The 72,089-nt window shown below is 34.7% G+C and overlaps 3 protein-coding genes across 3 annotated transcripts; all 3 read left to right on the top strand.

Moving 5' to 3' along the window:
• Positions 1-18,673: 18,673 nt before the first annotated feature.
• Positions 18,674-21,997, top strand: LOC142231042 (uncharacterized). The gene is made up of 2 exons (XM_075301660.1): positions 18,674-18,941; positions 19,002-21,997. Exons 1-2 carry the CDS (start codon positions 18,674-18,676, stop codon positions 21,995-21,997), a joined length of 3,264 nt encoding a protein of 1,087 aa, XP_075157775.1.
• Positions 21,998-22,005: 8 nt separating this feature from the next.
• On the top strand, positions 22,006-24,016 carry LOC142231043 (uncharacterized). Its single transcript, XM_075301661.1, has 2 exons — positions 22,006-22,129; positions 22,191-24,016. The coding sequence occupies exons 1-2, from the start codon at positions 22,006-22,008 to the stop codon at positions 24,014-24,016; spliced, it is 1,950 nt and encodes a 649-aa protein (XP_075157776.1).
• Positions 24,017-61,567: 37,551 nt separating this feature from the next.
• Positions 61,568-62,613, top strand: LOC142229673 (uncharacterized). Its single transcript, XM_075300255.1, has one exon. The coding sequence runs from the start codon at positions 61,685-61,687 to the stop codon at positions 62,375-62,377; it is 693 nt and encodes a 230-aa protein (XP_075156370.1). The 5' UTR covers positions 61,568-61,684; the 3' UTR covers positions 62,378-62,613.
• Positions 62,614-72,089: the final 9,476 nt, after the last annotated feature.

Genomic DNA, 72,089 nt, shown 5'->3' on the forward strand with positions numbered 1-72,089 from the left:
GCCTTTTTCCCAATATGTCTAAAGGCAATAGATGCAGCAAGATATTAAGGGAATCTGTACCTGTCTTATTGAATATGCCTGAGATATCGGACACCAGACTACAATACCATATAGCATTATTGGTCTAACCACTATAGTGTATAGCCAATGCACAATTTTCTGGATCCTGCCCGAATCCATGTTTAGCTGAATGAAAAGGGACGTCTTTTTATAGCTGAGTCTGAACGGCGTTACACATTGCTGTGAAGCCACTTAGAGAAGTTTTGAAATTCCTTCAGAAATGTCACCAGCATTACTGAGAGGGGATAATACAAAGCTGAAAAAATTTTTGATGTTCGGTCGAAAGAGGAATCGAACCCACGACCCATTGTATGCAAGGTGGGCATGCTAACCATTGTACCACGGTGGCTCTCTATCGAAAATGGTTAGCATGCTCGATTTGCATATAGAGGGTCTTGTATTCAATCTCTGGTTTTACCGAACAGTTTTTCAGCGGTAGTTTATCCTTCGCTGGTGACATTTTTGATTGTACACAGGAAAAAAGTACATTGTTTTATAGCAAGAATGAATGAATTGAACTAAATTATACTCCACATTTGGAGATTTCCACAAAACGTTGTTAAAAACAGGAAAATTTAAAGCCTTCGTGTACTTTTTAACTACAACTCACTAAATTACACCCTCTCATAGAAGAAAAAATTAACTAAAATTGAAGAAAAAATCATTGGCGCCAAATCATGGCCATTTTAACCATTCACGAAGCAAAATGTTTATTCACGCAGGCTCACGCATGATACGTGTGGTAGCCACGTGTTCGGACTAGACTATAAAAAGGAAGTCCCTTGCCATGGAACCTTATTAAATTGTGACAATGTTTTTTAACTCGCATAAAACTCTAATTCGTTAATTGCAGCTGCGGTGAAAATTGTTCATGGTAGCCACAAAAAAGCTCCATTATATTTCTCTTTGCATGTGGACTGTATCGATCGATTTTTAGACCCTCCACCATAGTATGGGGGTATATTAACTTTGTCATTCCGTTTGTAACACATCGAAATATTGCTCTAAGACCCCATAAAGTATATATATTCTGGGTCGTGGTGAAATTCTGAGTCGATCTGAGCATGTCCGTCCGCCCGTCTGTTGAAATCACGCTAACTTCCGAACGAAATAAGCTATCGACTTGAAACTTGGCACAATTGTTATTGATGTAGGTCGGATGGTATTGCCAATGGGCCATATCGGTCCACTTTTATGTATAGCCCCCATATAAACGGACCCCCCGATTTGGCTTTCGGAGGCTCTAAGAGAAGCAAATTTCGTCCGATCCGGCTGAAATTTGGTACATGGGGTTAGTACATGGTCTTCAACAACCATGCAAAAATTGGGCCACATCGGTCCATAATTATATATAGCCCCCATATAAACCCATCACCAGACTTAAACTCCGGAGCCTCTTGGAAGACCAAAATGCATCTGATTCAGTTGAAATTTGGTACGTGGTATTAATATATGGCCTCAAACACCCATGCAAAAAGTGGTCGAAATCGGTCAATAATTATATATAGGCCCCATGTAAACCGATCCCCAGATTTAACCTCCGGAGCCCCTTGGAAGATCAAAATTCATCCGCTTCGGTTGAAATTTGGTACGTGAAGATAGTGTATGGTATCCAACAAACATGCAGGAATTGGTTCATGTCAGTCCATAATTATATATAGCCCCATATAAACCGATCCCCAGACTTGACCTCTGGTGCCTTTTGAAGAAGCAAAATTCATCCGATCTGGTTGAAATTTGGTGCTTGGTGGTAGTATATGATATTTAAAAACCATGCCAAAAGTGGTCCATATCAGTCTATAATCATATATAGCCCCCATAAAACCGATCCCGAGATTTGGTTTTGGAGCCTCTTGGAGGAGCAAATTTCATCCGAGTCAGTTGAAATTTGGTACATTGTGCTTGTATATGGCCGTTAACAACCACACCTAACTAGGTCCATATCGGTCTATAGTTATATATAGCCCTCAGATAAATCGATCCCCAATCACCAAAAAATTTGTCCATATTAAGTTCATATATCTGTAGACTCAAAATTTAAGTCGGCTAATGACTAGGGTGCAACACAATGTTAGTAAAAAATTATTATACCCTGTACCACAGTAGTGGTGAAGGGTATAAATATGGGAAACATTTAAAACTGAAGCAATTTTAAGGAAACTTCGCAAAAGTTTATTTATGATTTATCGCTCGATATATATGTATTAGAAGTTTAGGACAATCAGAGTCATTTTTACAACTTTTCGACTAAGCAGTGGCGATTTTACAAGACAAATGTTGATATTTTGACCATTTTTGTCGAAATCAGAAAAACATATATATATATATATATATATATATATATATATATATATATATATATATGGGAGCTATATCTAAATCTGAACCGATTTCAACCAAATTTGACACGCATAGTAACAATGCTAATTCTACTCCCTGTGCAAAATTTCAACTAAATCGGAGTTAAAAATTGGCCTCTGTGGTCATATGAGTGTAAATCGGACGAAAGCTATATATGGGAGATATATCTAAATCTGAACCGATTTCAACCAAATTTGGCACGCATAGCTACAATGCTAATTCTACTCCCTGTGCAAAATTTCAACTAAATCGGAGCAAAAAATTGGCCTCTGTGATCATATGAGTGTAAATCGGGCGAAAGCTATATATGGGAGCTATATCTAAATCTGAACCGATTTGGCTGATATTTTGCAAGTTTTTCGAGACTCATAAAATATTGGGATGTACGGAATTTGAGGAAGATCGGTTAATATACACGCCAATTATGACCAGATCGGTGAAAAATATATATGGCAGCTATATCTAAATCTGAACCGATTTTTTCCAAAATCAATAGGGATCGTCTTTGAGCCGAAACAGGACCCTGTACCAAATTTTAGTACAATCGGACTAAAACTGCGAGCTGTACTTTGCACACAAAAATACATCAACAGACAGACAGACAGACGGACAGACAGACAAACAGACGGACATCGCTAAATCGACTCAGAATTTAATTCTAGGCCGATCCGTATACTAAAAGGTTGGTCTATGATTACTCCTTCTTGGCGTTACATACAAATGCACAAACTTATTATACCCTGTACCACAGTAGTGGTGAAGGGTATAAAAAAGGATGTTAAGAAGTTTTAAGAAGAAGTTTCTACGCAATCCATGCTGGAGTGTACATAAGATTCGGTCTGGCCGAACTTACGGCCGTATATACTTGTCTAATGTAACGAGGTGTATTCATAGTCCATTGCCAGAAACAATAATAGTTTTATTATTTGGTTTAACGAAACCCTCAAAATACTTGCAAGAAATTACTTTGTATTGCCCTTTAGAGAATTAGGATTTATTTATTTTTTTTATTTTGTAAACTCGACACATAACGAAAATATCATTTTGAAATCATTCGAGACTCTATGGTCATCTTTTAAAAGCAATCATTTGAAGATTTGTTTTGAATTCTATTAATGCATTAAAAACACCATCTGTCCACAGATCATCATCTTCTTCTACGCCATTGTTTTTGTTTTATTTGTTTACTATATTATATAAAGAACAAACATTGATTAATTAGTTTTAGTAAATTTTCTTTCACTATTTAATTAGTTTTCTACCTCTCATCATCTCATCTTCGTTAGCTGTTCAGTGTTTTCCACATGTTGGCTATAATAACTTAGAAACATGATCCGGAAGCTGCGAATCGGAAGTTATCCAATTGTGAGAATTTAACAAGTTTTCAAACAAGTAAAACAAAAATTCAAATGAAATGTTGTTGTGCCATATTCAGCCGATGGTATAGAATTTGTCCTAAATTATGGGTTTTTAGGTTTCCTACTTAAACACTCGCGTCTGTGGGAACACACACTCAAATGAGAACTTCAATCAATATTTGAATTTTTTCCTAAACTAAACTGTATTGGTGACATAAAATTATAATAAAATCTTTGAAGTTTAGCGTCGATATTTTTAGATATGTATTTATTTTTTCAGTTGTTTTCTTAGTTATAGTTTTAAACATATCGAGAGAAGTCACGTTGCGGCAAAATGTTTATTGCGTTGATATTCTCTTGGCAATGTGAATCTAATATAAATTTGAGAATATTTAAAATAGGACAGTGGTGTGCCTTAATCTGCATGCAAATATATGCTTAGACACCAAATAGTTAAAATGTACAGATGTTGGAATTGGCAACATTTTCTTTGAAATCATGGGACCCACTTGTCCACTAGCAATGTCAAAGAGAAGAAAAATATTACTTATTTCATACAAAACTAAAGCCGATCACATAAATTTTTAATTGGATCAATTAATTAATTAATCAAAATATCGGTCACAAAACGATATAAAGTATATCTATTCTTGATCAGGGAGAAATTCTAAGACGATGTCCGTCCGATGTCATATAATGTTATCTTTACTGAAAAAAGCATGTCCTGTTCCAAAGATTTTTTCTTAACGCCAATGATTTTGGTATTCCGAGCCAAAGAAGCAGTAAGTAACGATGCATTGAGGACACAATTCTCTTTTAGATTTGAGTGTTGCTTTCTTGATTCTAGGAAACAAATTTTAATTTATTCGTTTTTTCTTAGTTTTTTTTTCATGTGTAAAAAAAAAATCTGATTCAATCACGAAATTAATTGATTCAATTAATTATACCAGACGATATAACCATGTCCGTCTGTCTGTCTGTTGTAATCACGCTACAGCCTCCAATAATGGAGCTATCTTCCTGAATTTTGGCACAGATTCGTTTTTTATTTGCAGGCAGGTCAATTTCGAAGATGGGCTATATCGGTCCAGGTTTTGATGTAGCCCCCATATAAACCGACCACTCGATATGGGTTCTTGGGCTTCTAGAAACCGTATTTTCTATCCGATTTGACTGAAATTGGAAATATAGAGGTACTTTAGTAAAACAAATAAGTGTACCGAATATGGTGCCTATCGGTCCATATTTTGGTATAGCCCCCATATAGACCGATCACCCGATTTTACTTCTTGGGCGTCTAGAAACTGTATTTTCTATCCGATTTGTCTGAAATTTGAAATCAAGAGGTATTCTAGACCACAAATAGGTGTGTCGAGAATGGGGTGTATCGGTCCATATTTTGACATAGCCCCCATATAGACCGATTTCCCGATTTTACTTCTTGGGCTTCTAGAAACCATAGTTTCTATGCGATTTCCTTGAAATTGGAAATTGGGATTGTGTAAACCGTAGTTTTTATCCAATTTGCCTGAAATTTTAAATCTAGAGGTTCTTAGGGTCATAAAATCGGGCTGTTACTTTAACCTAACCATCCTCGGAAAGCGTACTGGTTGAAATGATCTCCTTAGGAGAATATCTGTCATTATACACCCTGAAATTCTGTATATTATCAACTCGCTACGACTATGAGTTTTCAAAGGAAACTATTATATTTAATTCATGGTGGTGGGTATTTAAGATTCGGCCCGGCCGAACTTACTGCTGTATATACTTGTTATAACCTCCACCATAGGATGGGGGGTATATTAACTTTGTCATTCCGTTTGTAACACATCGAAATATTGCTCTAAGACCATGGGGTCTTAGTATATATATTCTGGGTCGTGGTGAAATTCTGAGTCGATCTAAGCATGTCCGTCCGTCTGTTGAATTCACGCTAACATCCGAACGAAATAAGCTATCGACTGAAACTTGGCACAAGTAGTTGTTATTGATGTAGGTCGGATGGTATTGCAAATGGGTCATATGGGACCACTTTTACGTATAGCTCCCATATAAAGCGATCCCCAGATTTGGCTTGCGTAGCCTCTAAACACATTTCATCCGATCCGGCTGACATTTGGTATATGGTGTAAGTATATGGTTTCTAACAACTACGCAAAAATTGGTCCACATTATATCCATAATTATATGTATGGTCCATAATTACATGTATATAGCCCCCATATAAACCGATCCCCAGATTTGGCTTTCGGAGCCTCTAAGAGAAGCAAATTTCATCCGATCCAGCTGAAATTTGGTACATGGTGTTAGTATATGGTCTTTAACAACCATGTAAAAATTGGTCCACATCGGCGCATAATTATATATAGCCCATATAAACCGATCCCCAGATTTGGCTTGCGGAGCCTCTAAGAGAAAAAAATTTCATCCGATCCGGCTGAAATTTGGTACATGGTGTTAGTATATGGTCTCTAACATCTATGCAAAAATTGGTCCACATCGGTTCATAATTATATAGGCCCCATATAAACGGACCCCCAAATTTGGTTTGCGAGGCCTCTAAGAGAAGCAAATCTCATCCGATCCGGCTGAAATTTGGTACATGGTGTTAGTGTATAGTCTCTAATGACCATGCGAAAATTGGTCCACATCGGTGCATAATTATATATAGCCCCCATATAAACCGATAACCAGTTTTGACCTCAGGAGCCTCTTGGAAGACCAAAATTCATCTGATTTAGTTGATATTTGGTACGTGGTGTTAATATATGGCCTCAAACACCCATGCAAAAATTGGTCGAAATCGGTCCATAATTATATATAGCCCCCATATAAGCCGATCCCCAGATTTGACCTCCTGTGCCTTTTGGAGAAGCAAAATTCATTCGATCTGGTTGAAATTTGGTACGTGGTGGTAGTATATGATGTTTAACAACCATGCCAAAAGTGGTCCATATCAGTCCATATCTTTCCTCGCTTCGGAGACGGTTCACCGGTCGCTGTCCACTCAGCCGACTATCGATTGGACTCTGGAGTGTAGTGATGGAGCCATGTTTCATCCATTGTCACATATCGATGGAAAAACTCGGGTGTATTACGAGTTAACAGCTGCAAACACCGCTCAGAATCATCAACACGTTGTTGTTTTTGGTCAAATGTGAGCTCGCGCGGCACCCATTTTGCACAGAGCTTCCGCATATCCAAATATTGATGAATGATATGACCAACACGTTCCCTTGATATCTTTAAGGCCTCTGCTATCTCGATCAACATCATTTTGCGGTCATTCAAAATCATTTTGTGGATTTTATTGATGTTTTCGTCGGTAACCACCTCATTCGGGCGTCCACTGCGTTCACTGTCCTCCGTGCACATTTCACCATGCTTGGGACAGAGTCCGGAAACTCATTATCAAGCCAAGTTTTTGCTTCCACCGTATTTTTCCCTTCAGAAAACAGTATTTTATCAAAACACGAAATTCCTATTTTTCCATTTTTTTTCACAACAACAAAAGTTGCTTCATAAAAGACGCTCTAACTCACAAAATAATTGACTTACAGGCGTCAAATTTTGACACGAATCATTTGAAGGTTGGTACTATATAAAAATAATAATAAAAAAATAATACTAGCGACACCATATTACATATTATATTTTTTTGGAGAAATTGGTGTGCTTGTGCATGTAAGGGTTGAGGCGTAGCTTGCATATGTCTATGCCTATTTCCTAATTGTGCTATTTTTGTTTTGAATTCCGACAGGAATTTTTAGAATATTGCTTTAATGTCAGCAACAACTACGACATATTCTTGTTCTGAATTGTTTTTTACAAAAATTAAGGATTACTTCATCTACAAGACCAAATGCCCTTACCCATAAAACATTCCCAATTTACCCTTATCCTATACAAAATGACATAACGTAACCTCTTCATCCAACTCTAATATTTACAATAAATATTTACGTCATGTACCAGTACCATGGTATTTTTATCGTAAGAAAACTAAGAATTTTGACATAATGATAAATTTAAAGACAAAAAATGTTTAAAGACATCTGTGATGGTAGGAAATATAAATAAACAAATATGAAAAGAGAAAATAAAACCAGTTTCATTTCGTTTTAATAGGTTTTCGAATATATTTTGCCATGCGTTAAGAGTCAATATTAATGAAGTTGATTGCTGCTAAGCAGCTTTGTGTCTTAAGTCTTTTGTATTAGGTCTAGTGAACAGAAATCGTTTTCCTGTCTAGCCGTATTATTGGGATAATTTCCAATAGTATTTCTATAAACATTTTATATGGCCAAAACAATATATATAGAATTGCCTAATTTATTTGCAAACGGAAGCGTAAATCTCTTAAGAGCTTTATTAAAACATTTGAATTCGTAACAAAAAATAGCAATAATCGACAATAAAAATAATTAAATCATTTGTTAACAGATGTTTGATCTTGAAAATAATTATTAAACGGTACATTGGTCTTTATTAATTTATTTGATGGAAACACGTGTCAGTTGTCAATACAATAGATTTTTACACTTATGTATAGAATTGTTTTGTATGACCATCATAATGAATTTATAAACAATTTAGAATCCATTGCTCCAAATATGTTTATTTCATAATATTACCCATACACAAAGATTGACTAGGAATAACTTTACCGAAAGAAGAGTTCTATTTTCTGAGCAGCGAAATTTTAGAAAACAAAGTTTTCTTTTGACAATAATTTTTCTTTCTTTAAAAACAAAGAAAAAGATTAAAGACAAGCGCTTTATAATGAAAGGATATTTTGTTTGCCTAAAATTTCGTTCTAGAGGAAATTACTTTTTCTTTGGTTGAAACCAAAAAAAAATCCTATTAAAATTTCTTTCTAGAGGAAATTACTTTTCTTGGGTGTTATCAGAAAAAAATCCTATTACCAGGTATAATTATTTTGGGAATATCGCTCAAGAATATCTGGCAACCTTGCTCGCTTTAACTTTGACGTCTATAGGGCTATAGTCCACAAATATTCATTCTGAGCACGGTTGCCACAGATGGTAGAATTCTGCAAAACATAGTAGATTTTTTACTGTTTATTAGGTTGGTAGAATTCTTGATATTTTGGTCAATTTTGCCAAATATTCCTCACCAACTAAGAGGAGGTACTTCACAAATTTTCTATAGAAATAAAATGTTGACAAAATTATTTATAGAAATATAATTTTGAAAAAATTGTCCACAGAAATAAAATTTTGAAAAAATTATCTATAGAAATAACATTTTGACAATTTTTTTCTTGGAAATAAAAATTTGAGAACATTTTTATAGAAATAAAATGTTGACAAACTTTTCTATAGAAATAAAATTTTGACAACATTTTCTATAGAAATAAACTTTTGACAATATTTTCTATAGAAATAAAATCAAAAAAATCTATAGATATAAAATTTTGACAATTTTCTATAGAATTAAAATTTTGACAAATTATTTTATAGAAATAAAATTTTGACAAAATTTTCTTTAGAAATAAAATTTTGACAAAATTTTCTATAGAAATAAAATTTTGACAACATTTTCGATAGAAATGAACTTTTGACAAAATGTTGACAAAAAAAAGAAATAAAATTTTGACAAAAATTATCTATAGAAAAAAAATTTCGACAAAATTTTCTATAGAAATAAAATTTTGACAAAATATTTTATAGAAATAAAATTTTGACAAAATTTTCTATACAAATAAAATTTTGACAAAATTTTCAATACAAATAAAATTTTGAAATTAAATTTTGACAATATTTTCTATAGAAATAAACTTTTGACAAATTGTTTTATAGAAATAAAATTTTGACAAAATTTTATATTTTATATTGTTTATAGAAATAAAATAAAAAAATCTATAGAAATAAAATTTTGAGAATTTTCTATAGAAATAAAATTTTAACAAAATATTTTATAGAAATAAAATTTTGACAAAATTTTCTATACAAATAAAATTTTGACAAAATTTTCTATGCAAATAAAATTTTTCTATACAAATAATATTTTGAAATTAATTTTTGACAACATTTTCTAAAGAAATAAACTTTTGACAAATTGTTTTATAGAAATACAATTTTGACAAAATTGTCTCTAGAAATACAATTTTGACAAAATTTTGGCCCAAAATATTTTTCGGTATCATCAGCTTAACATAAAATGTTAACAAAATTATCTATAGAAATTAAAATTTAAAAAAATTGTCTATAGAAATAAAAATTTTGACAAAATTTTCTCTACAAATAAAATTTTGACAAAATTTTCTATAGAAATAAACTTTTGACAAAATTTTCTATAGAAATAAAATGTGGACAACATTTTCTATAGAAATAAATTTTTGATAATTTTCTATAGAATTTAAATTTTGACAAATTGTTTTATGGAAATAAAATGTTGACGAAATTTTCTATAGAAATAAAATTTTGACAAAATTTCCTATAGAAATAAAATTTTGACAACATTTTCTATAGAAACAAGTAAGGAAAGTCTAAAGTCGGGCGGGGCCGACTATATTATACCCTGCACCACTTTGTAGGTTAGGTTAGGTGGCAGCCCGATGTATCAGGCTCACTTAGACTATTCAGTCCATTGTGATACCACATTGGTGAATTTCTCTCCACTGCACCACTTTGTAAATCCACATTTTCGATACTATATCAAATCCGTCAAATATGTTGGGTGCTACATATATAAAGGTTTTTGTCCCAAATACATACATTTAAATCTGACTCCATCTGAACAAAATTTATAATCTACAGACTTAAAATTTAAGTCGGCTAATGCCTTGGGATGGTACACTATGTAAATATGGGAAACATTATAATCAGAACCAATTTTGAGACAATTTCGCAAAAGTGTATTTATGATTTATCGGTCGATAGATAACATATGTATTAGAAATAAAGGAAAATTTGAGTCACTTTTACAAGTTTCCGACTTTGCAGTGGCGATTTTATGAGGAAAATGTGGGTATTTTGGTCATTTTTGCCCAAATCGGAAAAGCATATATATGGAAGCTATATAGAAATCTGAACCGATTTCAACCAAATTTGACATGCATACTCAGTATTTTAATTCTACTCCCTGTGCAAAATTTCACGTTAATCGGACTACAACTTTGAACTCTGTGGTCATATGACGGAAAATCGGGCGAAAGATATATATGGGAGCTATATCTAAATCTGAACCGATGTCAATCAAATTTTGCTCACATGACTATACGACCAAGTGTTATGTTTGTGCAAAATTTCAAGCAAATCGGGGTAAAACTCTGGTTTCTGGGTCCATATAAGTGCATATCGGGCGAAAGATATATATGGGAGCTATATCTAAATCTGAACCGATTTCTTCCAAAATCAATAGAGTTCTATTCTGACCCAAAACAGGAACTTGTGCCAAATTTTAAGGCGATTGGACCTAGACTTTGATCACAAAAATGTGTTCACAGATAGACAGACGGACGGACGGACAGACGGACATGGCTATATCGACTCAGGGACCCACACTGAGCATTATTGCCAAAGACACCATGTTTCTATTTCGTCTCCTTCTGGGTGTTGCAAACATATGCACTAACTTATAATACCCTGTTCCACAGTGTGGCGCGGGGTATAATAAAATTTCGACAAAATTTTCTATAGAAATAACATTTTGACAAAACTTTCTATAGAAATAAAATAACAAAAAAAATCTATAGAAATAAAATTTTGAGAATTTGCTATAGAAATAAAATTTTGACAAAATGCTTTATAGAAATTAAATTTTGACAAAAATTTGCTATACAAATAAAATTTAGACAAAATTTTCTATACAAATAAAATTGTGACAAAATTTTCTATACAAATAAAATTTTGACAAAATTTCCTATAAAACTACAATTTTGACAACATTTTCTATAGAAATAAAATTTTGACAAAATTTTCTATAGAAATTAAATTTTGACGTTTTCTATAGAAATAAACTTTTGACAAAATGATTTATAGAAATAAAATTTTAACAAAATTTTCTGTAGAAATAAAATTTTGACAAAATTTTCTCTAGAAATACAATTTTGATAAAATTTTCTATATAAAAGAATTGAAATTAAATATATTCAATCTATACACACATACACAAAAAGCAACACTTAAAGGTGTGTCTTCAATTTTGGCCCAAAATATTTTTCGGTATCATTCGCTTACCAGCGTTAAAGATCAAAAACATTTTTGTGCGTAATAAAATCTAAAAATATGTTTTAAACTTGTTTACAAATTTCGTTCAGAATATTTTTACAAAAATTAATGTATTCACATATTATGAACAAGACTTACATGTAGTCTAGTCAGAAATATCAATGGCCTTTTTATGGTTTCTGCTTCTGGGTCAATATTTTCTAAATCGAAGAAATATAAATTGCTTGTTATATCCACCACTATAGTAGTGGTGGATATAACTATACATAGTCATTTTATTTGCAATGCAGTTATAATCTTGATCGTGCTAAAATTCTGAACCAATGTCCATCTGTCCGACTATTCACTGAAAAAAAGATTGCCCAGTTCAAAAGATTATTATATGCCGCTTAAAGGGAATGAAAATTTGATAAATGATATCTGTATCCTAATTTTAATTTTATTGATCCTAGAGTTGAAGCCTAGAGTGGTGGCTATAACTATACATAGTCATTTTATTTGTAATGCAGTTATAATCTTGATCTAGGTAAAATTCTGTGTCCATCTGTCCGACTATTCACTGAAAAAAAGATTGCCCAGTTCAAAAGATTATTAATATGCCGCTAAAAGGGAATGAAAATTTGATAAATGATATCGGTATCCTAATTTTAATTTTATTGATCCTAGAGTTGAAGCCAGATAGGTCGCTAAAAAATGTCTTTATTTTAAAGGAGTCACATCTTTGGCTCCGAATCAATACCAAAAATCTTTGGATCCACATAAATTTTTTTTGAGTGTGCTTTTGTTAGCATTGAACTTATTTGTACGGTCATTGAAATGTATACCCTTTTTAAACCTTTTTAAGACGTACTTGGAGGAAAGAACATTTCAATATACTGGGAAAAGTTAAAAAAAAAAAAAAATTAAAAATAAACTTAAACAATATAAGTTTTTACAATAAAAATAAGTTAATTTTCGAGAGTGTTGAAGGGTGTAAAAACGTCGTCCCAGCACGACTAATGCTTTTCCTTGTTTGTTTTTCTTAAACGCCTATCAATTAGCATCGGAAGCAGAATATGGCTTCCTCAATATGAGTAAAGATGCATTAGCCGCAGCACCCATCTAACCTTAACGCTTGTAGCCACAATGCATGACCAAATTATGCTTGGGTGTAAACACCATCTTATGCAGACATCTCGCATGTACTACAAACTCGATTTCAAGGTTCAGTATCATGTAGAGTTGTTTTGTGGTCATTAGACATAAAGACGCCGTTTATTTACCAAACAAAGGAGGTTTCCCACCGCATGTTAAAATTTTATGTTTGTCTCCCCCTCCATCAGTTATGTTTGTTCATTTTATATTTAGTTGTTTGTTAGTAAGGCAGTTGGTCATAGGTTTTTTTCTAATGTAGTCTTATAGGCGTCTTAAATGACAACCCCTCATTAATTTTGTACTTTGATGGCAAATGCAAAACATTTTGGTAAGATTCACTCTTGAGATGATTGACATCGGATGCCAACGATTTGCCGGTTGATTTTATCAATGAAACTAACGGATATTCCATTTAATTTTAGAAATACCTGTTCCAAGTTTGGAATAATAATTGATTGACACTAAATATTGAATGATCATATGGCAATAAATACATAAAAGACTTAATCGAGTGCAAATAAATAAAACTAGCCAACTCAATGTTCACTGGCGCAACGGTTGCTATTTATATTTGAGGATTGCTAACAAAAATATATTTTATGCAATGAAAACATTTGAATGTTTTTCTGATGCCCTAATAAGAGAGAATAGGTGACACCTTGAAATAGGTTTGGAAGATAGAGCTCTATATCAATCTGAATAGAAATGCCGGATCTTAGAAGCTATACTTGATTTTATATGCCACTAATATTAAGTCCATTATGAAACAAGTAAGTAAAAAGAAAACCCTACTGAATTAGTAAACATAAGCATTTGTGGGCATCATTGATGTAAGTTAGGTTAGGTTAGGTTAGGTTGCAGCCCGATGTATCAGGCTCACTTAGACTATTCAGTCCATTGTGATACCACATTGGTGAACTTCTCTCTTATCACTGAGTGCTGCCCGATTCCATGTTAAGCTCAATGGCAAGGGACCTCCTTTTTATAGCCGAGTCCGAACGGCGTTCCACATTCCAGTGAAACCACTTAGAGAAGCTTTGAAACCATCAGAAATGTCACCAGCATTACTGAGGTGGGATAATCCACCGCTGAAAATCTTTTTGGTTTTCGGTCGAAGCAGGAATCGAACCCACGACCTTGTGTATGCAAGGCGGTCATGCTAACCATTGCACCATTGATGTAGGTGGCTCATTGATGTAGGTTTGATGTGGCTCATTGATGTAGGTTTGGAAGATAAAGCGTAGTTCCATATTTAAGAACATTGGGGGTACATGTTTATTGGAGTTTTATCACAATCTGAAGATAAATGTCTGATATTAGGAGCTATAGTTGATTTTGCAACCACATGATTAATAACAAGCAAATAAGTAAAGTAGAAAGTCGGGCGGGGCCGACTATATCATACCCTAAACCACCCCTACTGAATTAGTAAACATTGTTTGTGGGGTATCAATGGTATACGTTTGGGAGATAAACCGCATTTCCATTTTTAAGAACATTAAGGGGTACATGGTTATGGGAGTTTTATCACAATCTGAACAGAAAAGTCTGATATTAGGAGCTATAAACTCAATTAAAATTTTAATTGAAAAAATTTTCGTCAATTATTTTTCTGTGTACTAGCGAAAAATATATTTTGTTTTTTATACTCTCCACCATACGATGGGGGGTATATTAACTTTGTCATTCCGTTTGTAACACATCGAAATATTGCTCTACGACCCCATAAAGTATATATATTCTGTGTCGTGGTGAAATTCTGAGTCGATCTAAGCATGTCCGTCTGTTGAAATTACACTATCTTCCGAACGAAACAAGCTATCGACTTGAAACTTGGCACAAGTAGTTGTTATTAATGTAGGTTGGATGGTATTGAAAATGGGCTACATCGGTCCACTGTTACGTATAGCGCTAACAACCATGCCAAACTTGTCCGTATCGGTCTATAAAGCCGATCCCCAAAAATAATCTACGAAAATTTTATTTCTATAGAAAATGTTGCCAAAATTTTATTACTAAAGAAAATTTTGTCAAAATCTTATTACTATAGACAACTTTGTCAAAATGTTATTACAATACAAAATTTTTTCAAGATTTTATTGTACCCTGCGCCACACTGTGGAACAGGGTATTATAAGTTAGTGCATATGTTTGCAACACCCAGAAGGAGACGACATAGACACATGGTGTCTTTGGCAAAAATGCTCAGGTGGGCTCTTGAGTCGATATAGCGATGTCCGCCTGTCCGTCTGTCCGTGAACACATTTGTGTAATCAAAGTCTAGGTCGCAGTTTTAGTCCAAACAACTTCAAATTTGGCACAAGTATGTGTTTTGGCTCAGAATAGATCCCTATTGATTTGGGAAGAAATCGGTTCAGATCAGGGATCCGGAGCGGTCCATTTTTTTCGCTCCGCTCCGCTCCCGCTCCGGAGAAAAGAAAACCGATCCGCTCCACGCTCCGCTCCGAGAAAAAAAATCGCTCCGCTCCTCTTCGAGACAATTATAGTACAAACATTGTATAATTTGTTCAATTGAGTTTTATTTTATGGGGGCACAGCGTGACCCCATTTGTCGAAATCGGGCGATACATATATATGGGAGCTATATCCAAATTTGATCCGATTTCTTCCAAATTCAATAGCGTTCGTCCTTGTGCCCAAAAAACTCCCTGTACCAAATTTCATCAAAATCGGTTAATAATTGCGACCGGAATCCTTTGAACAACAAATACATGGACAGACGGACGGACGGACACCAAGCGCTAGATCGAGGTGATTCTGAGTCGATCTGTATATATTCTATGGGGTCTAAAATCAATATTTCTGGTAGGCACATTTTTTGGCAGATCAAACTTATTATACCCTAACCACTATGTGGTTTAGGGTATAATGACTTTAAAACAATGTGTTGAAACATTTGATTAATTTTGAAGATTTTTTCAGAAATATTAAATCCATTTTGACTTCATTAAAACGAATTTTTCATTCATATTAGGATACATATTTTTATGTCGAATCAGTTAGCTATAAGGACAGACTTCATTGAAAAGTTTAGAGACTTTTAGACAAGGAAAAAACTTTATTTCAGAGAAATACGTCTTCTATTCTAAGCAAAATTCGTATTCGTATTTTAAGCATGTGAAATATTTGGCCTCCCGACAATATTCTTTGCGGTGCACCATCTACTATTTAATATGTGATAGAAACCAAATGTTCAAGAACACAGTTGCATTACACTGCTATAGGATATAACATAAATATAATTAAAATTAATTACATAGTAAGTAGCATTTACGCTGCTATATTATAGAGCATATATGTTTAAATATCATTTGCATTGTAAGCAGCAGAAGTCAACAGCCGACCTATTTAAATAAAGAATCAAATTTCACCGACAATAATTGGTCAGGTTGTCGACTTCTGCTGCACTAGTTCATTAAACTAATATACTAAGTCAGCATAAATATTATTTAAGTCACTGACATAACATAGGCTACATATCCAACATGTTAACTTAGTATTCTGACTAATCATCAGTTATTTAGTATAAATAACTTGAATGAAAATAAACATCATGCTAGATCAAATTGGCGTTTTGCATCATTATCATCGACATACGGTTCAAGTACCCTATGTCCAACATCTAACAGTTCTTGTTTGTACTTGAACAACTTTAGGAATTTATACAGTTCTTGTTTGTACTTGAACTACCCTACGAATAAGACATTGGTGACCCCGACAAAAGGAAAAATAATCCCGTTGGTGATAATCCCGTTGGTGACCCCGACAAAAGGAAAAATAATCCCGTTGGTGATAATCCCGTTGGTGACATCGACAAAAGGAACACTGATCCCGTTACACGTTCATTACACATTGGATCGCTACACATTGGATCGCCATACATTGATCGCAGTCTAAATTGAAGTCTTCCAGTACCGACGAAATTCAAAAATGGAAAACTTAAAGGATTTGATAATCCGTCAAAAGGAAAGGGCCGCAAACATAGAAAAAGCGGTAGCCAACATAAAGAAAACTCCACACGAGCGAAGATCTGTGGAGTATTATACAAAGAAAAAAGAAGATTTAATTGCTCAATGGAAAGCCTTTGACACAGCGGAAAATATCATACGCAACAACTCGATGTTGGGCGAAGATGACCCGTATATTGTCGAAGATATCCATAAATCAATAGGAATCGTATACAATACAACTATTGAGGAAGTAGAGCAGCTAATTAAAGGTCTGAGCAGGCAAACGAAGCCATTGCCAGCAGAACGCGGAGCAGGGTTTACCGCAGACAACCCATCCGCATCATCAGTGCTAGTAAATCAAGGTGCTGGTGCACCCGCAAACAACATTCATGGACTGATAAGACGTCAAGCAGCACTTAAATCGTCCTTGAAACGTCTAATTCAATCACCAGTCCAATCTCTATCTGCTATAGACAGATTATGGCAGAAGATCGAGACTATTCATTTGGACATTTGGGAAATGTGTGCCAACCCGGCGGCTGAGGGTTATGACAGCGAAGACTATGAAGCCTTAGAAGAGAACGTTGCAATTCAAATAGCGTCTCTTTCGAAAACACAATCAAGCGAAAACATAACCTCGGAATCAATGCAGCAAGCAAAGGGTAGTTGCAACCTACAGCTACCAAAGATATCCATACCAAGGTTTAATGGAGATTGCCTATCGTGGCAACCATTTTCGGACATATTCTCGAAAATGATACATGAGCAAGATATTCCGGCAATCCAAAAGATGTGGTATCTCAAGGCCAATTTGAGCGGGGAAGCAGAACGATTAATACGTCACCTGGATCTCACTGAAGGAAACTACACAACGGCATGGAACACGTTGAAGGACAGGTACAACAACAAGCGAGTCCTAGTGTCCACAATACTTCAAAAATTGTTTAGCTGGGGAAACTTAACGGCCGAGTCCAAATCTCTGAAAGAGTTCCACGACGTCCTCAACGAAAGTCTGTCCGCACTGACGAACATTGGGATCAACATCGACAACTGGGACCCGGTACTTTTACATGTGTTGGTCAAAAAATTGGATCGCCAAACACACATCATGTACGAACAATCGCTAGAAAACCCAACAGAGCTACAGACGTTAAACAATTTCCTGAAGGTTTTACGAAACCGCTTCCAAGCACTTGAAGCTGTTGGTGGAAAGGACAAGGCAAAGCAAGTAGCAACAACAACAACGTACAAATCAAGTGGATGTCCCCTGTGTTCGGAGGGCCATCCAATATATTACTGCAAACAATTCTTAGCAATGAACATTGCGGATCGCCTTAAGTGGGTACAAAAGAAAGGGTTTTGCGTAAACTGTCTTAAACCCGATCATCGTTCCAAGGAATGCACATCCAAGACATGCACTAAGTGTTCATGTAAACACAATTCGCTGCTGCATTAACGGGTAAACGTTAAGTTCGAGTCACTCACAAGCAAGTTTTCATCCAGGCTGGAGGCTTATGTTCTCCCAAACATAATACCACATCAACCTAGTGCATCGTTCGACATTTCATCCTGGTCTATTCCCGAAAATGTAATGCTGGCAGACCCATCGTTCCAAAATTCGGCAAAAATTGATGTGTTGCTTGGCGCAGAGTTTTACTGTCATCTTCTGCTATCAGGAACACTACACTTAGCAGACAATTTACCCGTCCTGAAGAACACAAAACTTGGGTGGATCGCCAGTGGACGATTGGCAGACGACAGCACAACCGAAGCAACATGTGCAGTTTTCAGTGAAGACGATATAGCAACAAACGAACTACTGGAAAAATTCTGGAAAATCGAGGAAGTCCCTGCAGAAAGCAATCTCACAGTTGCAGAATAGGCGTGTGAAACGCACTTCATTCAAACAACAACCAGAGATATCAATGGAAGATTTGTTGTGCGTCTACCCCTGTCTGAGGATGCCACAACACTTGGTGAATCAGAAACATCCGCATATTCCAGATTCCTTGCCTTGGAACGACGATTCAAACGCGATAACAATCTTGAAAAACAATACAAGGACTTCATGCAGTCATACGAAGATCTTGGCCACATGACTCAAATCGACCCCAAAAACCTGCCAGGCCCTCGGTACTACATTCCGCATCACTGTGTTTTGCGTCCGGAGAGCAGCACAACTAAACTTCGAGTCGTATTTGATGCTTCAGCAAAAACGTCAACAAATCGGTCACGAAACGACATTTTACTGACTGGTCCAACAGTGCAAGGGGACATATTTGGAATGCTTCTACGTTTCCGACTACCCAGATTTGTCTTCACCACCGATATTGAAAAAATGTATCGTCAGATTCTCGTGGACGAGCGAGACAGGAACCTTCAACTCATTTTATGGAGGGACAATCCAGGGGAGCCAGTACGACATTTTCAACTAAACACTGTCACTTATGGAACATCATCAGCTCCTTATCTGGCGACAAGGTGTCTACAAAAGCTAGCGATTACCCGGATGGAAAAATATCCACTTGGCGCAACGATCCTGAAGCAGGACTTTTACGTCGATGACGGGATGAGCGGTTCAGATAGTTTAGTAGCAGCCAAGGAAATGCAATCTCAACTCACCGCCTTACTCAACGAAGCCGGCTTCAAGTTACGGAAGTGGTGTGCAAACCATCGCCAACTCCTCCAAGACATACCGCAAGATGATCAAGAAGTCAACCTTGATTTTGAAAACGCATCAATCAAGGCATTGGGACTGATATGGAGCCCAGCATCGGATCAATTCTGCCTTAGGGCAAATCTTCAGCCAGTCTCAGTGATAACAAAGCGATCTGTCATATCAGATGTAGCACGAATCTACGACCCGTTAGGTATAGCAGGCCCAGTCGTAGTGGCAGCCAAGATATTCATTCAACAACTTTGGGAGGATCAAATATCTTGGGATGATGAACTCCCTGAAGATCGAAAAACAAAATGGCACGCCTTTCGTAATGCACTAAATATGTTAGACAATACCCACATCCCACGCCACGTTTTCGACGGCCAAACTGCGAAGCACATTCAAATGCATGTCTTTGTGGACGCATCAGAAAGGGCTTATGGAGCCGCAATTTACATTCGATCTAAACTCCCAAATAAAAGGATAATCGTCCGGCTATTGTGCGCCAAATCCAGAGTTGCGCCTCTCCAAAAGGTATCGCTGCCAAGGCTAGAACTTTGCGCAGCACTTCTAGGAGCAGAACTGGCCAACAAAACAAAAAATGAACTAAGATACGAAGACAAACAGCTCTTCTTCTGGTCTGATTCCGAAATTGTCTTGCATTGGATAAATTCGGCATCATCGTCACTCAAAACCTTTGTGGCTAACCGAATTAGCAAAATACAAGAACTCACCATCAACAGTCAATGGAGACACGTCGACTCCAAAAATAATCCCGCAGACTTAATCTCCAGAGGTTTAAAACCAGAACAATTACCGGAGTGCAACATGTGGTTCTATGGACCCCTTTTTTTACATGGAAATGAAGACAGTTGGCCTAAGGAGTTCGCGAAGGAACTGCATCCAACAAGTGAATTAGAATTCAAACGAAAGCCTGTTATTGTCACTACAGCCACGCAAATGGGATTAGAACAAATCATTTACAAAATCAACCACCGCAATTCGTTCGATTATCTTCAAAGAGTTGTGGCTTATATCCAGCGATTTATCAAAAACAGCAGGACATCGTCAGCCGATCGACCAGCAACCAAAGTGCTAAGCCCAATAGAGTTAACTTCAGCTTTGCATCTAATAGTCAAAACCATACAATCAGCTGACTTCAAAGACGACATTAACAAGTTAAAGACAACCAAGGAACTCAGCAGATCCAGCCCAATTATCAGTCTATCCCCCTTCCTTGACAAATCAGATATTCTTCGAGTTGGCGGAAGACTAGATGCGTCAAATCTCTCATACGAAATGAAACATCAAATAATATTGCCTTATAATGACCCCATCGTCAAACTAATCCTCGTGATGCTGCACAATGAAAACCATCACTGCGGTCCACAAACGTTGCTAAATACAACAAGAGAAAGGGGATTCTGGATTATAAAGGGCAAAACAATGGCAAGGAACACAGTTCACAATTGCATTCGTTGTACAAAGGCCAAACCAAAAATGTATCAACAGATAATGGGTGATTTACCAGAAGACAGAATAACGCCATGTCGACCCTTCTTAAACACTGGAGTAGATTATTGCGGTCCATTTTGGGTACACTACAAGCTTAGGGGAAAGCGTCCACATAAGGTGTATATCGCAGTCTTTTGCTGTTTTGCCACAAAGGCAATCCACATGGAAGTTGTGACTGATCTAACTACAGACGCCTTTATTGGAGCCCTAAAAAGATTAATCTCGCGACGCGGGCGATGCCAAACGATATATTCAGACAACGGCACAAATTTTGTTGGGGCTAGAAATCAACTGAAGGAACTGGAGACCTCAATATTCGGGAAGGAATCACAAGAGACTATTGGAAGGGCATGTTCCAAAGAAATGATCGAATTTAAATTCATCCCTCCCAGAGCCCCCCATTTCGGAGGCCTTTGGGAAGCAGCGGTGAAATCAGCCAAGCATCTTCTTCTGCGTTCGGTGTCCACCGCCTCCCTTACTTATGAAGAACTGGAAACGGTAGTCATAGAAATTGAAGCAATTTTAAACTCAAGACCACTAACTCCCATATCTTCAAACCCCAACGATCTAACCGCACTGACGCCAGGTCATTTCCTTATAGGGGAACCCCTGACCGCACAAATTGACGCCAGAACAAACCAGCCACCAACACCACTATCTAAAAGATGGAAACTCGTGTCAGAAATAAGACACAGTTTTTGGAATAGGTGGTCCAGTGAGTATTTGTCACAACTCCAATAGAGACACAAATGGAGGACGACATCAGCAAATATCAAACCCGACCAACTTGTCATCATCAAGGAGGACAACGTACAGGTCATGCAGTGGCCACTTGGACGCATCATCAAAACCTACAAAGGACAAGATGGAAACGTGCGTGTAGTCGATGTCAAAACTTCATCAGGTATAATTAAACGGCCAATCCATCGCTTAGCGCCATTATTCAATGATGATATCAAAGAAAAGGAGGATCACAAAAGAATAAGGCCACCAGATGAACAGGAGCCAGCCACAACAAAACGATCGAGGCCCAATAACTTTAATTTATTGTGCACAACACTACTGGCTCTTCTGATACTACCGGTTGTATTATGTAATCCCATGCGACCACAACCATTTGAAACAAAACCCGGATTATATTTTGAAGGTATTGGTACGGCACGGATAGCCACAGCAGAATGGAAGCTCATGGTCTACTACAATCTTATACCCTTTAAATCAGAAATTGACAACTTCGCTGACGGTATAAAGATGTTCTCCGAACTATGCAAAATGTCTCCTCACGAAGCAATGTGCAACAACTTCGCATCTCATCTCAAGCAAACTAGAGCAGAATTAATCCAGGAAAGAGATATCATCATGCCAAGAAGATTGCGTAGAGGTGCTCTAAATATTATCGGTAATGTCGCAAGATCTCTGTTTGGAATTCTAGACGCTGACTATGCCACCGAAATGGACAATACGATACAAAGAGCAGAGATGGACAGAAGCCATCTCACATCGCTGTTACACAATCAAACCTCAATTGTCGACTCGACCTTAAATATAATAAAGGAAGATGAGTTATCTTTAAAAACTAGAATAAATGAAGTCCAAACCACCATATCAATGATACATAACCAAGTGGTAGAAGAAAAAGCTCAGCTTAAGATAGCTCACACAATAGCTCTTCTTGCCAACGAACTAACTCTAGCAGCAACAAGACTACGCCAAGTTGAAGCGGAAATCGTTGATGTTCTTACAGACTCCCATCATGGGAGGATTAGCCCATCCTTACTAACGCCGGATCAGCTGCAAAGAGAAATTAACGTAATCGATCACATTGACCTCATTCAATTCTACAAAATCATGCGAACAAAGGCAGCAGTCACTAAAGACAAGGTTATGTTCGAGATACGACTCCCTCTAGTTGACCAGCAAACGTTTGAGTTGTTGAAGATATTTGCGGTGCCTGCAAACGAGAACGGCACCCTTGTTGCGATACACCTCCAAACAGAGTACTTGGCGATCAATCTCCATCGAGATGAATACATGCCACTCTCCAGTGATGACATTCGCAACTGTATTCAACCAAGCGGTGATACTTTTATCTGCGATAATAATCACGCGATATTCTCGAAGGGATCTATGGCGGCTTCGTGCGAAGTAGATATGTTCAGGCATAAACCAACAACCAGATGCAAACTCAACATTTACAAGGAGCCTATCATCTGGCAACAACTACATCATAAGAACCAATGGATTTATGCTACCACATATGAAATTGACGTCAGTACTGTTTGCGGAACAAAAACTCTACAATACACGCTCCAAGGTTCCGGGATCATCAACCTTGAACCAATTTGCACCCTCAAAACCTCTGAAGTCACTCTACGAGGTCATTATAATGCATCAAGTTTTATTCAAGCATCTTACTCTCGCTTTCCGAAATTCAACTTAACAACGCATGAGAAAAGGTCCACTGCAATTCTCAACTCGACTGATCAGCTATTAATAAACCATACCGAGCAGCTAACAGATCTCCAGAACAAACTTCAGGAAGCTGACATTTCAACTTTTCGCACCACCTACCACTCCGACAGACATCACCATATGGCAATAAGTTACACAGCTCTTATCATATCTTCAATGCTGTTGATGTTCTACCTTGGATGGATATTTCTGAAAAGAGGCGGTGAATCAATCCAACCACCCACGCCCACTCCACAACCACGTCAAGGCGTTCCGGACACGAATGCTACCCAGTCACCCGAAATTTAAATATCTCCGGCTAGTTGAACCTGCAGCGTTCAACGTGGGGGAGAATGTTCAAGAACACAGTTGCATTACACTGCTATAGGATATAACATAAATATAATTAACAAGTATATAAAGCAGTAAATTCGACCGGGCCGAATTTTAAATACCCACCACCATGAATCAAGTATAATAGTTTACTATGAAAACTCTTCGTCGTAGTGGGTTACTTGATAATATATAGAATTGTAGGGGGTTTCATGACAAATCTTCTCCCAAACGAGCCAGCTCCCGAAGACAAACTTTAAAGATTCTACCTATGAAGGCCAGATAAGATTCTGGATTTATGAGAACCAATTTTGTTTGAGTTTTTGGAGAAAATATAAACATATCGTGTATATGTTGAAATTACGCATTGACTTAAAATCTTAAATCTGTAGATTTTCCGCATTTATTTAAATACGATGAGTAAAATCTGGAACTTTTACTTTCAGTTTGAAGCAATTTTCATGATCAGTGCGCCTGCTATACCCTGAAAGAAGTGTTTTCTTTTTTGAGAAACGTAATTTTAGACAAGCAAAGTTTTCTTTTGACACAAATTTTAGAGACAATCGTTGAATAAACGAAAACACTTTATAAGAAAAAGAAATTTCGTTTGTCTAAAATTTTATTATAGATTACTAATTTCCAGCAAATCGGATAAAAACTACGGATTCTAGAAGCCCAAGAAATAAAGCCAGGAGATCGGTGTATATGGGGGCTATACCAAAACATGAACCGATAGGAACCATTTGCTACTCACATATTTGTGATCTTAAAATACCTCCAGATTTTCAATTTCAAACGAATCGGCCAGAAAATATAGTCTCTAGACGCCCAAGAAGTAAAAATCGAGAGATCAGTCTATATGGGGGTTATACCAAACAAGTATATACGGCCGTAAGTTCGGCCAGGCCGAAGCTTATGTACCCTCCATCATGGATTGCGTAGAAACTTCTTCTAAACACTGCCATCCACAATCGAATTACTTAAGTTGCGGTACCGCTACAGAAATAAAATTTTAACAAAATTTTCGATAAAAATAAAATTTTCACAAAATTTTCTATAGAAATAAACTTTTGACAAAATTTTCTATACAAATAAAATCTTGGTAGATTATTTTTGGCTCGAGTGGCAACCATAATTATGAACCGAATAAAATTTAAAGAAAATTTTCTATAGAAATAAAATTTTGACAATGATGAAAATTTTATTATGAACCGAATAAAATTTTAACAAAATTTTCTCTAGAAATAAAATTTTGACAACATTTTCTATAGAAATAAAATTTTGACAAAATTTTCTATAGAAATAAAATTTTGGTAGACTATTTTTGGCTCTAATGGCAACCATGATTATGAACCGATATGGACCAATTTTTGTGTGATTGGACCAATTTTGGTATGGTTGTTAGGGACCATATACTAACACCACGTTCCTAATTTGAACCGGATCGGATGAATTTTGCTCTTCTAAGAGGCTCCGGAGGTCAAATCTGGAGAACGTTTTATATGGGGGCTATATATAATTATGGACCGATATGGACCAATTCTGCCACGGTTGTTAAAGATCATATACTAACACCATGATCCAAATTACAACCGGATTGGATGAAATTTTCTTCTCTTGGAGACTTCGCAAGCCAAATCTGGAGAACGTTTTATATGGGGGCTATATATAATTATGGACTGATATGGACCAATTCTGGCACGCTTGTTAAAGATCATATACTAACACCATGTTCCAAATTACAACCGGATTGGATGAAATATGCTTCTCTTAGAGGCTCCGTGAGCCAAATCGGGGGATCGGTTTATATGGGGGCTATATATAATTATGGACCGATATGGACCAATTTATGCATGGTTGTTAGAGACCGTATACCAACATCACGTACCAAATTTCAGCCGGATCGGATGAAATTTGCTTCTCTTTTAGGCTCCGCAAGCCAAATCGGGGGATCGGTTTATATGGGGGCTATATATAATTATGCACCGATGTTGACCAATTTCTGCATGGTTGTTAGAGACCATATACCAACACCATGTACCAAATTTCAGCCGGATCGAATGAAATATGCCTCTGTTAGAGGCTCCACAAGCCAAATCTGAGGGTCCCTTTATATGGGGGCTATACGTAAAAGTGGACCGATATGGCCCATTTTCAATACCATCCGACCTACATCGATAACAACTACGTGTGCCAAGTTTCAAGTCGATAGCTTGTTTCGTTCGGAAGTTAGCGTGATTTCAACAGACGGACGGACGGACGGACGGACGGACGGACGGACGGACGGACGGACATGCTTAGATCGACTCAGAATTTCACCACGACCCAGAATATATATACTTTATGGGGTCTTAGAGCAATATTTCGATGTGTTACAAACGGAATGACAAAGTTAATATACCCCCATCCTATGATGGAGGGTATAAAAATGGACCGATATACCTCAATTTCGGCACTCTTATTTGTGGTCTAAAAATCCCTCTAGATTTCGAATTTCAGGCAAATCATGTAATAAATACAGTTTATTGTAGCTCAAGAATTTCAGGCAAAACGGATGTTAAATATAGTTTCTAGAAGCCCAAGAAGCAAAATGGGAGATCGGTCTATATGGGGGCTATACCAAAAAATGGACCGATGGGCACCATTTTCGGCACACTTTTTTATGGTCCAAAAAGAACTCTACATTTTCAATTTCAGAAAAATCGGATAGAAAATATAGTTTCTAGAAGCCCAAGAAGCTAAATTGGGAAATCAGTCTCTATGGGGGCTATATCAAAACATGGACCGGTGAGCACCATTTTCGGCACACCTTTTTATGGTCCTCAAATACCTCTAGATTTCCAATTTCAGGCAAATCGGATGGTAAATATAGTTTCTAGAAGCCCTAAAAGCAAAATCGGGATATCGGTCTATATGGGGGCTATACAAAAACATGGACAGATGAGAACCATTTTCGGCACACCTTTTTATGGTCCTCAAATACCTCTATATTTTCAATTTCAGGCAAATTGGATAAAAACTACGGTTTTTATAGGCCCAAGACTCCAAATCGGGAGGTTGGTTTATATGGGGGCTATATCAAAACATGGACCTATGCGGACCATTTTCGACACACCTCTTTATGGTCCCAAAATACCTTTCGATTTTCAATTTCATACAAATCGGATAGAAAATACTGTTTCTAGAGGCGTAAGAAGCAAAATCGGGAGATCGGTCTATATGGGGGCTATACTAAAACATGGACCGATACGGACCATTTTCGACACACCTCTTTATGGTCCCAAAATACCTTTAGATTTCCAATTTCAGGCAAATCTGGTAAAAACTACGGTTTTTATAGGCCCAAGACCCCAAATCGGGAGGACGGTTTATATGGGGACTATATCAAAACTTGGACCGATATAGCCCATCTTCGAACTTGACCTGCCTGCAAACAAAAAACTAATCTGTGCCAAATTTTGGGACGATAGTGCCATTATTGAAGGCTGTAGCGTGATTACAACAGACAGACAGACAGACAGACAGACGGACAGACGGACATGCTTATATCGTCTTAGAATTTCTCCCTGATCAAGAATATATATACTTTATATAGTCGGAAATCGATATTTCCATGTGTTACAAACGGAATGACAAACTTATTATACCCCCGTCACCATTTTATGGTGGTGGGTATAAAAATAGTTACATAGTAAATAGCATTTACGCTGCTATATTATAGAGCATATATGTTTAAATATCATTTGCATTGTAAGCAGCAGAAGTCAACAGCCGACCTATTTAAATAAAGAATCAAATTTCACCGACAATAATTGGTCAGGTTGTCGACTTCTGCTGCACTAGTTCATTAAACTAATATACTAAGTCAGCATAAATATTATTTAAGTCACTGACATAACATAGGCTACATATCCAACATGTTAACTTAGTATTCTGACTAATCATCAGTTATTTAGTATAAATAACTTGAATGAAAATAAACATCATGCTAGATCAAATTGGCGTTTTGCATCATTATCATCGACATACGGTTCAAGTACCCTATGTCCAACATCTAACAGTTCTTGTTTGTACTTGAACAACTTTAGCAATTTATACAGTTCTTGTTTGTACTTGAACTACCCTACGAATAAGACACCAAATTTACGAAAATGGAACAAAATGGACCAAATTCTGTTTGGTCCGACCATCGGACCAAATTTAAAAATTAGAAATCTTTTGGACCAATTTTGGTCCGATCGGACCAAAACGGCAACGCTGATTGGAATTGAAAGTCTATACACAGAGTAGAAGTAACTACTCTCCGAAAGTTTTTTTTTTGTTTTGCAACAGACGTAGAGAAGAGGTTTTGTTATATTTGTAATGTGTGTATGTTTATGTTTGCAACTACTTCCATCGAAATCAGTCCGTGGTATACCTACGAATATTCTTACTCAGATCTAGTGTTACCTAATTTCGCTTTTTTCCCCTTTATTGTAAAAATACATTTTCGGACAGCGTTTTTAAGAAATGTTCGTTCTCAAAAAAAGTAGATAACATACAATAATACAAATCAAGTCATTAGTTTTCAATGTGAGAAAAAATTAAAATAAATGTATATGCCAACCAAAATTGAAACTATCCATAATTTTAATTAAATTTTCGAGAACTAATATCAGAAGTAAGAGAATGCTAGGATATAGTACAATAGTAAAGCAAATATGAATGTCCTTACACTGAAAAAAAGCATGCCTGGTTCCACAGATTTTGTCTTTACTTCAACAGTTTGGGTATTAATTCCGAGCCAAAGAAACGGAGAATACAAGTAAGGATACTTTAAAGACGCAATTCTCTTTTAAATTTGGGGGTTATGTACTTGCTTCTAGGAAGCAAATGTTAATTTTTAATTTTTTTAGATTTTTTTCGTCAGTTGTTATCAAAATCCTTTAAAAGCGAGTTAACGACAATTTTATTTTTCATATTAAGACTCGACTTGCAGTAGAAATTATGCTGTTTCAAGTGAAAAGCGTCTTTAAAATAAAGTGTTGAAAAACATGTCTTATTTTTTAACGATTTTTTGCTTTGTAGGCAAGATGCAAAAAGGAAACAAATTTAAAGACAATTTTATTAATTTTAAAGAATTTTTCTCAATTATTAAAGTCATGTTATGATACACATTTTTAAGTAAAATCACTTAATTATAAGGACATTACAACTTCATTCAAAAGTTTATTGACTTTTGGACAAGGAAAAAAAATTATTTTAGAGAAATGCGTCTTCCATGTTAAGCAAAATTTGCATTCTTATTCTAAGGACATGAAATCTTTGACTTCATGACAATATTTTTTCAGTGTAGAAAACTAAAAAATTAAATATAATTAAGATTTAATTGCATTTATTTGATGTTCATTACAAACATCTTTGTAGTAATACGGGATGAAATTGATCGAAAGTACTGTTTACTTTTACAACACATACTAGAGATATATTTTGACATTTGCCGTTTTTGAAAACAATTACTAAAAAAACACGTTGTGTTTTCCCCAATGTACACGCAAAAAAATAATTCTTTCCTCCCAAACGAAATTTTAGACAAACAAAGTTCGTTTCTCATTTGCTTTTCGTTGAAAGGAAGTGTATTTGGAAGAAAAGTATATTTTTTTGTGATAAACGTTTATTCTTTTCCAGGATGTAAAAACAATTTCATAAAGACTAACTCAAAAATTTTTTTTTCTGGCTAATTGCATTTTCCCTCACATCTTTCCCACTTCCACGAAGTTTTTAGTTCTTAGCATCTTTTTCTGTAACACAAACAATGTAGAAGGAATTATACGATTTTATAAATTTTAATTTTTTTTTTACCTTTCGCCTGGACGGAGAATCGAACCGCGGATCATGCAATTTGTAAGCCAACACACTATCCACTGAGCCATGTAGACGTTATTGTCATCAATAGATAATTACCCATATAACTAAGTTATATTTATATAGCATAGCTTGCGGCGCCCACGAGCCGATTAAACAAAGTTTATTTAACAGAAAAATACATTTAGTTGGGCACCGTGGATCAGTGGTTGCTACGTCTGACTTGCATGCCAAGGGTCGTGGGTTCGATTCCTGCTTCGACCAAAGTTTTTTGTTTTTTTTTTACAAATATTCCAGATATGATCGGAAGATTCCGAAAAAATTTTCAACATTACATTCTACTATATTAAATTTTTACTATGAACTGTAAAATGTGTCTTATTAAAGACCTAAATTTAGAAAAGAACAGTGTTTGATATAAACGAAATGGACTGTGTTGTTGGTTCAAAAATAACTTTTTTTACTGAAAAAATAAAAATTTTGTAACAAACGAATTTTTTTGGTGATAAAAGTGTATAATTTTCGAAGCAATTCAAAAAACTCTAACAAAAGAAAAACGTTTTCGGTACACGTTTTCCAAACGTTTTTTTTCTTTGCGTGTACGTACGTACAAAAATACATATCGTACATTTTAAACGTTTACTCACACTACGCTAAGTACTAGCTATATTTGAAATTACCTACACAGTGTAATTTCAAAGTTACACATTTCATTCAAGTAATATTTTCCGATGTGGACTAATAGGGTCCCAGAAGCCAGAGTTTTACCCCAATTTAGTTGAAATTTTGCACAGGGAGTAGAATTAGCATTGTTGCTTTGCGTGCCAAATTTGGTTGAAATCGGTTCAGACTTAGATATAACTCCCATATATATGTTTTTCTGATTTCGACAAAAATGGTCAAAATACCAACATTTTCCTTGTAAAATCGCCACTGCTTAGTCAAAAAGTTGTAAAAATGACTCTAATTTTCCTAAACTTCTAATACATATGTATCGAGCGATAAATCATAAATAAACTTTTGCGAAGTTTCCATAAAATTGCTTCAAATTTAAATGTTTCCCATATTTTTTACTAACATTGTGTTCCACCCTAGTGCATTAGCCGACTTCAATTTTGAGTCTATAGATTTTGTAGAAGTCTATCAAATTCTGTCCAGATCGAGTGATATTTAAATGTATGTATTTGGACAAATCTTTGTATATAGCCCCCAACACATTTGACGGATGTGATATTGTACCGAAAATTTAGATCTACAAAGTGGTGCAGGGTATAATATAGTCGGCCCCGCCCGACTTTAGACTATTCCTACTTGTTTTTATAGAAAATTTTGTCAAAATTTTATTTCTATAAAAAATTTTGTCAAAATTTTATTTCTATAGAAATTTTTGTCAAAAATTTATTACTATATGTTAGAAAATTTTATCAAAAGTTTGTTTCTATAGAAAATTTTGTCAAACTGAATTATATACGTATTTAGTCGGACTTTTTTTGTTTAATATATACCCCGTATGGACTAACTTACAATTGAGAAGACGATGTTAAGAAGATTTAAGATACCTTGCCATCGGCAAGTGTTACCGGAACCCAAGTAATTCGATTGTGGATGACAGTCTTTAGTAGCAGTTTCTATGTAATCTATGGTGGAGGGTACATAAGATTCGACCTGGCCGAACTTACGGGCGTATATACTTGTTTTTTTTTACGACAATCGGTTAGTAAATAAGCGTACACCCAGAAAAAAGTGTCTTCGAAATTAAAGGAAAAAATGTTCATCAATTTAGTTTAGCCATTTTATTTCCATTCAGTTAAATTTTTGTGTCAAATAATAAAATTTATTTGTTTCAGTAAAAAAATCCTAAACTGAAAGCAGTTACACGGATGAAAAAGGCTGTTTTTCATATGTTTGGCTATAAACATTATATGTTTGGAACACAAATTTTTAAACACAATATTTTTGAGTGCAAGCATATAATGATCATAAACTAGCATAACATGTTTGGGACATATATGTTAATATGTTAGAACATATTATGTTTGGGATATAAAATGTTTGTAAATATAATATGCTTGGATGCAAACATATATTAATTTAGAAATAGCCTATAAACATATATGTTCGAATCCCCGTCCGGCAAAAGGTAAAATTAAAATAAAAAAAAATCATACAATTGAATAATTTCTTCTACAATGTTTGTATTACAGAAAAAGGTGCTAAGAACTAAAAAATCTCGTGGACGTGAGAAAGATGTGGGGGAATATACAATTGGGCAGAAACAAAATTTTGAGCATTCAGGTCGAAAACCCATGTTGTTAGAACCTATATTACCTGTTTATTTTCATAATTCGTTATGATTGTAAATATATAAATAAATAAATAAAATTTTGAGCACAATATTGTTTGGGAGAATTTTTTTTAAGCATATAATATTTTTGGGTGCAAAATGCTTCCAAACATATTATATGTTCACATAATAACATATTGTTTTTTGGAAGACAACATTATTGAATTTGGATGCAAAAATACAAAATGTTTGAAACTTAGACTACCCAAACATATATTGTTTAGACTAATATGCTTTCAAACATATTATATATTGGAAGAGATCAAACATATAAATATTTGGGCAATACCCAAAAATGTATAAGCTTCAAGCAAAATATGTTTGGGAGTATATGTTACAGAAGCGATTTTTTGTGAGCGTGTAGGAATAGTTCATTAACTAGAATAAGGCATGTAATTTTACTAATACTGTTTTCTTCGCTGGGTATAAGAATTTACTACTGAACAAGAAAATTTTATTCACTGATAACAAAGCATTCGTAAAAATAAACAAAAAGCGATCTAAAACAAAGTTTCTTCAAATTTAGTAAAGTTTCTTAAAAAATGATCAATTTATTTATTTATTTTATTTATTTATATTCCTACTATGAAGTATTAAATCCTTTCAAAACTTAAGGAAACACACTTATTAGAATATAGGAAAATTTCCTACATTTCTTTTATATACCTGTAATCGATACCTGTCATCGATATGTTTGCGCGTGGGTTGTTTTTTAGTTGGAATCGCGTTGTTATGGTATACGGAGAGATTGTTAAAAAATAAATATAATATAATAAAAAACAAATAAAATATATAAAATATTTGTTATTTTAAATTAGTGAGAAAAATTTTCGTTTTTTGAAAATTGGTTTATAAAAAAAGAAAACACCAGCAGAATAACCACCCCTTCATTCGACTTCATTTTGGATTATCATGGTAATATTCAGTGACGCTAATCTTTTTTGAAAAAATTGGTTTAAGATTTTTTGTTTATATTTGTAGGTATTGAAATTGTAAAAGGTGGACAAAATTGCTAGCGGCAACTTATTCAAAGTGAAAGGTACTAGAAGAAGAAAAAAATGTGTTTTAATATTTCAAGGCCAGTCGATGCTGTTGATTCTAAATAAATATATTTAATATATTAATAAAAGATGTATTTTATTGAAGAAAAAATTGCCTATATAAATAAATAAAATTCTATTTAAAAACGAAGATAAGCAGTTCTGATTTTGAAGTAAAAGGTTTACCACAAATATGTAAGATTTATCCAAATGAATGAAGAATGTTCAATAAAATCATTCCATATATGAATGCAATTCAGTTAAATTTTTTCATTCTGTAGTATAGTTGTACATAAATATAGGAAAATGTTAACTAATATATGGAATGCATTCTACCTAATTTCTACGAAAATCATATCGTTCAAACAAATAAAAATGTCTTTGGCGCTATACGAAGTTCAATTTTCTTCACAATAAGTTCATTTTAACTTAAAGAAGAGGTCACTTTTTTCTGGGTGTAATATGACCCCATTTGTCGAAATCGGTCAATACACATATATGGGAGTTATATCTAAATATAATCAGATATTTTGCAAATTCAATAGCGTTCGTCCTTGTGCCACAATAACACTCTGTACCAAATTTCATTAAAATTTGTTAATACATACACAGAAGGACGGAGGGACAGACGGAAGGACTCCAAGAGCTAGATCGACTCAAGAGGTGGTTCTGTGTCAATCGGTATATATTTTTTGGTCAACATTTCTGGTACGCACATTTCTGGCAGATCATATTTATTATACCCTATGTGGTTTAGGGTATAAAATTACTATTCTTGCGTTAATCGGGGGATGACAAAATTGGGATTAGAATATCAAGTTTATTGTGATTGTTGCTTCTTATCACTGGTGTATTTCCATTCCTTCATATATCTATTGGTTTTGTTTACGAATGGGATTTCCCAAACCATTACTCAATACAGTAATATCGGTATCAGAAATAATCAATTCTTTTTTTCTACAAACAGAAAACAGAGTCTTTAAGCTGCCGAGTTTTGAAGATGGTTTCATGAATTTTAAATACACCATGAGAGTGAGTTTAGGTGCCAAGAATTTGTGAGATTTTTTTTTAAAGAATAATTTGTTCCAAATTTTCTATATGGTCATCTAATTATTGGCGTAAAAACCATTTTACCCCTCTACAACCAAATCATATTTCATGATGATAGGATTCGAAGGCAATCATCATTATTTCATCGATGTTCATCAATTCCAGTATTGCATGCCACGCACGTTTTTGGAATTTCAAGTGGATTTATTCAGCGTCTGTTAATACCAACACATTGGGGGTAGGCAATCATATATGCTAGTGCTGTCGACAATAGCAGTAGCGCTTAGAAGACTTGAAAACAACTCAGAACATTAATAATAGGTAGCTGTATACATGTGTAATTATATGATTTGAGATTTTTATCAATAAATTTGAGTCATTCACAGTCAAGATCTACATAAGATTTATTTTATGAAAAAAAAAAAAAAAAAACAAACAATATGTCTAGACTCAAAAAGATGAAGAGGATTCTTCTTTGCAGAAAATATTGAAATTATAAAAGAAGTAAAAATATAACACTAAGTTTGACAAGGCCTTCGAGCATGGGTTGAAAATATTAAAATCTGCTGTACACTGATAGAACGATACATTGTAGTTTTAACGAATGCCCAATATTGATTCCATTTTTATATCCTCCATTATACACCCAGAGAAAGAATATGATCACCTCCTAGAGCAAAATGTTATTTTTCTACGGTGAACATTATTTATCTGATTTCGACAAACATTTCATGTTTGGCGAGAAAATAACATTTTTGGTGGCAAAAAAGTTGTTTTCTCCCCATCCAAATTTCATCGGATCCGGCTGAAATTTGGTACATGGTGAAGGTATATGGTCCCTAACAACTGTGCAAAAATTGGTCCATAATTATATAGAGCCCCCATATAAACCGGTTCCCCGATTTGGCTTGCGGAGTCTCTAAGAGAAGCAAACGTCATCCGATATTGCTGAAACTTGGTGCATCGTGTAAGTATATGGTCTCTAACAACCATGCAAAAATTGCTTCACATCGGTACATAATTATATATAGCCCCCATATAAACCGATCCCCAGATTTGACCTCCAGAGCCTCATGAATGAGCAAAATTGATCCGATGCGGTTGAAATTTGGTACGTGGTGTTAGAATATGGTCTCTGACAACCATGCAGGAATTGGTCCATATCGGTCCATAATTATATGTCGCCCCCATATAAACCGGTCCCCAGATTTGACGTCCGGAGCCCCTTGGAAGAGCAAAATTCAACCGATCCGGTTGAAATTTGGTACGTGGTGTTAGTTAACAACCATGCAAAAATTCGGCCATACCGGTCTTAATTATATATAACCCCCATTTAAACCGATTCCCAGATTTGACCTCCGGAGCTATTGGGGCAGCAAAATTCATCCGACCCGGTTGAAATTTGGTACGTGGTGAAATTGCGCTAGTATATGGCCGGTAACAACCATGCCACAATTGGTCCATATCGATCTATAGTTATATATAGCCGATCCCCAAAAATAATCTACCAACATTTTTATTTCTATAGAAAATTTTGTCAAAATTTTATTACTATAGAAAATATTGTCAAAATTTTATTACTTTAGAAAATTTGTCAAAACTTTATTGTGTCAAGATTTTATTTCTATATTCTATTGTGTCAAGATTTTATTTCTATAGAAAATTTTTGTCAACATTTTATTTCTATAGAAAATTTTGCCAAATTTTATTGCTATAGAAAATGTTGTCAAAATTTTAGAAAAATTTTATCAAACTGAATTATTTACGTATTTAATCGGCCTTTTTTGTTAAATATATACCCCGTATGGACTAACTTAACATACAATTGAGAACACGGTGTTAAGAAGTTTTACGATACCTTGCCATCGGCAAGTGTTACCGCAACCCAAGTAATTCGATTGTGGATGACAGTCTTTAGTAAATGTTTCTATGCAATCCATGGTGGAGAGTACATAAGATTCGGCCTGGCCGAACTTACGGCCGTATATACTTGTTTTTACTAGCATTTAACACCATTTTAAATGCATTTAAAACTTATCGTGTTTTGTAATAATATTTCTTTTTACCTTAAGGCCGGTATTAAGACGGCATTATCGCTCTAAAATGACCCTGTTTGCATTTTACTTTTCTTTAATAATTCATTTTAAAGAAAATAAACTTTTTCTTTGTATCATTCCCCACTAAGTTATAATACAATTTCCCGAAACAAGGTTAGGTTAGGTTAGGTTAGGTTATGTGGCAGCCCGATGTATCAGGCTCACTTAGACTATTCAGTCCATTGTGATACCACAGTGGTGAACTTCTCTCTTATCACTGAGTGCTGCCCGATTCCATGTTAAGCTCAATGACAAGGGACCTCCTTTTTATAGCCGAGTCCGAACGGCGTTCCACATTGCAGTGAAACCACTTAGAGAAGCTTTGAAACCCTCAGAAATGTTACCTGCATTACTGAGGTGGGATAATCCACCGCTGAAAAACATTTTGGTGTTTTTCAGCGGTGGTGTTCGACCTTGTGTATGCAAGGCGGGCATTCTAACCATTGCACCACGGAGGCTCCCTTCCCGAAACAAAAAGTTATAACGTTCTTCTCTTTTTAGAGATTCGAGTTTTGCCGCTAAAAGGAAAAATAATTTTAGCTGCAAAACTCGAACTTAATGCCCGCTTTTATTTTTGAAGATGTCCGTCAACTCCTCTTGGACTACTTATTAATAAAGAGGAACTAAAAATTGTTTTTATACATTTTACTGGTTATTTTTTCAATTCTTTTCAATTCTAAAAAGAGTATAGTGCCCTTTCGTTATTATTATGAAGGGATCTTTGTAATTTTTGTATAATTTCCGTCGTTTTGTTTTTATTTCCTTTGCCTGAATATTTTGACTTACTGGTCATATGTTCCCATTTCTTTTAACGAACCAAGAAAAAAACAAGTAAGTAAAGTCTAAAGTCGGGCGGGGCCGACTGTATTATACCCTTCACCCCTATGTAGGCCAAAATTTGTTTTACCATCTCAACTACTTCACATTTGCTGGATGCTATATAAAAGAGACAATTTTTTTACTTATACAAAATCTCTAGAATTAAAATTTAAATCGGCTAACGCTATGGAAACTTCCATTGAAAATGGGTCTAAAATGTTTAACAGTCTACCATATTTCCCCAACTCTGGTGTACGTATATATGGGAGCTATATATAATCTGAACCGATTTTGACTAAATTTGACATGTATAGTTAGAATAATAATTCTGCTATCTATGCGAAATTTCACGTAAATGGGAGTATAACTTTGGCCCCCTGGTCATATGAGTGCAAATCGGACGGAAGATATATATGGGAGCCACATCTAAATCTGAACCGATTTAAATCAAATTTGGCACAATTACCGATACTAAATTGCGAAATTTGAAGCAAATCACGGCAAAACTCGAAATTTGTAAATTTATATATGTTTACATTCACACATATTATTTTTATGGAACATTCATGCCCCAAACATAATATATTCTAACATATTAACATATGTGTCCCAAACGTTTAGTGCTAGTTTAGGAACATAACATGTTTGCACTAAAATATATTGCGTTTAAAAATTGTGCCCGAACACATTTTGTTTGTATCAGAACATATGAAAAACATATGTTTCTAAAAGTGCATATAAACCGATCCCCAGCTTTGGCCTCCAGTGTCTCTCGGAAGAGCAAATTTCATCCGACCTGGTTGAAATGTGGTACGTGATGTCAGTATACACCTTCTAAGAACCATGCAAAAATTGGTCTATATCGGTTCATAATTATATGGTGCTATCTATATAAACCCCAGATTTGACCTCCGAAGCTTCTTGAGGAAGTAAATTTGAAAGTGCAAATTTCAACCGATCAGGTTGATAGTTGGTACGTAATGTTAGTATATCTTCTCAACAACCGTGCAAAAATGTATCCATATCCCTCCATAATTTAACTTCTGAAGCTTAATGAAGAAACAAAGGTTGGTACTATATAAAAATAATATGCATTTAATACTAGCGACGCCATCTATGTGTCAGACCGGGGACTTATCAGCCAACCTGTTATATTCTTGGTCAGGCAGAAATTCTAAGACGATATAACCATATGTTATCTGTCTGTCTTTTGTAATCACGCTACAGTCATCAATAATGAAGCTATAGTGCAGAAATTTTGCATAAACTCGTGTTTTGTTTGTTGATATTTGTATTTTTGTTTGATATTTGTTTGTTTGTTTGATATAGTCCCCATACCAACCGACCCCCAATTTGGGGAGTTTTATCCGATTTGCTGAAATTCAATATTTTGAGGTATTTTGGTTTAATAAATACTACGTCGAATATAGGGCGTATTGCTCCATATTTTGATTTACCCCCCATATAGACCGATCTCCCGATTTGACTTCTTCTAGCTTCTAGACAAAGCAATTTTTATCCGATTTGCCTGAAATTCAACATTTAGAGCTTTTTTAAGTTCGTAAATAGGTGTAGCGAATATGGTGGGGATCGGTCCATGATTTGGTATAGCCCCCATGTGTTAAGTCTTGCAATTTTCATGTTGGTATATATGTTTGCTTACCAGAATATCTGTCATCAAATCCACCTGAAATTCTATATATTTTCAAGTAACCCGACGAAGAGTTTTCGAAGAAAACAAGTACATTGTTTGATTCATGGTGGTGGCTATTTAAGATTCGGCCCGGCGGAACTTAAGTCCGTATATATTTTTTTAGTAACATATTGCTCCGTCCCAGGGCATTAGCCGGTTTTAGATATTTATTATGGGAATATAAAATTTTATATATTTCTCGCAAAGGATTTGAGATGGTATCCAAAATGTTGATATACAGAATGGTGGACGGTAATATAGTCGGCTCCTTCCTACTTTAGACTTTCGTTATCGGTTTCTACTAATATTGTACATCGGCCCACATTTTTAGCCAGTTTAAATTTTAAGTCTAAAGAAAAGATTCTTATTCAGATTTAATATAAATATAAACCTAGATATAGAGCACCCAACAAATTTGAACGATTTCGGATGGTATCGAAAATGTAGATCTACAAAGTGGCCCAGGGTTTAATATAATCGGCCCCGCCTGACTTTAGACTTTCCTTACTGGCTTCCTTTTGTAATAGACCTGTAGTAATACGTTTTTTATTTTCAAAAAATATAAATGAATTCGCAATATAAAGCAATGTGTGTAATCTAATATTTTATAGCCTCCACCATAGGATGGAGGGTATATTAACTTTGTCATTCCGTTTGTAACACATCGAAATATTTCTCTAACACCCCATAAAGTATATATAACATATTCAGGGTCGTGGTGAAATTCTGAGTCGATCTAAGCATGTCCGTCCGTCCGTCCGTCTGTTGAAATCACGCTAGCTTCCGAACAAAACAAGCTATCGACTTGAAACTTGGCACAAGTAGTTGTTATTGATGTAGGTCGGATGGTATTGCAAATGGGCCATATCGGTCCACTTTTACGTATAGCCCCATATAAACGGACCCTCAGATTTGGCTTGCGGAGCCTCTAATAGAAGCATATTTCATCCGATCCGGCTGAAATTTGTACATATTGTTGGTATATGGTTTCTAACAACCGTACAAAAATTGGTCCACATCGGTCCATAATTATATATAGCCCCCATATAAACCGATCCCAAGATTTGGCTTGCGGAGCCTCAAACAGAAGCAATTTTCATCCGTTCTTGCCGAAATTTGGTACGTGGTGTTGGTATATGGTCTCTAACAACCATGCAAAAATTGGTCCACATCAGTCTATAATTATATATAGCCCCCATATAAATCGATCCCCAGATTTGGCTTGCGGAGCCTCAAAGAGAAGCAAATTTCACCCGATCCGGCTGAAATTTGGTACATGGTTTTGGTATATGGTCTCTAACAACGGTGCAAAAATTGGTCCACATCGGTTCACAATTATATAGCCCCCATATAAACCGATCCCAAGATTTGGCTTGCGGAGCCTCTAAGATAAGCAAATTTCATCCGATCCGGTTGAAATTTGGAGCATGGTTTTAGTATATGGTCTCTAACAACCGTGCCAGAATTGGTCCATATCGGTCCATAATTATATATATAGCCCCCATATAAACCGTTCTCCAGATTTGATCTCCGGAGCCTCTTGAAGGAGCAAAATTCATTCGATCCGGTTCAAATTTGGGACATGGTGTTAGTATATGGCCGCTAACAACCATACCAAAATTGGTCCATATCGGTCTATAGTTATATATAGCCGATCTCCAATCACAAAAAATTGGTCCACATCGGTTCATAATCATGGTTGCCACTCAAGCCGAAAATAATCTATCTAAATTTTATTTCTATAGAAAATTTTGTCAAAATGTTATTTCAATAGAAAATTTTGTGAAAATTTTATTTCTGTAGAAAATTTTGTTAAAATTTTATATCTATAGAAATTTTTGTTCAAATTTGATTTCTATAGAAAATTGTGTCGAAACTTTATTTCTACAGAAAACTTTGTCAAATTTTTATTTCTACACCCTCAAAAAAAATCGCTTCTTTAACATATGTTCCAAACATATTTTGCAGGAAGCACATATATTATTGGATACTGCCGAAACATTAATATGTTTGTTTTATGTGAACATATTATATGTTTGGAAGCATTTGAGCCCAAAAATATTATATGCTTGGAAGAATTTTTCCCAAAGACGATTGTGCGCATACCCTAACATACTCGCAATTTTCACTTCCACGAAATATTTTAGTTCTTGGCACCTTTTTCTGTAATACAAAAAATGTTGAAGAAATTATTCACTTTTATAATTTTTTTAAATTTTACCTTTCGCCTGCACGGAGAATCGAACCGAGGACCATACACACACACTATCCACTGGGCTACGTAGCTGTTATAGTCACCAGTAGATAATTATCGTTATAAGTTACATTTATATAGCATAGTTTGCAGCGCCCACGAGCCCATGCAAACATAACATTATTTAACATACATTTGTTTGCCACGTGGAGCAGTGGTTAGCATGTCTGCCGTGCATGCAAAGGGTCGTGGGTTCAATCCCTGCTCCGACCGACCACTTTTTTTTTTAATTTACACATTTATATTTATACTATATTAAATTTTTATAACGAAACTTTGAAATGTGGGTTATTAAAGATTTATAGTCAGTAAAAGTGCTTGATATAAACGTAATTGAGTGATTTTTGGATAAAATATTATTTTTTATTGCAAAAATAACAATTTTGTAACAAAAAACTGTTTTTGGTACAAAACTTTAAAATTTGGAAAGAATTCAAAAACTAACAAAAGAAGAACGTGGAGTCGAGTATAAACATACATAAATAATTTTATAATATAAACATAAATTTATTTAGGCGTGAACAGTTTTTTACTAGCATTGAACACCATCGCTCTAAAATGCCTCTTATTTTTCTTTAATAATTTATTTTAAAGAAAATAAACTTTTTCAATTGTTTTAGCTGCAAAACTCGAACTTAATGCCCGCTTTTATATTTGAAGGTGTCCGTCAACTCCTCGTGGACTACTTATTAATAAAGAGGAACTAAACTTTGTTTTTATAGATTTTACTGTGTAATTTTTCACTATTTCCTCCTTATTTCATTTTACTGTCCCAACTCTAAAAAGAGTATAGTACCCTTTCGTTATTTTTATGAAGACCCCTGATTTCTTTTAACGAACCAAGAAAAAAAATTGTGCCCACAGTGCCAAAATGATAAACAAAACACATGTCCACACATACATAAAATGCTGCTCTCAGGCGAAAACATATGCTGGTTGGTTTTCAAATGTCTATTCTCTTGGTTCCGAATGTCGATTCTCTTTATTCAAATTAAATAATATTTAGACTTAAGCATATCAAATTTTTGGCCTTATCAAAAAACAGTTTTCCGAAACAACACACAAGCGGTTTCACAGAAATTTTTCTCTTTTGATTCTTTCGCTTTGTAATGTTGATATCTTTCGTCAACTCTCTCGGTTTCCATCTCTATTTCTTTCTCTATACTCTCTCTATCGCTTTGAATAAAATATCACAACATATGTATGTTTAGTCGAAATTTGTAAATTTATATATGTTTGCATTCACACATATGCTTTTTATGAACATTCATGCCCCAAACATAATTTATTCTAACATATTAACATAGATGTCCCAAACATTTAGTGTTAGTTTAGGAACATCACATGTTTGCACTTAAATATATTGTGTTTTAAAATTTTGCCCGAAACACATTTTGTTTATATCGGAACATATGAAAAACATATTTTTCTAACAGTGTATAGAAAATTTTGTGAAAATTTAATTTCTATAGAAAATTTTGTTAAAATTTTATTTCTATAGAAAATTTTGTTAAAATTTTATTTCTATAGAAAATTTTGTCAAACTGAATTATAGACGTATTTAATCGGTCTTTTTTGATTTAATATATACCACGTATGAACTTACTTCAAATTTAGAAGACGGTGTTAGGAGGTTTTAAGATATCTTGTCATCGGCAAGCGTTACCGCAACTCAAGTAATTCGATTGGGGATGGCAGTGTTTAGAAAAAGTTTCTACGCAATCCATGGTGGAGGGTACATAAGCTTCGGCCTGGCCGAACTTATGGCCGTATATACTTGTTTTTTGTTTTTTGAGCGGGAGCGGAAAAAATGGACTGCTGTGACCGTGTGGTTTGGCAGTGACATATCCGCGGAGGTTATTTTATGAATTTTTCGAAATTTTGACCGGCCAAACTTTCGGCTGAATGAATTGTCGTAGTAACTTTATCGAAGAACTTTTCGGATCAGAGAATGAAGCCGACCCATTTTTGCTCGCGACGGCTGACACTCAATTAAATTCATTGGCGGCGGCAGGTTGAATTGTCTTTTCGGCACCGGTCAATTATCCACCAAAAAATCAAATCTGAACCGTCACGAGATTATTTGTACAACCGTACCTTACAATCAAATTTATATTTTGTTCATCTCTACGGTATATGATTATTGCCAAGTTATTATAGAAACGTAATATGGAGTTAGTTTGGGTCATTGAAACACTGTTTTTGGCAGAAAATAAATTAATTCTAAGCCATTTTTCAGATTAAAATAAATACAATCTTGATTAAGTGCTGCCTACATTTCAATCGAGATGAGCCGATATAATCGAATGGCCAAAAATTGGCAGCGGCTTCATTCGTTGATTTGGATTATTTTAAAAGTAAATAAAAATTATTTACAACTATTTGATCAATTTTAATTAAAATTTTTTAAAGCTTTTTGGTACAGTCGAGAAGACCATTTTATGTCATACTACCTTCACATCATTCTCCCATCAGAGAGTAACAATACAAATCGACGATGGCCATTATGTGAGCCTCGGTCTGGCCTACGATTTCAGATGCCTCCGTTAAGTTAAATTTGATTTTATTAAAAATAAATTTGTATTGCATCCCCAAATACGTGGAAGAAATATAGTTTATATAAATAATCTAAATTTTATAATATTCCGCCAAAAATCCCGCACTTTTTATTGGAAATTATAATTTCAGATCATGAATTACTAATAAGCGTGACTAAAGGGTAAGCATGAATCAATTCTACCAATTCAAATCAATTGTTTACGTCTTAACACGTTCTCCTGAAATAATCATCCAAAAATAAGAATAGGAAAACCTCACTCATATGTCAATTAAATGACGCACTGATCCAAGAGTTTTGGGATAACCACTGGACATGTTTGGAATACTTAATAATTCCTCTGTGAATTTCTATATAAATTGAAGGTTATTGTGTGCCAGTAAATCAGTATCTTGTAATCCATTCGAACAATCAAATTGATGGACTAAATATTTAAGGAGATTTTTCGAAGGATATCGTTAATACTTCATAGCATCTAAAAGGATATTCTCCACAATGCAACGATTGCTGATAGTACTTTTGGTGATAACATTGGCATATGGTTCTCCTACTCACCACAAATCGAAGAGCACTCTGTTAGGTGTTGGTGTTGGAAGTGGTCTTGGCTTAGGACTAGGTGTCGATCTTGGATTAGGTTTAAATGCCGGAGTTGGATCATCTGGTGGTGATTCTAGCAGCAGTGAAGAACATGGATGTGATAGATGTGGCCACAAACATAGTCACAGAGGTCATCATGGTGGCGGAAATGGTGGCGATGGAAGCTTTAGTGTCCAAACACCACCAGGATCTGTAGGAGGTGGCAATGGAGGAGGTTATGGTGGTGGCAATGGTTTTGGAAGTGGTGGTGGTGGCGGCGGTGGTAATGGGTATGGTGGTGGTGCTGGTTTCGGTGGAGGTGTTGGATTTGGTGGTGGCGCTGGTTATGGAGGTGGTTCTGGATATGGTGGTGGATCTGGGTCTGGTGGTGGTGCTGGATACAATGGAAATGGCGGAAATTTTGGTAACTCTGGTAGCGGATCTTACGCAACATCAAGTGCTCAGGCATCTTCTTCTAGTGGAAGTTATTCTAATGGCAAATAATATTGGTATTCTCAGCTTTGTAGATTATTATTCCAAATCGTGTATTGAATTTTAAACTTAAATAATAAAAAAAAACTTGAAAATAAATTCCCAAAAATTTAATTGATTCTTAAAAAAGCAGTGTAAATATAATGAAAAAAAAAACGAAATTCCCCATTATTATGAAGTATTTTCTTTAAGCCTTAAAGTTAATCCTTTAAGATACAACCAGAAAAAAAATCTTCAGTCTTAAAATATTGACCGAATTCTACGAAGTCAAGTTTGTTGCACTAAAAAGACCATAACGCAGTTTCACGAAATATGTCTTCCGGATAATTTGTAATACTTCTGTGTAATCTGAAACCAAAATTGAAAATCCAATTTTGCCCGAAAATTCAAAAAACCTAAAAATTGGAGAATAATTAATATCTACCAGAGATAAAAGTAATGTTTTTAAAAAGAATCTATGTAGTGTAAAAATATCTCTATTCTCTACTACAATCAAATTGTTTATTTGTAAACAAAAACTTAGTTTAATGCGCACTGTATCTTTTAAGATACAACCACCATTTGTGTAAAAACACATAGGAAAATATGCTATGCAGATGTACTTTTTGCTATTTTGCATATTATATATTTTTTGGAGGAATCGGTGTTCTTGTGCATTAGGGGGTAAGAGCACGTAAATCCAATTTGGCAAGCGATGCAACGATTGTTTCTAAACTGTTTATACCCTCCACTATAGGATGGGGGTATATTAACTTTGTCATTCCGTTTGTAACACATCGAAATATTGCTCTAAGACCATATAAAGTATATATATTCTGGGTCGTGGTGAAATGCTGAGTCGATCTAAGCATGTCCGTTCGTCCGTCCATCCGTCCGTCCGTCTGTTGAAACCACGTTAACTTCCGAACGAAACAAGCTATCGACGTGAAACTTGGCACAAGTAGTTATTATTGATGTAGGTCCGATGGTATTGCAAATGCGCCATATCGGTCCACTTTTACGTATAGCCCCCACATAAACGGACCCCCAGATTTGGCTTGCGGAGACTCGAAGAGTAGCATATTTCATCCGATCTGACTGAAATTTGGTACATGGTGTAAGTATATGGGGTCTAACAACCATGCAAAAATTGGTTCATATCGGACAATAATTATGTATAGCCCCCATATAAACCGATCCCTAGATTTGACCTCCGGAGCCTCTTAGAGGAGCTAAATTCATCCGATCCGGTTGAAATTTGATACGTGGTGTTAGTATATGGTCTCTAACAACCATGCAAAAATTGGTCCATATCGGTCCATAATTATATAGAGGCCCCATATAAACTGATCTCCAGATTTGACCTCCGGAGCCTTTGGCAGGAACAAAATTGATCCGATCCGGTTGAAATTTGGAACGTGGTGTTAGTATATGGCCGCTAATAACCATGCCAAAATTGGTCCATATCGGTCTATACTTATATATAGCCGATCCCCAATCACACAAAAATTGGTCCATATCGGTTCATAATCATGGTTTCCACTAGAGCCAAAAATAATCTATGTTACAAAAATTTTATTTCTATAGAAAATTTTGTCAAAATTTTATTTCTATAGAAAATGTTGTCAAATTTTATTTCTATAGAAAATTTTGGCAAAATTTTATTTCTATAGAAAATGTTGTCAAAATTTTAATTCTATAGAAAATTTTGTCAAAATTTTAATTATAGAAAATTTTGTCAAAATTTTATTTCTATAGAAAATTTTAGCAAAATTTTATTTCTATAGAAAATGTTGTCAAAATTTCAATTCTATAGAAAATTTTGTCAAAATTTTATTTCTATAGAAAATTTTGTCCAAACTTTACTTCTATAGAAAACGTTGTCAAACTTTTATTTTGATCAAAATTTTATTTCTATAGAAACTTTTGTCAAAATTTTATTTCTATAGAAAATGTTGTCAAACTTAATTATATACGTATTTAATCGGCCTTTTTAAGTTTAATATATACCACGTATGGACTACCTTGCAATTTAGAATACGGTGTTAGGAAGTTTTAAGATACCTTGCCATCGGCAAGTGTTACCACAACCCAAGTAATTCGATTGTTGATGACAGTCTTCAGTAGAAGTTTCTACGCAACCCATTGTGGAGGGTACATAAGCTTCGGCCTGGCCGAACTTACGGCCGCATATAACATACCTGTTTTTATTATTTTAAAGTCATTTGTTTTGCGTAAAAGCTACTTCGTTTGTCAAAAAATGTCCTTATTCTTGTAGTATGTCTAAAAAATTTCATGTACTAAACGAAGGTATAAAGCTCAATCACCGTACAAAAAGGTTCAATGGGAACTAAAACAAAAGAATATTTTGCACAACTTCCCATGTTGTGCATGGTAAAAATGGTCATGATTTACTTTTACTTTTTTCTGTGTAGAAAATGACCTGCAAAGTTTTATTTTAAAGACTCTTTAAGACTACATTATGTATACATAGAAAAAAAGAATTTTTTCATGCAAAATATTAAATTGTATTCCGTTTTGTAGATTCCATTAATGCGTTGTTAAAGTAACTGCAATTTATTGAGATTTTTGAATTTAACGAAATTTTTCGTTCCCATAAAAACAAAGGTTAACTAAAAACAAGTGTATACAGCAGTAAGTTCGGCAGGGCCGAATCTTAAATATCCACCACCATGAATCAAATATTACAGTTTCCTTTGATATTTCAGGGGGGTTTGATGACAGATATTCTCCCAAATAGAGCAGTTCAACCAGTACACTTTCCGAAGATAAATCTAAAGATTTAATCTATGAAGACTATATCAAAGCCTCTAAAAGGCCAAATTATCGAATTACAATGTACTACTCTAATTTTTGTTTGTGTTTTAGAGGAATCATTAATATCTCTTGTAGGTGTGCAAATGATGAAATAGCGCCTTGATTTGAAATCTAGGATCTGCACATTTTAACCCCCTGATGCTCACCGTTTTCGGCACACCTCTTTATGGTCCTAAAATAACTCTAGATTTCGAATTTCATGCAAATTGGATAAAAACTACGGTTTCTAGAATCCCAAACAATAAAATCATTTCTTGCACACCTATTTATAGTCCTAAACAAACTCCAGATTTTCAATTTCACGCAAACATTAACCGATACTCACCATTTATGTCGCACCCCTTTATGGTCCTAAAATAATTCTAGATTTCGAATTTCATGCAAATTGGATAAAACTACGGTTTCTGTTAGAGGTGTGCACGTGACACGAAATTGTCGTGACTCACGAAAATTTTCATTCTCATGGCAAAGGCGTGAGTGTGCGTGAGCGTGATTAATAAACCAATATGTCGTGCGTAAGTGTGAGTCACGAAAAAATTATCTTCGTGAGTGTGCGTGAGTAAAGATTTACGCTCACGAAAATAATCCCCGATTTTACTTCAATCACAAGAAGTAAAATCGGGAGATAGGACTATATGGGGGATATACCAAAACATGGACCAATACATGCAATTTTCGACACAGGTATTTGTGGTCCTAGAAAACTTCTAGATCTCCAATTTAAGGCAAATTGGATAAAAACTACGGGTTCTATAAACCCAAGAAATAAAATCTGGAGATCGGTCTATATGAGGGCTATATCAATATATGGACCTATACTCACCATTTTCGGCATACCTTTTTATGGTCCTAAAATACCTCCAGATTTCCACTTTCAGGCAAATTGCATAGAAAATACGGGTTCTATAAGCCCAAGAACCCACATCGGGAAGTCGGTTTATATGGGGACTGTAGCGTGATTAGAACAGACTGACATGTCTATATCGTCTAAGAATTTCTCCCTGATCAAAAGTATATATAGTCGGAAATCGATATTTCGATGTGTTACAAACGGAATGACAAACTTATTATACCCCCGTCCCCATTCTATGGTGGTGAGTATAAAAAGTGGCACCAAATCATTATTTTTTTAGAAGTGTTGCAAAAGTTACTTCTGTTTTAGTTAGAATTGAACTTATTTGTACTTCGTTGAAATTCATACATAGATCATACACTTTTTTAGACATAGAATAAATTTTACAAGCATTTGTTCGAACTGTAGAAAATTTCTATATGCTTATGAAGAACTTTGATTTAAACAATGAAAAATTGTGAAAAATCCATAAATTAAGATTTGTTTTAAGTACGTAAAATCTAAATTTAACAAGTATAAACGCCCGTAAGTTCGGCCAGGCCAAATCTTATGTACACTCCACCATGGATTGCGTAGAAACTTCTACAAAAGACTGTTATACACAATCGAATTACTTGGGTTGTGGTATCTTAAATCGTTTTCTAAATTGTGAATTAGTCCACACGTGGTATATATTAGTCAAAAAGGTATGTAAGTCTACAAATAATTACGAATCGATATGGACTTTTGCACGATACGTAGGGAGCCAGAATTGAAATATGGGGGTCGCTTATATAGGGGCTACATACAATTATGAACTTGATATGGACCAATTTTTGTGTGATTGGGGATCGATTTATCTGAGGGCTATATATAACTATAGACCGATATGGACCTAGTTTTGCATGGTTGTTAACGGCCATGTACTAGCACAATGTACCAAATTTCAACTGACTCGGCCATTTGCTCTTCCAAGGGGCTCCGGAGGTCAAATCTGGGGATCAGTTTATATGGGGGCTATACATAATTATGGACCGATTGCGACCAATTTTTGCATGGGTGTTTGAGGCCATATATTAACACCACGTACCAAATATCAAATGAATCATATGAATTTTGGTTTTCCAAGAGGCTCCGGAGGTCAAATCTGGCGATCGGTTTATATGGAGCTATATATAATTATGGACCGATATGGACCAATTTTTGCATGGTTGTTAGAGACCATATACTAACGCAATGTACCAAATTTCAGCAGGATCGGATGAAATTTGCTTCACGCAGAGAAGAAACATGATTGTCACAATCATATTCGAAGAGCAAAATAATTCGATAGGAGCTATTTTTGCGGTGACCATGTAACATTTTCACCTGCAACCATGTTCGCTCAGTGAACATGGTTCTAAGAAAAATAAAATTGTCCTTATCTAAAATGTTATTATATTGATAAAAAGAATTTTGTTTCCATTAAAAGACAATGGTCACGATCTAAAATGTTATGGTATTCGTCAAAAATGTTTTTCTTCCAGTTAAAAGAACATGGTCACAATCTAAAATGTTTTGATCTTTATGAAAAAACTTTTTTCGTCGTCGAAAAAAGGACGCCACTTGAGAAAAGAAAACACAAAATTATCTTTATTTATTTGTTTTTATTTATTTATAAACCAATTCATTGTTTATTTGTATTTATAATGTCGTGCAAGCAAACTTCACATATTTTTACACACTCCATTTTGGTTCAATTTCAACAATAAGTATTCATTCCATATTTACCTCGTGCCCATCAAATGTATCAACGCAGACATCATGTAACTGCAAATAAAAATAAATGATACCATATATCAAAATGCAGAACAAAAATCAGGTACATTTTTTCAATTACACTTTCCTTTTTTGTGTTCACATAATACCACGTGCCACTTCTGAATAAATTAACACAAAACACAGTAATTCCGTATTCTCCGTCCATTCCAAGAAACAATCAACACACGACTGACGCTCAAAATGAAAATCGTTTGTTCCTGCTCAATGTTTTTATAAAATTCTTTTCGCTGCAAACAAGTTAAAAAATTAAATGGTGACGAAAACAATGTACATGGTCTTTATGGTCATGTAATGGTTCTAGACATGTCTATACGTAACCTATAAAAATACTTTTTTCTCTGCAAAAAAGTAAAAAAATTGAATGGTCAGATACATGATTTTCCCGACCATGTAATGGTCTCAAATTCTATAATTTAAATAATAGAATATGTTTGCGGCATTTGAGAACCATTTAAATGCTTATTGCCAACATATATTTTTTCCGCTCGAAAATTATTTTTACAAAGACAAAATACATGGTTTTCGCGACAATTACCTACTCTAGATAAGCATTAAATGGATGCGGCAACCATGTCCAAACATGTTTTTTCTGTGCGTGTTCTCTTAGAGGCTCCGAAAGCCAAATTGGGGGATCGATTTGTATGGGGGCTATATATAATTATTGACCGATGTGGACCAATTTTTGCATGGTTGTTAGATACCATATACTAACGCAATGTACCAAATTTCGGCCGGATCGCATGAAATTTGCTTCTCTTAGAGGCTTCGAAAGCCAAATTGGGGGATCGATTTGTATGGGGGCTATATATAATTATGGACCGATGTGGACAAATTTTTGCATGGTTGTTCGAGACCATTTACTAACACCATGTACTTAATTTCAGCCTGATCGGAAGAAATTTGCTTCTCTAAGAGGATCTGCAAGCCAAATTTGGGGGTCCGTTTATATGGGGGCTATACGTAAAAGTGGACCGATATGGCGATTTGCAATACCATCCGACCTACATCAATGACAACTACTTGTGCCAAGTTTCAAGTCGATAGCTTGTTTCGTTCGGAAGTTAGCGTGATTTCAACAGACGGACGGACATGCTCAGATCGGCTCAGAATTTCACCACGACCCAGGATATATATACTTTATGTGGTCTTAGAGCAATATTTCGATGTGTTACAAACGGAATGACAAAGTTAATATATCCCCCATCCTATGGTGGAGGGTATAAAAAGTAAATTACATCTCAAATGTACCCATTGTAGAACTCCTCGCTTTTATGGTTCGTAATCAATACCCAAATAATTAAAGTAAAGACGGAAACTTTCGAACTGCATAAGCTTGTTTTTAGTGCACCTACAGTTCCCTCTCACATGGTTTCATTTGCATACAATAATATTGTAAAATGTTGTATCAATTACATATAATATTATGTCGTTTTTATGACTATCATCATAACATATAAACTAATCACAACCGGGTTAATGGGGAATCACTTTTTCACATAGTAAATGATTAAAAAATTAATTATTTTATGATAATGTCATAAAGAGTCATCAGTACAATTAGTTTTCAATTGCAATGTGATATAAAAATACAAATTGAATTATTGAGGTAGTAAAACACGTTTCTTTCTGGATAAGTTATAGATTTATTTTAAAAGATACACTGTGACAAAATACAAATGATTAGAGATTCCAAACAAAGGTTTAACTCAATTCAAAGACGGTGACCTTCACTTATGGTATTTTTTGTCGAGACTTATTTAAAAAAAAAAAAATATTTTATGGAAACAATACAAATTTCTATGTTCTGTATATTATTTATCCACTTTTCTTCAGTATATGGTATATCGGACGAAACTACATTATGTTGTCGAAAAGTTGGACACGGGCATTATCGTACGGATAAACTACCCACCAAAAAAAAAATTGGAAGTTGTTCCACAAATATATCGATTTTTTCCACTTCCGATGCAGTCCTTTTGGACAAGTCTCAGAGAGTACGGAATTAGGCCGTTTTAAATGAACATTTAGGTTTTGGGCAATTAAATTTCGCAAAAAATAATAGAAAGTCAATAAAAAAGTAAAACAAAAAAATAACACTAGCCAACAGTCGTTTTGTGATTTGTTTTTAGCATATTTTTATACCCTAAACCACATAGTGGTCAGGGTATAATAAGTTTGATCGGCCAAAAAATGTGCCTACCAGAAATATTGTCGTTAGACCCCATAAAATATATACCGATCGACTCAGAATCACCTCCTGAGTCGATCTAGCGCTTGGTGTCCGTCCGTCCGTCCGTCTGTCCATGTATTTGTTGTTCACAGGATTCCGGTCGCAATTATTAACCGATTTTGATGAAATTTGGTACAGGAAGTTTTTTGGGCACAAGGACGAACGCTATTGAATTTGGTAGAAATCGCATCAAATTTAGATATAGCTCCCATATATATGTATCACCCGATTTCGACAAATGGGGTTACATTGCGCTTTTTTTCAAACGGATCGTCACCAAATTTGGCAAAAGGTTATCTTTTCCATTGCCCTTCAAGCCTGCAAAATTTCATCCAAATCGGTTCAGATTTAGATATAGCTCTCATATATATGTATCGCCCGATTTTCCCAAATTTGGCCACAAAACCTTTATTTATTAACCGATCTTACTCAAAGTTGGCTAAATATAATCTTCTATAGCACTAACTATATGTGCAAAAAATCATCGAAATCGGTTCAGATTTAGCTATAGCTCCCATATATATGTACCGCCCGATTTGTATAAATTTGGCCATAAAACCCTTATTTATCAACCGATCTTACTCAAATTTGCCTAAATGTAGTCTTCTATAGCACTAACTATATGTGCAAAAAATCATCGAAATCGGTTCAGATTTAGATATAGCTCCCATATATATGTATAGCCCGATTTTCCCAAATTTGGCCATAGAACCCTTATTCATTAACCGATCTTACTAAAAGTTGGCTAGATCCAGTCCTCAATAGTACTAACTATATGTGCAAAATTTCATCGAAATCGGTTCAGATGTAGATATAGCTCCCATATATGTGTCACCCGATTTTGAAAAATTTGCCCCTATTAACCTTATGTTTGACCATACAGGCCTCATTTCTTAACTGATCATACTCAAATCTTGCACAAGGTAACCTTTTGTGGTATTAATCAAACCCGCAAAATATTATGCAAATTGGTTCAGATTTAGATATAGCTTCCATATATATGCATCGCTCGATTTTCCCAAATTTGGCCATAGTACTCTTATTTATTAACCAATGTTACTCAAATTTCAAGTTTTGATGTACTAGCCGATCGTACTTATACGTACTTGTAGCTCTTACATAAGAATATTGCTCGATTTTTACAAATTTGTATTTATTACCCAATTTAACGATTTTCTCTTTTTTAATAATGGGCTCAATATTAGTGGTGCAATATCAACACAGCCAGTGGTGCTAGAAGTAGGGGAAATTTCCTATATGTAGGGTTTTTCTAATATTTAGCGTCTTGTAGGGACGTAGGGCCACAATGTAGGACATTTTCACTCAACACAATTTGTAATAATTTTTACATTTTGGTGGCTCTAGAGGAGGAAATTAGAAGCCGGCAAGGCTTGATCTTCGACAATGTGTGGTAAACTTTATTTCTGTAGAAAATTTTGTCAACATTTTATTTCTATAGAACAATTTGTCAAAATTGTATTTCTATAGAAATTTTTTTCCAAATATTATTTCTATAAAAAATTTTCTCAAAATTTTATTTCTGTGGAATTTTTTCTCAAAATTTTATTTCTATAGAATTTATTGTCAAAATTTTATTTCTATAGAAAAATTTCTCACAAAAATTTGTTTATAGAAACTTTTTCCAAAATTTTATTTTTAAAGAGATTTAACAAAAAAGATAACTATTTTGGATAGAATTCTACCAACTGTGGCAACCGTGGGGGTAATACAAATTTATATTCTAAGTTATATACGTTGCATATTCATGTTTTAAGATAATAAAGTACTTAGAACCATTTTTGTTTTGTATTTTTTTTTTTAATTTAACGAAAAATATAGCAGGGAATGTATGGGAAAGTATGGAACTTTTTTTGTCCCTGTAGGGTAAACCGAACATTTTCTCTGGCAACATTGACTATGAGCTATAGCCAGATTGACACAAAGCACCCATAGACATGTACCCCTTAATTTTCTTAAATATCCAACTGCGGTTTATCTCCCAGACCAATGTGTTACCCCTCAAATGCTTATGATTACTAATTCTGTAATGGTGGTTTAGGGTATGATATAGTCGGCCCCGCCCGACTTTCTACTTTACTTACTTGTTTCTTATTGATTTTGACCTACGAAACACGAAAATGAGTTTTAAAAAATTTTCTGTCGATTGGTTTTCGAGATACAATTTTTTTTAATTTTTTTTTTAATTTTTGGAGGTACACCTACAATTTTGAGCATATCTTTCGTTTTCTTTGACCTTTTTGATCCTAATACTACTCAAATTAAAGAAAATTGAGCCGTCTATAACTCATTCTCAAATCGGGTAAGAAGTTTGGATGTTGGCGGCTTAAAAAGGGTAAAAAACGGCGTTTTTTTAGTAAAAATGTGGCAGAAAAAACCATATAAAAATTCACATAAAATATAAAACACGATGCTAACAACAATTTTGGTTTTTTACAAAGAAATTAAGCCCTTACTTAACAAAATCTGACAACAAATAGCGGACTTATAATTTTGGTAAAGTAAAGTGGTAAAAGACCGAAAAGACCAAATCAACGCAAAAAAAAAAATGAGTAGAAACAAAGATATAACTGTACATTTTATGCCATGTGGAAAATAGCGTTGATGCGTTGATTTGGTCTTTTCGGTCTTTTACCAAATTATAAGTCCGCTATTTGTTGTCAGATTTTGTTACCTAGTGTAATAAAAAGCAAAAATCAGTTCTTTTGAGAATGTTTTGCAAATTACGAGATTTTTTAATTTTTTGTTGATTTTTAAAGGAAACAATATATTTATAAATATAATATGCCGAAAAAATAAAACAAAATAAAAACGACGTATAACATAAAAAATAATTTTTTAGAAAAATATTTAATGAAAAATTGCCGCTGGTGAGATTTGAACCAGTGTTGTTTATTTTTTCATTCATAATAATAAAGAACATCTCAAGAAGTAGTTAGAATGTCGTACCGTGGTGTCATATTAGGTTCATATAACAAACATTTGAATAGACGGTTTGATGAATCGTGTTCAATGGCGTTTGTGGCTGAGTGTGCTAAGGCGTTCAGTTATGGTGCCAACAGACCCAGGTTCAAGCCCCGGTGAAAGCGAAGAAGTTTTTCAATTTGTAAAAATTAGATAATAGGAAAATAAAAGTATAACAAAAAATACTGATAAAAATAAAAAGTAAAGTTGCACTGAAAAAAAAAAAATGCCCGGTTCCAAAGATTTTGTCTTTACTTTAAAAATTTTGGTATAGATTCCGAGCCAAAGAAGCAGAGAATACAAGTAAGAATACTTTCAAGACATAATTCTCTTTTAAATTTGGGTTTTGTGTACTTACTTCTAGGAAGCAATTTTTTCGCTTTTTTCAGCTTTTTTTCTTCATATGTCATCAAAGTCCCTGAAAAACGAGTTAACGACAACTTTTTTTCCAAATTAAGACTCGACTTCCAGTAGAAATTATGCTATGTTTCAAGTAAAAAACGTCTTTAAAATAAAGTGTTGATAAACATATCCTATATTTGAACTATTTTTTGTTTTGTAGTCAAGATGCAAAAAGACAACGAATTTAAAGACAATTTCATTAAACCTAAAGAATTTTTCTGAATTATTAAAGTCTAGTTGACCTTAGCCCAAACATTTTTTCTTTCATGTTATGATACCCATTTTTAAGTGAAATCACTTAATTATAAAGACAATACGACTTCATTGAAAAGTTTATCGACTTTTGGACAAGGAAAAAAACTTTATATTAGAGAAACGTGTCTTCTATAATAAGCAAAATTTGCATTCGTATTTTAAAGATATGAAATCTTTGACCCAACGAAAATATTTTTTTCAGTGTGGAAAAAAATTGTTTTTTAATTTTTTTTTTTAATTTCTTCATCCAAATGAACTTCCAAGGCACAATTTCTAAAGCAATGCAAAGGCTTCAAAAATATAGTACTTCCGTCCTATGACAAGCCCACGGAAAATTTTATGGAGATGATCCAAGTTTGCACTACTTCCGGATCACAAATTGGGTATCCAAACTACTTCTTTGGAAGCTCTTTTTTGCTGGGTAATAATATGAAATGCGCATAAGTCAACGATTCCAAAGTGATCTATTTGAAAAAAAAAACAAGTATATACGTCCGGAGGTTCCGCCGAATCTTATGTACCCTCCACCATGGATTGCGTAGAAACTTCTACGAAAGACTGCACTGAAAAAACAGTGAACCCACCAGGAAAGATAACTTTCGATTAATTTTAGAAAATTTTGATTTTTTTTAGAAAATTTTAACTAAACAGTATTACAAGCGCTGGCATCACTCCGATATGGTAAAAATAAGTAAATATTTTTCGACAAATTCAAGAAAATTTATTAGACATAACTAAGTTTTTGCACTTGTTAAAGAAAATTTTGTAGTTTTAAGAGAAATCTTGGAGTTCAAAATTGCAAGAATGTCTTTAGTGCCATACGAAGTTCATGATGGACACATTTTTGGTAAAATTTACAAATTTAAGGAAATAATGAACTATTTTGTGAGAAATACGAAATTAGGAAACCTTTATGCTTTATTCTTGTATAATTTTTTCCTGTGTTTTAGTTCATTTAACTAACGTACGCAAAAAATTATTTGAGTAAAGTAAACTTTTTCCAAACATAATGATTCTATGAACTAATATAAAGTTAAATTGGCTTTAGTGAAATAGAGAGTTCACTTTTTTTTGAGTGTGTCATCCACAATCGAATTAATTGCGTTGTCGTATCTTAAAACTTCTTAACATCGTTTTCTAAATTGTTAGTTAGTCCATACGTGGTATATATTAGACAAAAAAGGTATGTATAGGTAAGTCTACAAATAATTACGAATTGATATGGACTTTTGCACGGTACGTAGAGAGCCAGTATTGAAATATGGGGGTCGCTTTTATGTGGGCTATATACAACTATGAACTTGATATGGACCAATTTTTGTGTGATTGGGGATCGATTTATATGAGGGCTATATATAACTATAGACCGATATGGACCTAGTTAGGCATGGTTGTTAACGGCCATATACTAGCACAATGTACCAAATTTCAACTGACTCGGATGAAATTTGCTCCTCCAAGTGGCTCCAAAACCAAATCTGGGGATCGGTTTATATGGGGGCTATATATAATTATGGACTGATATGAACCAATTCCTGCATGGTTGTTGGATACCATATACTGACATCACGTACCAAATATCAACCGAATCGGATGAATTTTGCTCTTCCAAGGGGCTCCGGAGGTCACATCTGGAGATCGGTTTATATGGGGCATATATATTATTATTGACCGATTTCGACCAATTTTTGCATGGGTGTTTGAGGCCATATATTAATACCACGTACCGAATTTCAACTGAATCAGATGAATTTTGGTCTTCCAAGAGGCTCCGGAGGTCAAATCTGGTGATCGGTATATATGGGGGCTATATATAATTATGAACCCATGTGGACCAATTTTAACATGGTCATTAGAGAACATATACTAAGACCATGTACCAAATTTCAAATGGGGGCTATATATAATTATGGAACGATGTGGACCAATTTTTGCGCGGTTGTTAGAGACCATATACTTACACCATGTACCAAATTTCAGCAAGATCGGATGAAATTTGCTTCTCTTTGAGGCTCAGCAAGCCTAATCCGGGGATCGGTTTATATGGGGGCTAAATATAATTATGGACCGATGTGGACCAATTTTTACATGGTTGTTAGAGTCCATATACCAACACCATGTACCAAATTTTAGCCGGATCGGATGAAATATGCTTCTGTTAGAGGCTCCGCAAGCCAAATCTGAGGGTCCGTTTATATGGGGGCTATACGTAAAAGTGGATCGATATGGCCCATTTGCAATACCATCCGACCTACATCAATAACAACTACTTGTGCCAAGTTTCATGTCGATAGCTTGTTTGCGTTATTTAAACAGACGGACGGACGGACGGACATGCTTAGATCGACTCAGATTTTCACCACCACCCAGAATATATATACTTTATGAGGTCTACGTAAGGTATGAGGTATACGTAAAAGTGGATCGATATGGCCCATTTGCAATACCATCCGACCTACATCAATAACAACTATTTGTGCCAAGTTTCATGTCGATAGCTTGTTTGCGTTATTTAAACAGACGGACGGACGGACGGACATGCTTAGATCGACTCAGATTTTCACCACCACCCAGAATATATATACTTTATGAGGTCTTAGAGCAATATTTCGATGTGTTACAAACGGAATGACAAAGTTAATAGACCCCCCATCCTATGGTGGTGGGTATAAAAAAACGAACGCTTTTTAGTTCGCTTTGTGGTTAAAAAAAGTCAACAAATAAATAACGGTAAAAACGATTTCATTAATTTTGAAGACTTTTTTCAGAATTATTAAAGCCAAGTTGACCTTAGTCCACCAAATTTTGTTTTCATATAAAGATACTATTTTTTAACTCGAAGTACTTAATTTTTTTAAAAAAAATCTGGGAGTCAAAGGAAAAAGCAAAATCCCCCAGCATTCCCTAGCTACGCCAATGGCGCCAATCCAGATTATTTTACAATTACCGTCTACCTAACTAAACTAATTTTCAATTCGCAACATTTTTATCGACGCCCATATTATTCTTTTTCCTAGTATTATTTTTTGCTGTGTAAAAAATTGTTGCAAGATTTCTTAAAGATGGCCTATTGCTATGTATGCACTGATATAATCGTGTTTTTTACTCATGGCACCAAGTTTTCTAAACTTCTATAATACTGGCTCGGTACTTCCCCTATGTGAAAATTTCAATATTTTCTTCCTCTACTGAAAATTTCAATTAATTGTTTTTCTCAAACATGCATATGGGCATTTTTTGAGGGATTTCCATTTTTTGTTTTTAAAAACTGGTTTTTACAACTAAATTTTCCAATGTCCAAGAAATCCCAACGTCATTATATTCCTCTGTGTAATCATAATATGAGAGATGAGATGTGGTTAGTGGATTTCCCAAACTATTTAATTACACGCTCAAAATTTTATTACATTGACACGTTTCACTATGATCAACTCTTTGCAGTAGCACTAATAGAATGTTGTTAAAAATAGGAGATCTATCATGATGCACAGTGGGACGAAAATGGACAACAATAAATCTGTTATTTGTCTAAAGGGTGATACGGTCAAAATTTGGTCAAGGGAAAACGCGTGTAAATCGGTGAAATCGTTTATTTAAAAAATCAAATTAAATTTCTTTTTCAAGTTCAATTAGTATAAAATTTAGGAAAAATATTCAGTTAGGCTTTCGCTTTTCCAAATCCGAATTGCCGGGCCTCACGCTTGACACCTGCCATCAGATTTTGTACAGCCACCTTGTCCACCTTCTTCGCCGCAGAAAGCCAGTTTGCCTTGAACTGCTGCTCGTCCTTAGCAGTTTTTTTGGTCTTCTTTAGGTTCCGCTTGACAATAGCCCAGTATTTCTCAATTGGGCGGAGCTCTGGCGTGTTGGGAAGGTTCTTGTCCTTGGGAACCACCTGCACGTTGATGGCGGCGTACCACTCCATTGCCTTTTTACCGTAATGGCAAGACGCCAAATCCGGCCAAAACAGTACGGAACAACCGCGTTTCTTCAGGAAAGGCAGCAGACGTTTATTCAAACACTCTTTCACGTAAATTTCTTGGTTGACAGTCCCGGGAGCTATGAAAATGCTGCTTTTCAAGCCACAGGTACAGATGGCTTGCCAAACCAGATATTTCTTTGCGACCTTTGACAGTTTTATGTGCTTGAAAATATCTGCTACCTTTCCCCTTCCTTTTGCCGTATAAAACTCCTGTCCCGGAAGCTGCTTGTAGTCGGCTTTGACGTAGGTTTCGTCGTCCATTACCACGCAGTCAAACTTCGTCAGCATCGTCGTGTACAGCCTCCGGGATCGCGCTTTGGCCGTCGTATTTTGTTTATCATCGCGATTTGGAGTCACTACCTTCTTGTAAGTCGATAGTCCGACTCGTTTTTTGGCTCGATGCACGGTTGTAGACGATACACCCAGCTTATTTGCGGCATCTCGGAGAGAGAGGTTAGGGTTTCGCTTGAAACTACCGGCAACTCTCTTTGTCGTCTCAGCGGTTTCCGGTTTTCGATTTCCCCCCGATCCAGACTTCCTGGCTGTCGACAAACGTTCCCCAAACACTTTAATTACATTTGTAATGGTTGATTTGGCAACTTTTATCGATTTTGCCAGTTTTGCGTGCGAGTAGCTCGGATTTTCGCGATGCACGAGCAAAATTTTGATACGCTGCTCTTCTTGCTTGGACGGCATTTTGACAACTGAAGAGTGAATTCCAAAATCAAAATAGGAGCAACATTCTACACACACACACCTTCAAAATGAGGGGTGTTCAGGTTTTTTTAAATGCAAAATTTAAAGAAATACGTCAAGTTTATATTGACCAAATTTTGACCGTATCACCCTTTATCTACTCAAAGTCTCATAACATATTTTCGAAAAGTGCTACCATGTGCCATAAATCTCTCTACGAGATGAGTGGGTAGTTCAATATTGTCCTATTTAATATGGATGCACGATCACGACAACATAAGAGGAAATTGAAAAGCAAACCTGAATTTGAAAATAACGACTGGACACATTTGAATTAAATGGGAATTCTATACGAATTTTCTTAAAAATAATTTGAAATTCAATTGCCACTATATACCCACTGTTCGGAGTCTCCCCACTAGAGAGAACCCCATTATTATTTCAGTTGACTCAGTGAAATTCAATGTAGTGAATGGGTACTCTCCGCCCAAACTCTATGGAAACTACAAAGACAATTACATTTAGAATAACTCTGAGGTAATTGATGACGCTACATTAACATTTAGAGGCTTTGTTGCTCCATTACTACCACCCACCTATTGGTCAATTGCATGAGAATATCTGGAAGGGGGAAAACAATAAGCGAGGCCCAAACGGCAAATAGCCAGATTGAAGAATTGTGAGCCAGAATCAATGTTCATGCCTAGAATATATTATTTTATTGTTAAGACTATAAATGGAGTGGTTTCAGTATTCAGACATCTCAGTTTGATTGGAACACTTCTAGGCAATCCGAGACGAATTTTATTTCATTCCGCTTTTGGCGAACGATATTAGATCCGGTTCGGTATCCCAGAGGATAATGAGACGCCTTTTGATTTTATTAGTACTGGTGGCCGCGGCTACAGCCACACCTACATTGCATAAATTGAAGAAGAAATTGCTTCTTGGTGGAGGATTAGGTGGTGGATTTGGAGGAGGTTTTGGCGGAGGCTATGGTGGAGGAGGAGGTTATGGTGGTGGCGGCTATGGTGGTCATGGAGGATATAATGGCGGAGGTGGTGGCTACGGCGGTCATGGTTATAGTGGTGGTGGAGGTGGTTATGGAGGTCATGGTGGTTATGGTGGTGGTTATAATAAAGGAGGCGGTGGGGGCTATCAAGTAATTGCAGTCAAAGAAGTCCCAGTGTATACAGTCTCAGTTCAAAAAGGTGGTGGTGGTGGAGGCTATGGTGGTCATGGAGGCGGTGGCTATGGAGGTGGTGGCCAGGGCGGCTATGGAGGACCAAGTGGATATGGTGGACAAGGAGTTTATGGCGGCCACGGAGGCTATGGAGGAGGTGGTGGTGGTGGTGGTGGCCATGGTACCTATTCCAATAGTGATGCTGGTAGCTGGGGTGGAAATAGTGGCGGTGGCGGTGGCAATGGCGTTGGCTGCAATTCATGTGGTGGCAATCAATTGTATGGCGGTCATGGTGGCGGAGGTAGTGGTTCATATGCCACAGCCAGTGCCCAAGCTTCAGCTTCAAGTGGAAGCTATTCCCATGGTTGGTAATAAAATCATTCAACCAAAAAGCTGTGAAATCAATTAAGGCATTACTTTAAGATTATATTCATATTGAAATTTTTTATTGAGAAAAAAAATGGAATTCGTTACATCGCCTATCACATTGCTTTAATAATTGTGAGACTTTTTTTTACATGTGAAAAAAAAATTTATAACAATTTATTATAAGAACGTGAAATTTATAAAGAACTGAAGGAAAATAAATTAAATATATAAACAATCAAGCTTTTGCGTGTTAATTTATTACCATTTGGAGTGCTGGTGTGGTTTAAATTAGAGATGGTATCGCATGGGGAATTTTAATTTTGATACAATTAAGAAAAAGTTAAACTCAAAGCCAGCTACACAGCACAATAGTCTAAGTGAGTCTGAAACAAATTTGGGCTGTCATTTAACATAAGGCTTGAATTGTGATACCCTATAAAGTGCAAATTTTAAGAGCAAAAGGAAAATTTTTCAAAACGAAAAAGTAACAAAATTCAGAAAAATGCATGGGTTCATATAATTTTAAGTTTGAAGAAGATTTTATGTAAATGTTGGCCGTGACTGCGCTTCAAATTGTCCAGCAGTCAAATCTTGACATACACACTCAAAAAAAAAGTGAACTCTCTATTTCACTAAAGCCAATTTAACTTTATTTCAGTTCATAGAAATATTATGTTTGGAGAAAGTTTTCTTTACTCTAATACTTTTTTGTGTACGTTAGTTAAATTAACTAAACCCGAGGAAAAAAATATACTCAAATGAAGCATAAAGATTAACTAAATTCGTGTCTTCCACAAAATGTCACTAAAGACATTCTTGCAATTTTGAACTCCAAGTTTTTTCTTCAAACTACAAAATTTTCTTTAACAAGTGAAAAAAATTAGTTATGTCTAATAAATTTTCTTGTATTTGTCGAAAAATATTTACTTATTTTTATGACATCGGCGTGATGCCAACGTTTATAATACTGTTTAGTTAAAACTTTCTACAAATATTCAAAATTTTCTAAAGTTAACCGAAAGTTTTCTTCCTGGTGGGTTCACTGTTTTTTCAGTGCACATTGCAACATTTCGGCAGGTATTTGAAGCGTCATACATGACTGTACACTTAAAAAAATATTTACGTGATATTAAAGATTACACAACCTCAATTATAGGATGCGCAATTTACACACTATTAAGGAAACATTTATTTAAAACATTGAAATTTTAATTAAAAGAAAGTTTTTAATCTTTGCTTCAAAAATTGTTTTCATTAATGTTAGGACACACATTTTGAAAATTTGCGTCCATTCGTTAATGTTGCATGTCTTTAAACTAAGGCAAATTTTCCGTAAAGTAAAGAAACACATTTTTGATTTAGAGAAATCGTCTTTAAAGTAACTGAAATATTGAATCTTTAGATTTAAGGTAAAAAAGCTTCAAATATAGGCTAAGACTTCTTTTGAGGATTTAGCATCTTTGGTTTAAAGTTTTTTTTTTTTTTTTTTTTTTTTTTTGGAATTAACCCTCTAATGCCCCAATTTTTTTGTCACCTGATTAAATTTTCAATGTTAGCGACACAAAAGAAAGAAAACTAAACAAGATAAATTTATACGGTAAAATTCAGTATATACTGCAAAGCCTCTTGAAAAATTTAAACTAAGTTTTCTTTTTATTTCACCCTTTTTTGTTGTCTTAAGGTGTGTTTTACTAAAAGCTTCCTTATTAAATGAAGCCCGCCTAAAGGCGGGATTGGGCATTAGAGGGTTAAGAAAATATTTTTTACTTTTTTACTTCCGTCATAATTTTGATTTTTAAACTGGCATTTGTTTGTACGTGAATAGGTTAATTAATATACGGCGAAAAGAGAATGACAATTTGATAAATGAGATCTGTATCCTAATTTTAATTTTATTGGTCCTAGATTTAAAGCCAGATAGGTCGCTAAAAAATTTATTTCTTTTAAAGAAGCAGCATCTTTGACTCGGAATCAATACCAAAATCCTTAAGGGAAGGTCAAAATCTTTGGATCCAAGTAAACTTTTTTTTTTTGAGTGTGTTCATACATGTCTGTCGCCCAGTGAACATAGTTCCACTAAAAATAACATGGTTGTCATCTAAACTGTTTTTTTTATACCCTCCACCATAGGATGGGGGTATATTAACTTTGTCATTCCGTTTGTAACACATCGAAATATTGCTCTAAGACCCCATAAAGTATATATATTCTGGGTCGTGGTGAAATTCTGAGTCGATCTGAGCATGTCCGTCCGTCCGTTCGTCGGACACCCAAATTTGGCTTTCAGACCCTCTAAGAGAAGCAAATTTCATCCGATCCGGCTGAAATTTGGTACATGGTGTTCGTATATGGTCTCTAACAACCATGCAAAAATTGGTCCACATCGGTCCATAATTATATATAGCCCCCATATAACGGACCCTCAGATTTGGCTTGCTGAGCCTCTAAGAAAAGCATATTTCATCCGATCCGGCTGAAATTTTGGTACATGATGTTTGTATAACTAACAACCATGCTGAAATTGGTCCACATCGGTCCATAATTATATATAGCCCCCATATAAAGCGATCCCCATATTTGGCTTGCGTAGCCTCAAAGAGAAGCAAATTCCATGCGATCTTGTTGAAATTTGGTACATGGTGTTGGAATATGGTATCTAACAACCATGCAAAAATTGGTCCATATCGATCCAAAATTATATATAGCCCCCATATAAACCGATCCCCAGATTTGACTTCCGTAGCCTCAAAGAGAAGCAAATTTCAAGCGATTTGACCTCCGGGGCCTCTTGGAGGAGCAAAATTCATCCGATCCGGTTCAAATTTGGAACGTGGTGTTAGTATATGGCCACTAACAAACATATCAAAATTGGTCCATATCGATCTATAGTTATATATAGCCGATCTCCAAGCGCACAAAAATTGGTCCATATCGGTTCATAATCAAAATAATCTACCAAAATTTTATTTCTATAGAAACTTTTGTCAAAATTTTATTTCCATAGAAAATTGTGTCATAATTTTATTTCTGTAGAAAAGTTTATTAAAATTTTATTTCTATAGAATATTTTGTTAAAATTTCATTTCTGTAGAAAATTTTGCCAAAACTTTATTTCTATAGAAAATTTTGTCAAAATTTTATTTCTATAGAAAATTTTGTTAAAATTTTATTTCTATAGAGTATTTTGTCAAAATTTTATTTTTATAGAAAACTTTGTCAAACTGAATTATATACGTATTTAATCGGTATTTTATTATTTAATATATACCACGTATGGACTTACTTACAATTTAGAAGACGGTGTTAGGAGGTTTTAAGATACCTTGCCATTGGCAAACGTTACCGCAACTCAAGTAATTCGATTGTGGATGGCAGTGTTTAGAAGAAGTTTCTACGCAATCCATGGTGGAGGGAAGCTTCGGCCTGGCCGAACTTACGGCTGTATATACTTGTTTAGTTATTCTTCTTTATTTTTAATAAACATCATAAATTTTACATCATAATATTAATAACAATATATACATATTACTACGGCACAAACTCAAATTTCCAGCAAACGGTGGTTACATACTATTTGAATTTTAGTTTTATTAATCATTTAATTCAGTTAATACAATTTTTCTGTAATAAATATCTTCTTTTAAATAATTCTATAATGAAAACCAGGAAATACCACCACCATTTAAATAAAAGGCTATCTCATCTTCATTTTATTCTTCCTTATGGGAATATATAACTCTCATCTAAAATGTTATGATCTCGCGTTAAAAGAACATAGTCGTAGGTCATAGATGGTAACTTATTGGAAAAATTGGTACATAATTTAACTTAATGGCCACATTTACATGCACTCAAAGAAGGAATACAATCATCTCAAATATATATCATCCCAGCAAAAAAAGCGTCCCTAAAACTGTAATGAAAATGTTCTTTTTGGATCCGGAAGTGGTGCAAAATTGACGCAGAAGCTATGAATTTAACATGAACTTGTCATAGGACAGATGTCCACTATAGCCGTTGCACTGAATTTGCATCTCTTCTTTAGGCGTGATCCGAATTCAATGTTTTAGATGCAAATTAAAAAATTATGTGATATTTTGTCAAATAAATAATGTTTATAGTTTTTTATAATTTTTAATGGATTCTTTAATGGTTTCCTCTGGAATTGCTTTTAAAGTTGTGCCTTTGGAAGAACTTCCAATTTGTTTTTGCTGGGAAGAGCAAAATTTTATTTTTTGACGGGGGAACATGTAATACGTTTGCCGCAACCATATTATGTTCTCGAAAATTTTGTACCTGATTTCGGCAAACATATATATGGTTATATGTTTGCAGAGAAAACAATCATATACCTTCTCTGAGTGTATTACAAAAGAAATTTTGGTTTCTTTTGTTAGGACACGTGCTACTTATGTTAAATTGTAAGCGTGGACGACAACAAAGCTCTATCGTAAAGCTTGACATTTTTGAAGTTATACGTATTAGATTTTTGTGTTGTGTGCAGCAATTTGAAAGACTCATCTCGCCCAAAGACAGAAATTATATCGTGAAAATTTTCGTGCGATTATTTATGTTTTGTTTGTTTCTTCTTTCCACGTGGATTAACTCAATCACAATGCATCGATGATCTTAATTTAATTTTTTGTCGATGAAGCTCCATTCAGAACCAGTTAGAGAAGAAACATGATTGTCATGATCATATTCGAAGTTCAAAATAATATGATTGGAGCTATTTTGTGGCGACCATGTCCTATTTCACCTGCAATCAAGTCGGCCCAGTGAAAACAGTGCTAAGAAAGCTAACATGGTATTCATCGAAAGTGTTATGATATATTAATAAAAAGAAATTTGTTTGCATTAACAGAAAATGGTCACAATTTAAAAAAACAAAGCATTTTCGTCGGCGAACCATTTTGAACAACATTTTTGCCTTTCCATAACATCATAATAAATAGGAGTAATGATAGGCTCATATGGGGGCGATAGCCATCATTACAATGTACTTCGTACAACAACATTCTATAGAAATAAAATGTTGACAAAATTTTTTATAGAAATAAGATTTTGAAAAAAATTTCAATAGAAATTAAATTTTGACAAAATTTTCAATAGAAATTAAATTTTGACAAAATTTTCAATCGGAATAAAGTTTTGACAAAACTTTCTTTAGAAATAAAATTTTGACAACATTTTCTATAGAAATAAAATTTTGATAAAATTTTCTATAGAAATAAAATATTGACACATTTGTTATAGAAATAAAATTTTGACAAAATTTTCTATAGAAATAACATTTTGACAAAATTTTCTATAGAAATAAAATTTTGATTAAATTTTCTATAGAAATAAGATTTTGAAAAAAATTTCTATAGAAATAAAATTTTGACAAAATTTTCAATAGGGATAAAATTTTCACAAAATTTTCAATAGAAATTAAATTTTGACAAAATTTTCAATAGGAATAAAGTTTTGACAAAAATTTCTTTAGAAATAAAATTTTAACAAAATTTTCTATAGAAATAAAATTTTGATAAAATTTTCTATATAAATAAGATTTTGACAAAATTTTCAATAGAAATAAAATTTTGACAAAATTTTCAATAGGGATAAAATTTTGACAAAAAAATTCCTTAGAAATAAAATTTTGACAACATTTTCTATAGAAATAAAATTTTGATAAAATTTTCTATAGAAATAAAATTTTCAATAGAAATAAAATTTTGACAAAATCTTCAATAGGAATAACATTTTGACAAAAATTTCTTTAGAATTAAAATTTTGACAAAAATTTATATGTGAATAAAATTTCGGTTTCAAGTGGGCGACTAAGAAACACATTATATCTTGGAGTCCGGGTTTGAGACCTTCTTTTTTAAAATGATTGCACGCAGAGAAGAAACGGGTACATAAAATGGTGACGGGGGTATAATAAGTTTGTCATTCCGTTTGTAACACATCGAAATATCGATTTCCGACTATATAAAGAATATATATTCTTGATCAGGGAGAAATTCTAAGACGATATAAGTATGTCCGTCTGTCCGTCTGTCCGTCTGTCCGTCTGTCTGTCTGTCTGTTGTAATCACGCTACAGCCTTCAATAATGGCGCTATCGTCCCGAAATTTGGCACAGATTCGTTTTTTGTTTGCAGGCAGGTCAAGTTCGAAGATGGGCTATATCGGTCCAAGTTTTGATATAGTCCCCATATAAACCGACCTCCCTATTTGGAGTCTTGAGCCTATGAAAACCGTAGTTTTTATCAGATTTGCCTGAAATTGGATATCTAGAACTATTTGGGAACCATAAAGAGGTGTGTCGAAAATGGTCCGTGTCGGTCTATGTTTTGGTATAGCCCCCATATAGACCGATCTCCCGATTTTGCTTCTTGGGCGTCTAGAAACTATATTTACTATCCGATTTCCCTGAAATTGGAAATCTAGTGGTATTTTGAAACCATAAAGAGGTGTGTCGAAAATGATGCGTATCGGTCCATGTTTTGGTATAGCCCCCATATAGACCGATCTCCCGATTTTGCTTCTTGGGCGTCTAGAAACTATATTTACCATCCGATTTGCCTGAAATTGGATGTCTAGAGGTATTGTGGGACTATAAAGAGGTGTGTCGAAAATGGTCCGTATCGGTCCATGTTTTGGTATAGCCCCCATATAGACCGTTCTCCCGAATTTGCTTCTAGGTCTTCTAGAAACTATATTTACCATCCGATTTTCCTGAAATTGGAAATCTAGAGGTATTTGAGGACCATAAAAAGGTGTGCCGAAAATGGTGCTCATCGGTCCATGTTTCGGTATAGCCCCCATATAGACTGATCTCCCGATTTTGCTTCTTGGGCTTCTAGAAACTATATTTTCTATACGATTTTCCTGAAATTGAAAATCTAGAGTTCTTTTGGGACCATAAAAAGGTGTGTCGAAAATGGTGCCCATCGGTCCATGTTTTGGTATAGCCCCCATATAGACTGATCTCCCGATTTTGCTTCTTGGGCTTCTAAAAACTATATTTACCATCCGATTTGCCTGAAATTCTTGAGCTTCTATAAACTTTATTTATTACCCGATTTGCCTGAAATTCGAAATCGAGATGTATTTTTAGACCACTAATAAGTGTGCCGAAATTGAGGTATATCGAGGTCCATTTTTGGTATAACCCCCATATAGACTGATCTCTCGATTTTTACTTCTTGGGCGTCTAGAGACTATATTTGTTTGAAATTGAAAATCTGGAGGTATTTTAAGATCACACATATGTGAGTAGCAAATGATGCCTATCGGTCCATGTTTTGATATAGCCCCAATATAGATCGATCTCCCTGCTTTATTTCTTGGGCTTCTAGAATCCGTAGTTTTTATACGATTTGCTGGAAATTAGTAATCTATAATGAAATTTTAGACAAACGAAATTTCCTTTTCGTATAAAGTATTTTCGTTTATTCAACGATTGTCTCTAATATTTGTGTCAAAAAAAAAACTTTGCTTGTCCAAAAATTACGTTTCTCAAAAAAGAAAACACTTCTTTCATGGTCATGAAAATTGCTTGAAACTAAAAGTAGAATTTCCAGATTTAACTCATCGTATTTGTTTAAATAATGGCGGAAAAAATCTACAGCTTTAAGATTTCAAATCAAGTCGTAGTTTCATCATATACACAATATGTTTATAATTCTCTAAAACTCAAACAAAATTGGTTCTCATAAATCCAGAATCTGATCTGGTCTTCATTGACTTGCTTGGGAGAAGATTTGTCATCAAACCCCCTACAATTCTATATATTATCAAGTAACCCACTACGACGAAGAGTTTTCAAAGTAAACTATTAAATTTGATTCATAGTGGTGGGTATTTAAGATTCGGCCCGGCCGAATTTCTGCTTTATATACTTGTTTCAAGTACACTTTCCTTTTTTGTGTTCACATAAAACCACGTGCCACTTCTGAATAAATAAATTAACACAAAACACAGTAATTCCGTATACTCCGTCCATTCCAAGAAACAATCAACCCACCCTGACGCGCAAAATGAAAATCGTGTGTACCTGCCCAATGCTTTTATAAAATTATGTTCGCTGCAAAAAATAAAATGGTCACGATAATAATGTACATGGCCTTTATGGCCATGTAAAAGTTCTAGACATGTCTATACTTAACCTATAAAAATACTTTTTTCCCTGTAAAAAAGTCAAAAAATTGAATGGTCAGGTACATGATTTCCCGACCATTTAATGGTCTCAAATTCCATCATTTAAATGATAGAACATGTTTGTGGTATTTAAGAACCATTCAAATGCTTATTGCCACCATACATTTTTCTCCGCTCGAAAACTATTTTTACAAAGACAAAATAATGAATGCGGCAACCATGTCCAAACATTGTTTTTCTGTGCGTGTGTTTATGCTTATTAAATATTTCGATTTTTTTCTTTTAATTTTCTTCTTAAAAAAATTTGAATATGATAAAATGGTGTTAGTCCTGAGTATGGTTCCTATCGAAGGTATGGATAAATGAGGAATATTTTTATAATACAATTTAATAAATAATGGTAATTTTCAATTGAGAAACTCAACATATTTGATCCACCAATGAATAGCATTAATGCAATAATGTTTACGCTGATTTTACAAAATATGTAGCTTACATCCTAGCAAATATACCTTAATCTCTGAAACTTTTTTTATTGTTTCTACAGATTTTGCGGATATAGATCTTTTTTGTTTTTGTTTTTTTTTTTTTTTTTTGTTTCAATGGAATTATTTAGGTTTTCTGGTTCTGCAATGACCAAACATTTCCATTTGTAATTCCTTGGATGTTCCTATAATCTGATGTGACGTTGAAAATCACAAACCCGTTTACATTCGCTTTTAGAGGCAAAAAGATTATTGACTCCATTGTAATTATTCCCAAGGAGTATGGCTTCCATAATCAACATGATTCCCCACATTCAAGGTTACTGATGCAACTGTTCATCTGTAATGCGGATGCGATTACAAAAGACCTGTTTTTTTTTTACACCTAGTGTGAGTGTGTGTGCTTAATACCGCACATTAAACTGTGGCAACATGTTGTTAACACACATCTGAGTGTCGTATCCAGTGTTGCCAATTTGGTGCTTTTAGCACCAAATTTAGTGCTTTTTGATTTCTAAAAAGCACCAAATTGCCTTTTTGGTGCCTTTCCAAAAAAAGCACCAACTTGGTGCTTTCTGGCATTTTCATTTAGTGCTTTTGGTGCTTTTTTTTATTTTTAAGTTTAATTGATACAAAAATTTTGATTAGACTTTCAAGAGCCGAAGAAACTCAAATTTATTGCCAAACATAGAATTTGATTGTTATGAAGTTGGTATTGATTATTTTTTAATTAATATTGTTATTTAGGGTATTCTGTAGGAAAGTCGAGCGATGAGTGTCGAATTTTTGAATTTGGTAAAGATGTCATTAAAAACGTTTGTATTTAATCCACAAAAGCACGCAAAAAATAAGCAATAGACTCCTTCCATATATTAATATTTTGAAAGTTGAAAAACATCACTGATCAAAATGAATTGGACGAAAGCATTAAAACTGATCAATGTGTATACTTGAATAGCGGTTCATAATGGTGAGTACAAAGTTTGAGTATTGCCGCTAAAGTGAAAACTATATCACTAAAAATGGGCATAAAATTATGCATATTTGCTGCAAAGTTTATTATAACTTGATGGGGGA

Source organism: Haematobia irritans, chromosome 3, assembly GCF_050003625.1.
Source record: "Haematobia irritans isolate KBUSLIRL chromosome 3, ASM5000362v1, whole genome shotgun sequence".
Classification (NCBI taxonomy): domain Eukaryota; kingdom Metazoa; phylum Arthropoda; class Insecta; order Diptera; family Muscidae; genus Haematobia; species Haematobia irritans.

Coding starts and splice junctions, on each gene's coding strand:
- LOC142231042 (XM_075301660.1), top strand. CDS start 18,674: ATGCTGGCAGACCCATCGTTCCAAAATTCGGCAAAAATTGATGTGTTG. Junction 18,942..19,001: donor CGAGGAAGTCCCTGCAGAAA/GCAATCTCACAG, acceptor CAACAACCAGAG/ATATCAATGGAAGATTTGTT.
- LOC142231043 (XM_075301661.1), top strand. CDS start 22,006: ATGGAGGACGACATCAGCAAATATCAAACCCGACCAACTTGTCATCAT. Junction 22,130..22,190: donor ACAAAGGACAAGATGGAAAC/GTGCGTGTAGTC, acceptor TCCATCGCTTAG/CGCCATTATTCAATGATGAT.
- LOC142229673 (XM_075300255.1), top strand. CDS start 61,685: ATGAGACGCCTTTTGATTTTATTAGTACTGGTGGCCGCGGCTACAGCC.